General features: G+C 32.0%; 1 protein-coding gene and 1 long non-coding RNA gene across 2 annotated transcripts; both read right to left on the bottom strand.

Annotated features, from left to right (window-relative positions):
* Window positions 1–31733: 31733 nt before the first annotated feature.
* LOC143056418 (uncharacterized) lies at window positions 31734–38725 on the bottom strand. The gene is made up of 3 exons (XR_012972328.1): window positions 35047–38725; window positions 34367–34451; window positions 31734–32708 (listed from the first exon to the last, which is right to left on the bottom strand). It is a non-coding gene; the product is annotated as an uncharacterized LOC143056418 (long non-coding RNA).
* Window positions 38726–47636: 8911 nt separating this feature from the next.
* On the bottom strand, window positions 47637–58077 carry LOC143057656 (uncharacterized). Its single transcript, XM_076231015.1, has 2 exons — window positions 57972–58077; window positions 47637–48365 (listed from the first exon to the last, which is right to left on the bottom strand). Exons 1-2 carry the CDS (start codon window positions 58037–58039, stop codon window positions 47654–47656), a joined length of 780 nt encoding a protein of 259 aa, XP_076087130.1. The 5' UTR covers window positions 58040–58077; the 3' UTR covers window positions 47637–47653.
* Window positions 58078–61942: the final 3865 nt, after the last annotated feature.

The following is a 61942-nucleotide window of genomic DNA, read 5'->3' on the forward strand; positions in this document are numbered from 1 at the left end:
AGGAATGAAGAAAATCAAAGAAGGAACTATCCAGGAAAAGTTGAACCATTTTCTTTTCAACTACCGTATTACGCCACAAACAACGACAGGACTGGCACCGTCAGAATTGCTAATGAAAAGGAAACTCAAGTCACGTCTAGATTTAGTTTTTCCAAATATCGAGAAGCGAGTTCAGGAGAGACAACAAAAACAGAAACATTATCACGATAAGAAATCTGTGAACAGACAAATTAATGTAGGACAGGGAGTATTTGCCCGAAATTTCGCAATTGGTTCAAAGATTAAATGGATTCCAGGAGAAATTATAAAACAATCAGGACCACTTTCATTTCATATTAAATTGCAAGATGGACGTGTCATTCGTAGACATATTGACCACATCAGAGTACGAAACTTCGATTGCACAAACAACGAAAATGAAGAAAAATGTGACAATGACAGTGATTTGTTTGAGCCAGAAATAACTATACCGATAAGTACTCCTGAGACCGAACAATCGCAAATCGAGAAACCGTCAAACATGACTGAACAAATGGAACCACGCTATCCGAAGATAATAAGAAAAGAACCATCGCATTTAAAGGATTTTGTGTTGAAATAAATGGTTGATTTATAAAGAGGCATAATAATCCTCACAACCGTTTGGAGTGCATTAAGTACTTCGCAGTGCATGTGTGTACATATCAATTAGTGTAAGAAATAACAACAAGACCAGTGCGAACATTTTAATTTTTATTTTCATAGTAGGACATTATAGTTTCAGTGCAGACAGACTTTAACGAATGAATCTTTGTGATCTGACATTTTTATTTGTTTTCAAACTGATATGGACTTATCAATCAGTAGCCGTGAAAAGACATTAATTTTCTGTAATTGAGTTAATTTGTTTTTAATTTGTTTTTATCTAAGGCCGGAGAAGTGTTATAAAGTTCACCTCACTTTATTACCGTATCATCTGTTACAGTAATTATAATTGACAGATCAGTAACTCTCACATGTCTGCACATTCTTAAATAAACATGTAATTAAATAGATCAATTGAAGTTCTTATACACATGTTGTCATTCTGTAGTCTGACCATCAAACGATGTACTTGTTAATAAATTAGTGATAGAAACTGGATTGTATTATCACATAGCAAATATATTACATTTAGCATAACCACCCTTGCACTTCTGCATAGTTATCCATCAAACCAAATGATCTAAAAATAGTTTTTTAATTAAAGAGTCATTATAACTGAGGAACTGTTTTAACACGAATATTATTATGGTTGAGTTTTTCTGATGTTTGTTTCATCTATGTATAGTATTTGCTTGAACCAAAACTGTATTTTGTTTGAATCACTAAAACAGTATCAATGCCGTCATCGCACATAAGCGTATTAAACAACACACCTCAGCGGGGACCATCGCAGGTCAGCTTGACCATCGCGGTTTGGAGTACCATCACGGTGCCGAGTCTTATAATGGCATGTATGTGTAAGATTGAATATTAGAAATAAAAACCCTTATATTTTTCTTTATACGCGTTTGATTTATCAAAATAAAATCGAGCCTCTTTCGGTTGTCCAAAGATCAATAAAGCTTTTGCTAAACAATGGTAGGCTTGTTCGAGAGCACATTCTATATCTTCAAAATGTGTTCTAGATACGGATAACCGAAGGTCATTAATCGCTTGCATACACTGAAAATCTTCCTTTAATCGATAGAAACAGAGAAATCTTAGAAAATGAATGTATACCCTCAAAGGTATGTAGGCAAGTGTAGTAGCCTGCACATCTAATTCTGGAGGAATAACCCGAGAATTAAAATAAAAAGATATCTCATTTACGACATGGTGCTTATATACATGTCTCCTTTTCCATATCTTTTGTCGTATTCCTTCTTTCTCGATCGTAGAAATATTAGTGGACGTTAACTTACATATTTCGTTGAATAGTTTACCATTGGTGCATTCCTTCAAAGCATGGAATATAAGTTTAAGAGACGTTCTGTACTGGCCAAAACAATAGTAATATGTTGCTAAATACATCCAACTGGCAACTGAATCCGTATGAAGTCCCATAAAAAGGTATGGCAAAAATTGCCTCAATAGTTTATATCTATATCTGTTTGGACACTTTGTGTTACTATCCATACTTTTACCTATAAGCTGTGAAAACCAACAAAAAGCAATTAATGGCAAGAATCCATTTGGTCTGATATTCAAAATTCTCTTGATAAATACTTTTCCCATTTTCAATTGTTCGGACGGGGTTCCTAAGATACAGAACATTCCTGTTAACCGGAAATATTGCCGTGAATTCATTAGAATAATTGCATTTAATGTAAAGCAAACAATTTCTGTATCAGACATCTTTGGTGCAAGAGGGATGCTGTTGAAGAAGTTTGAAAGCAAATTACAATTTCTGAAGCACATTATCCCGTTCGAATGCAATTCATTCAGAAATATTAAAAAATCGCGATGTTGTTGTCTGTTAAATCTACAATCAAACAAATTGTTCTCGATTATAAAATAATGAGGGAGATATTTGTAGTAAACGTAGTATATGAGTCGATTAAAACATTTCATAAAACATGGCCATATATTTTCTGGTCGCCATATATATGGCTCAGATTCCTCAGAAACCCAAAACAGTACGGTTTTCAAGAAATATGAACATAGTAATCCATTAAATTTCTCTTTTTTATCAATGACATGCTTCAACATAAGTTTTAAAAGAGCATAACACAAAAGTTGAGTATGTGTTAACGAAAATATCAGATGTTTTTCAGCGACGGAAAAAGACATTCTCCATTCTAAATGTTCATTTGGCGAATCCTTAGTACCTATTGGTACTAATAAAGTACCATAACTGCATATATTTGACACCAATTTCGGAGAAGGCCAATAACGTTCTCTTTTAATCCATGGCTGCGCTTGTTGAATAAAAACTTGACATCGCAGACAAACAGTAATATCAAGAAATCCTTTTACTTCGTTCATGTCTGATGCACATGGACCATGTAAGGACACAGGCCTAAAGAGGCCGACCATCGAAACAATCCAATGTCGTATACGTCCACTTTCAAACCGCAATTCCTGTCCATATGGAGTAGAAAGCCAATTCACCAGTGCATCATAATGACAGCTGTTCCCTTTTAATTGAGTAAAACAAGGTTTACAGTCATCAGTATCCATAACAAAATTATTCGGAATAAGAAACGAATCGTCTGTTCTTTTTTCACTCACATTCACCAATCTAAATAGACACATTACGTCTATATCACTCTTCATTTCTAAGCCTTCTGACCTGCTACCACTAGTTACCAGTGCAAAGTTTTTCTTTTTTGTGAAATAATCTACTGTCGCATAGAATTGCCGTCTTGCTTTTACAACTTCCGGTGATCCTATTGTCTCACACAAACAATGGTAAAGTCGTCTGCAAATGTTTTTGTCAGTTTCCATCTGTTAAAATTAGTGAAGGTATTTATAATATGTAAACCATTATTCAACCATTTATTATTTTCCATAATGCCAAACTATCGTATCAATACGAATCAAAAGATAATGAAAGTTATATAGTGATTTAAACAGGGTTTATATAAAAATCAGGGTATTTGTAATGAGTCGGATCTATGGACAGCACAATATTATTGGATGAAATGTCGGATCTATGGAACAACACATGGTACTGGATGAAGTGGGATTACACAGTTTTTATGCTCTCATTCTCATGGCATTTGTAAGTAATCTCTGTATCAGTATTAACATTCCTTACCCGAAACTTAATCAGAAATACATGTAGCGTGCACTAACTTTGTACATGCATTGCAATGGATAAAGGTTTTTCAAGAAAATAAAAAAAATACTCACTTTGATCACTCTGTGTCTTGTTATTAAAATGACATAAAAAAATAAAATATCTGATAAATATATGTAAAAGAAAGGAAGTTCAGCATATCTTTACAATAGAGTTAGCTGATGGGCGAATCCTTTTGTTTATTTCAATTTCCTTTCGTATGCATTGTGAACCAAGTGTTTCACACGGTAAGTCAGACTCTTTCTATTCTTTAATAAAAGGGAAACAACCTTTGGGTACGAGTTGGAAATTGTTATATAACATGACGTCGTTCTATTCTTTACGATGTTACTCGGAGATCTATTTGATAATCTTTATAAAAATAACGAATTCTGGGATTGTTTTATAAACACTTTAAAAAGCGTAAGATGATGAGAATGTTTAACATTTAGATATGAGTGAAATTTATCAAACAAAAGAATAGTGATTGTATTCGTGATAATCTATACTTTTAAACGAGAAGACCTCATTTTGGGTGTCGCTTCTCTTCTTTCCACAATAAATTAATCAACACGCCTCTGTGTCCTATAGGTACAGTGCATAGTCGCATTTGTCATCCATTTATATGATTATTCAGATTGAGTTATTTTGGGAGAAAAACGAGAAAAAAGGCATCCGGATATTGTCCCGTCATTGGACGAAATTTTAAGTCAGATTAGACTTCCGGTTTGCGTTTTTCGATATACTTTGAACATACATATACTACGAATAAAGTGTATTTTAATTCTATCTGCTATCATTTTCAATTTTACTATCCACGGCGGTCACATAGTTTATTAAATGGAGAGGATCTGTATACTATATCAATTGACCACCATGGATCGATTAGTAAACTTGGAATAGAAATTAAATATACACTTTATTTATATAGTAATGAATGTTCATAATATACAGATAAGCGCTAAAATTATTCATGTGAACTTTTAATACCTTTTCTAAAATTCTTCAGTCATTAAATCTTTTACAAAATTCACTATATAGTAATGTATGTTTATAATATACAGATAAGCGCTAAAATTATTCATGTGAACTTTTGATACCTTTTCTGAAATTCTCCAGTCATTAAATCTTTTACAAAATTCATTTATTTCAACAACCAAAAAAGATGTGGTATGATTGCCATGTTGAGACAACTCTCCACAAGAGACCAAAATGACACAGAAATTAACAACTATAGGTCACCGTACGACCTTCAACAACGAGCAAAGCCCATACCGTCAACTCAGCTTTAAAAGGCCCCGAAATGACGATGTAAAACAATTCAAACGAGAAAACTAGCGTCCATATTTATGTACAAAAAATGAACGAAAAACAAATATGTAACACATAAACAAACGACAACCACTGAATTACAGGTTCCTTACATAACATACTAAATGTTTGTTCATATTGAAATTGATAGAAAACCAAAATTGGGAATTTGGGAAATGAAGGAGAAGGCATAAAATAAAACATTTTCCTGCTCCCAATAACCTATGACTTATGATACATTTGCTGAAATTCTCCAGTCATTCAATATTTTACAAAATTCTACCAACAACACTTTACATACTTTAAACTACGCTCTGAATGCCCGCGATTTCGCGGGTGTGTTCTAGTGTTATTGAAAAAACATTCCTCTGTAGCCCGAATTTTTGTTATTGTTTAATTTGTAAGTGTCCAAAATATAATGTTTTTCATTGATTTGAAAAACTTGAATATTTTGTGGTATTTATATCTGGGCCCTAAAGCAGATTGTTGCTTTTACCCAAAACAAATATTCAGGATTCCATTCATTGTTACAATTTTATATCAAACGGAAGCGCAATCATTTATTTGCTATTTTTGTTTATCATTCATAAATCTGATATTACTAGGCTTTCAATCAATGTGTCCATTTAGTAAATAACATAATTATGCATACATCTTTATGCAATGTTTTGCATCCAATACTTATATACATTTTTCTTAAAATATCTAAAACAGTCTGTTAACTTGACTTATAACAGTATAAAAAAAATTAAAATGTCAAATAAAATAGATATTGACAATCAATCATTGTTCGTTTAATTTTGCAGTTTGTGGTCATTATCTTGAATAGTATTACCGATAAACTGTAAACAGCAATAATGTTCCAAAAAGTATGATCTACAAATAATTCACTTTGACAAAATTTGTAAATTGACCCCTTAAGGAGTTATTGCCCTTAATAGTACATTTTTTTACAATTTTTCGTATTTTTTTGTTATTATCTTTTACAAAAATATTCATACTTGGCCACAATCATCATTTAGGTCTAGTTTTAAAAAATGTTTCCAATGACTCAGCCTGCTAACCAAGATGGACAAATTGGCTGAAGATAAATTTGCAAGTTTTGTCTTTTATTTTAAAAACCATAATAAAGAGAGAAAATCTGATCACTGCAAAAATGTTCACATTGTTGAGCTCTACCAATTGTCTATACATGTTTAAACTGTCAGATGACTTCTGATAAGAGTTATTGCCCTTAAATGACAAATTTGGTCTAAATCGTTAATTAACTCCTCATTAGAGTTATTTGATGATAATTTTTCCCATTTCTTTTGCATGTTTGCCTTAAATCTGAAAAATTGAATAGAAAGTTAGCTAGGTCAAAAAGAATAGGAAAACAAAATCTATAATGGAGACAATAGGAAGGAAATGGCCACACAACTCATTGTCGGAGTTATTGTTCGTAAAAGACAATATTAACTTTTTATGCATTTTGCCTTATATGGTAGAACATTATAATAGAAAAAGATAAACTCCAAATCACAAAAATGATCACCAAGTTAAGCTCTACTAACAGGTCTAATTTTGCCAATAATAGATAGTAGACTGTCACTCTTTATAAGATTGAATGCCCTTATATGAGGATTTTTTTTATCCTTTTTCGTGTTTGAGCAAAAAACTTAACAAGATAGAGAGACACGAAACAGCAATACGAGATAAGCAAAAGAGATTTATGTCATGAATTCTATTCCTTTCTACAATGTTGTCCTTCGTTGAATATGCACATGAGCCAAGGTGAGAGACACAAGCTCTGTAGAGCCTCTGGTTAAAATATTTTTTTTTTAAATTGTGTTGTGTTGAACAAATATAAAATTCCTTAAAAATAGTACTTCATTAAACATTATAACATGAAATCTTAGTCTTATTTATATTTTATTACGTTTTCATTCATAAACAGAAAACCTTTAAAAATATGTAAATAATAAAAAAATAACCTTCAATTTTAAGAAAAAGTTAATTATGTTAGAATAAAAAAATCGAAACCAATAGTCGGTATTAAAAATTGAATGATGATCAGATCCTAAGATGTAACAATGACATTTTTAAAAAAATAAAACTTATTACGCGCGTTTGGCGTACTAAATTATAATCCTGGTACCTTTGATAACTAATTACATAAGCTTTCTTTCACTGTTTAAAGTTTCATTCAGGGTGTTGCCATTTTTATTATTTAATCTTATATAATGTAGCTCTTACATTTCTTTGGACGAAAGTAACTAATTACATTGGCTATGTAATTGTAATGTAATTAATTCCATTTCAAAATCAATTTTCTTGTGATGTAATTAATTACATTTGAAAATCAATGTTTTTGTGATGTAATTAATTACACAATTGAAATGTAATTAATGACTTTGACATGTCATTGAGCCCAGGTTTGGGAGACATATACCTGTATACTCTTTATGCAAATATGAGGCAGATTTAACTTATGGGGACAACAAAGTAATGCAAGCAGTTAATGCACTTTAATTAAACCGATTGGAAGATTATGTCTTCCTCACATAAAAAATCAACCACAATCCCTTTTATTTGAATGTTCATTAGTATCATTCTATCACAAATTATATAAGAAGAACATAACCCGTATCATGCCAACAACTAGTTTTAGAATAAATTATCTATTAATGATGCAAGGACCCTATAAGTGAATTAATATTAAAACCAAAATATGCCATTTTTAATGACCTGGCAACAGTATCATAACTATATCCCTTCTTTTAATTTTTGGTTAGTTTTTAGATGAATAACGAGATTTTTGTAAATGGAAAGAAAAATACCAAAACGTATAAGATGTCGACACTATGATTTATATTTACTATTGATTTCCTTGTTGTGATGATAAAAATATATTTATATACATACAGTAGAATCAAGAATGACGAATTATATATTCAATGGTAATTATGTACTAGGAATGCCATGTTTCGCACATCTGTCTTCGTGTGGGGTTGTTGTGAAATATTTTCTATGTTTGCATTGTAAACAAAAACCATAACTCATCAAAAAGATATAAATATGATTAAAATTCTGGTTTAATTTAATGATTGAAATATTTATAAATTTTTATAAGTTTAAAAGTAAATGTCCTTTGATTTTTTTGCAGTTGATAGAGCAAAATAAAATCGAGCCTCTTTCTTTTGTCCAACAATCAACAATGCTACTGCTAAACAATGGTAGGCTTCTCCCACTGAATGACGATCATGTTGAGGATGTTTTCTAATGACAGATATCCGTAAGTCACGAATGGCATGCATACACATGGAATCTTCATGTAATCTGTAAAAGCATAGGAATCGTAGAAAATGAATATAGACAATTGGAGGTATGTAAGCTTGTGTGGTAGCCTGTACATCCAAATCGCGAGGAATAACGCGAGAATTATAATAAAAATATATCTCATTTATAACATGACGCTTGTAGAAATGTCTGCTTTTCCATATCTTTCTTCGTATTCCTTCCTTCTCAATCACAGATAATTGATGGGTAGAAAGTTTACTACCACGGGTAAGTATTTTGTCAGGTGTGTATTGTTTTAAAGCATGAATTATCAGCTTGAGGGAAGTAGTATACTGGCCAATACAATAGTAGTATGTTGCAACGTACATCCAACCTGAAACTGCATCACCGTGTAGTCCCAGGAAAAAGAACGGTAAATATTGCTTCGATAGTTTATATCTATATTTGTTAGGATAATTGGCGTTGATATCCATGCTTTTGCCTACCAGCTGACAGAATCTCACAAAAACTATAAACGGCAAGAAATCATTGTGTCTGATATTGAAAAATCTCTTGATAAATAGTTGTCCTCTTTTTAATTGCCGAGAGGGTGTGTCTACTATACTGATCATTCCCAACAGCCGGAGGTACGGTCGTGCATATTGAAGAGAAATGGCATTAATTTTACGGCAAACAATTTCAATGTCGGACGTCTTTGAAATAATAGGAGCGTTGTTGAAGAATTTCAATAGCACATTACAATTTAAAAAACAATATATTCCTTTCGAATACAAGTCATTTAGAAAAATTAAAAAGTCCTGATGTTGTTGTCTGTTAAACCTACATTCAAACAAATTGTTTTCAATTATAAAATAATGAGGAAGACATTGGTAGGTAATGCAATAAATAAGACGTTTGAAACAATTCATGAAACAAGGCAGCATATTATCAGGTCGCCATATGGATGAATCGAATTCCTCAGAAACCCAGAAAATTATGGTTTTAATGAAATACGAACATAGTAATCCTTTAAATTTCTCTTCTTCTTCAATAACTTGCTTCAGCATCAGTTTCAAAAGAGCATAACATAAAAGCTGGGTGTGTGTGAACGAGAATATCAGATGCTTTTCTGCCACAGAAAAAGAAATTCTCCATTCCAAATGTTCATTTGGCGATTCCTTAGAACCAATTGGTACAAATAAAATACCATAACTGCAAATACATGACACAACTCGCTTCGGGGGCCAGTATCGTACCCTTTTTATCCATGGCTGTGCTTGTTTAATCCAAACTGGACAGCGCAGAGATATTGTTACATCACACAAACCGTCACCGTCTGATGCACAAGGACCATGTAAGTTCATTGGCCAGAAAAGTCTAATAATCGAAAGAAACAAATATCTAACACGTCCACTTTCAAGTGACAATCCTTGTCCTAGTGGAGTAGAAAACCAATGAGTCAACCAATTATAATGACAGCTGTTCCCTTTTAGTTGGGTAAAGCAAGGTTTACAGTCGTCTATTTCCATCACAAAGTTATTCGGAATAAGAAACGAATCTTCCGTTCTTTCTTCACTCACATTCACAAAGTTCAATAGACACATCAAGTCTATATCACTCCGCATGTCTAAGCCTTCTGCCCTGCTACCACTACTGATAAGTGTAATTTCTTTCCTTTCTGCGAAGTGATCTACGGATGCGTAGAATTGTCTTCTTACTTTTACGACTTCCTCTGATCCTATTGTCTCACACAAACAATGATAAAGTCTTCTGCAAATGTCTTTGTCAGTCTCCATCTGTAAAAATAAGTGAAGTTACAGAATGTATTTATAATATATGAACCACTGTAGTTCAACTCTTTTAAACATTGCGTATTTTCCATAATGCAAAACAATCGTATCAATACGAATCAAAGGATAATGACAGTTATATAGTCATTTACACGGAGTGTATATATAAAAAAAAAAAGAGTCAGATCTATGGAACAAAAACTTGTATCACATGAAGGGGATTAAACAATTTTGATTCTCTCGACTGGAATTCGTTAGAAATCTCTGTTTCACTTTTTACATTCCTTATCCGAAATACATGTATTGTTCACTAACTTTGTACATGCATTGCAATAAAAAATGTGTTTAAGTATGGAATTTAAAATACTTCTCACTTTGATCAAACTCCAATAATTTATACTTGGATAGATATCAATTTTGGTGATCTGCCTTTTAAAACAGTATAAAGTAAGAATCCAGATAACAATACACAAGTCTTTTTATAGTAGCACAATGTATTTTCCTTAACATTATACAGTTTTCCCCTTCCGTCGTAATTTCCTGAGAGGAAACAACTTAAAACAATGCATGTGAAAGAGAAAATCTATGTGTGATTATTAGAATGAGAAAACCCTTTGTTTAACATATTGAAAGCAATCAGCTACTACTTATCTAATATAGCTTTACAGATAATACAATAACTAAAACATCCTCATTTAGAAGCAATAACTCATGAAAGAAGTCATAATTTTTGTGAAATATATGCATTTTGATTAATGTGTTGTCCCGTATGTCATGACGGCCATTTGTGTCGACTGACCGGAAATAATGTAAAACAGACTTTGTATATACGAGATCTTTGAAACAGTTTATTGTGGACGCGAAGAGATGGAAAAAGATCACATGACTTTTTAAACCAGATGACTGAACAAGACCATAATTGTCAATTTGAAAGTCAAATTAAAATTCAAATGTGTTGAAAACTGTAGTAATTTGGGAAAATCTATCAATGGGCAAAAATACTCAAAAGTCTACAAACTATTTTGAATCCAATTCAGTCGGTACCAGCATCATACCTGTAACTATAATGTTTCTTTTTAGAATTTATGCTAATTGTAGTTACTCATATTTTATTTGCATGTCGTTTCTTGAACTAAATCGAGGTTAAAATATGTATCTAAAAACGAGAAACTTCTAATACAATTAATCAGCAAGTGTTTCAGGGAACTCATATCCCCCCCCCCCCCCCCCCGGAATAATAGACTAACTAATTCTGTTTTGTTCTAAAGATAAAGAATTTCTATAAAAGTATTATTTTTTTTTATATTTTATTAAAAGAAATTTCTAAATTTCCGAATGATTATATCCATGTTAAATGGTATAATTATTGTTGTTTGGTTATTCACCCAGTCACCGAACCTTAGCTACAGATCTGCTATTGCATGGCATATCCACAATATGTGTTCAATATCTTCGGTTACTTCATTGCAGAAAGTATATTTATCGCTTTGTTTTATTTGTATTTTGAATAAATATTTATTTGTGTCTAATATTCTGTGTACTACTCTATATTGAAACCAGTGGAGTTTTGCGCTTTTTTGTGGATTAAAAAAAACATGGTTTAAAATAAAGACATATTATGCACGGTTTTCCATTCAGAATTATTGTTCAGTGTTAAGGACCATTTTCTTCACATTTAAGTTAAGTAGTGCTTTTTTCTAATAAAACCTTAAATATATGTTTCGAGCCTTCTTTTTTATAAAAACAATTTCTTATATTATTTCGAATAATTAGTCCTTGTGTTTTATAAAGATTGTTTATGGATATATCGTTCTTAAGAAATATTTTATATAATTTTTCTGATGAAATTACCAAATTTTTTAGTAAAAAAGTTTGACTTAATTTTATAAATGTTTTTAAATTGTTGAAAAGTCATTAGTTTTCCCTCATCGTTTAATAAATCATTCATTAAAAAAGATCCCTGTATCTGTCCTGTCTTTATAGAAAATAGATGTTGTTCTTATTTCAATGTATTCATTATTCCAGAACTAATCTGATACAAACTCGTCTTCAATTTTTTGTATAAATTTATTTTGTAAATCTGTCCAAGCTTTAAAGACCTCTCCCCAAAAAGGGTTTATACATCTTATTGTTTGGCCTAAATAAACTAGGTTTTCATTACTATTTATTTCAGTACTGTCTAATAGCTTATATAGTTTTCTGTTGTTCAACCGTCTAATCCGTATTAGTTTCAATCCTTTTATATATTTTTCAATATTTATTATTTTCAACCCTCTTAATTTGTGTTCAGAACATAATATTTCTCTTTTTCACTTGTCCGGTTTGTTTTTCAAATGAATAAACTTTGTTAGTTAATTGTTTTAAAGTATTTTTGCATGGTGCTTGTAATGTTAAAACAGATGGCTCAATTTTGAAATGATACGCGTTTAATTATTGTTACTTTTCGAACCGTTTTTAAGGACAAATCTTTATTACATTAAATTCTTAGACCATAGTTCAACAATTCCATTTCATGCAAATTAACAAGAAAGTTTTCCTAGTAATGTTAACCTTCAATCTCCATTTTACACACATGGTGCCTTGAATATATATGTTTTGCCTATCCACACCACCATTGTTTTGACCTAGTATGTATGGAGACTAGACATTTCAGCATATTTTTTGATAAAAATAAAATTAAGAAACAAAATGGGGAATGTGTCAAAGCGACAACAAACCGACCGTAGGAGTAAGCGAGGAGATGCATCTAGAGATTTGGGAGTACCGTCAAGTATTATTATTTTTTTATCTGCGTATTTGGAGATAAGATATTCTGGGTAATCAATTTTAATTTCTTTATGTTCTTTCTCATAAAAAAATCATAAAATTTCAGCTCATAAAACAAAATTTAAGGTGATAAAGGACCTCCTTGTCCTTATAACAGCCTCTTTGAATCTCAAAGAAATGAAACATAAAACAGTTTTGGGATACTGATTACCTTATATTTGTGTAAAAGGTCTTTATCCAATGTTTTAAAGAGGGTCCAAAATTGAAAAAAGTCTAATAAATCATTGATGAATTTTCATGATACGGAATCAAAAGCTTTTTCAAAATCTATCTTTTTTTATTCATATATCTGAAATTACTAGGGGTTCAATTGATTAAATAAGGCCGTGTTCACATTGACCTAAATTCGGTGTTGTGTTTGTGTAACTCACACGTAAACTAAACACAATTGCGTTCCCATTGATAAAACTCAATGTTTACATGTAGTTTAAATCATGTTTTACCTACACACAGTCGATAGTCAATGTAGGCCATGTGTAGGTTAAGTGTACACAAAACTGCGTTTAGGACATTAGTTTTATCGTGTAAATATTTAAGGAGGAAACTATTTTTGAGTAAAATTGATATTTTTGATAATTATTAGTTGTCTAAATTTTACAGATTTGTTTTTGGTTAAAAAAAATTAAAGTACTTTATTAACCCCTAATCAAGACTCAAAGCAGCATCATTGCCGAACCCATAAGGCAGCAACCAATTGATTTTCGGGGGGGAGCTATTATAGTCGAGTATAAAACATAAAGGCAAGGGGGTGGGGGTGGTGAGCTATGGATTTTGTTTTGGAAACAAAAAATGTTTCCAGTTTTTGGCCCTGAAAAAAAATGTTTGTTTCACCCTCAGCTGCCACTATATATAATGCTAAAATTGATTGTCACCAAAATTTGTCCTAAAAAAATCAAAAGCTCGCGCCCCCCTCCCCTCCACAAAAATTTAAGTAAATAGTTGCTGCCTAATTCATTTGAAAAGGTCTTCCCGAATCGACTTGACGTACACAGAAATATTCGCCACTGGTCTTTACTCAAAAAACGATTCACGCATAAATGCATGACTAAAAAAAATGTGAGGTAAATGATCTGTTTGTCTAGTATCTCAGTTCCGTTAAATAACACGTAAAATAAATTAAAAAAACGTTACCCTATTCCTTTACCAAATAAAGAAACGAACAGAAAAGATAAAAATGTAGTGATCCATAATATCTCAATCCCTTTTTTCCGGCTGTAAGCACGCTGTTGCAGCTAACGTTTTCTAATGCGTTATCGAGACATCTCTAGTGATATTCAAACTACTGCAAATTATAAAAATGGCTTTCATAAAGTAGCAACCACTTAACTTACGTACGTTTTTATTCCTTTTTTTTCGATGCTGGTGATCAAACACTTTTTTTTCAATATTTAACACTATAATGTATGGGAAACTCTTGATTCAGAATTTTTTTTTTTATTATCTGTATGACCTTTTTTTTTTTTTTATCAAATTGGGGATCGGAATATTTCCATTCCCATCCCCCACCCCTCTTTTGAAGTCAAATAGTTGTTCTCTTACCGCTAGAAATAATTTTCAAAAATTTTGAATTCAGTTCTACGTAATGAACATTTAAATGACATATAGTTTACAAGTGGGAACAAATCTTATGTACAGGTAGCTAAACAAGGTGTATAGATGTGAACAAATGTAATGTGAAACCAGTGTACACTACACTAAACTAATTGTAAACATGTTTACTCTACACGGCGTTTGGTGTGAACACGGCCTAACATATGCATACACCTTAATTAATTTTTGGCATCAAACACTTAATATATTTTTTTTAACATTATAATTTTATTCATCAAATATTACTTGTTACAAAAACTATCAAGATTCCAAGCTTCTCTTCGCGTACCCTGTAACATTCCACTGACTACCCAATAAATGTCTTTTAAGATATCTTAAACCATTTGTAAATGTAACTTGACTTATAACAGTGTACATGTTTTAAAATGAAAATAAAATACGTATTGACAGCCGATCATTGTTCACCTTTTTTTTAAATCAACCAACAGGGACTGTGTAGCCATCCTCTATAAAAGACAGACACAGTTTGTATTAGTAATAAAAATCAGACAGAATTAATATTTGCTAACAACATCCTCACGTTATATATCATTATGCATACTTGATGAGAGAATATGTGTCTTGTGCTGTGCATTTTATATATCATGTTTATTGATTGTGACATTTTGTAATATTTCGATTGGCGGGTGCAGCATGCCTAGCAGGAGATGATTACCCTATAGAGGCACCCAGTCTTAGTAAGGGATAATATAAATAAATAGAGAAGAAATCTCAAACAGACTACAGAAAACCAGAACATATTTTCACCAACTAAATAAAATATGGCAATCTGGCAACATAAGTGAGAAAAGATAAATAAAGAACTTCCAGAGAAATGTGATCTTTATCTTGTTGTATGGTCCAGAATGCGGGAGAATGATATAGAAAGACAGCAAGAACCTCTCTGGTTTCACACCAAATGTGTTAGGAAAATTTGTTAAAGTATCCAATATAGAACTGTACGAAAGAATAGGAAAAAACGATCTGATAACCACCTTCAAACAACGGATATTAACATGGCTAGGTTACACCTTAAGAATACACCACGATAACATCAACAAAAAAGCAATGAACACCATCGTTAGGTTAAAGAAACAGAGAACGTCTTTAGACCAAAACATGATGGAGAAGGACAATTGACAGTGAATTTAAAACATGGGAAAGACCTGGGATGAAATGGAAGACAGTGGTGAGACCTGGTATCAGCCTTATATGTCAGCTGGCATGAGGAAGATAAGTTCGTACAATAGGTCAGCCTTATATTTCAGCTGGCATGAGGAAGATTAGTTCGTACAATAGGTCAGTCTTATATGTCAGCTGGCATGAGGAAGATTAGTTCGTACAATAGGTCAGCCTTATATGTCAGCTGGCATGAGGAATATTAGTTCGTAGAATAGGTCAGTCTTATATGTCAGCTGGCATGAGGAAGATACGTTCGTACAATAGGTCAGCCTTATATGTCAGCTTGCATGAGGAAGATAAGTTCGTACAATAGGTCAGCCTTATATGTCAGCTGGCATGAGGAAGATTAGTTCGTACAATAGGTCAGCCTTATATGTCAGCTGGCATGAGGAAGATTAGTTCGTACAATATGTCAGCCTTATATGTCAGCTGGCATGAGGAAGATTAGTTCGTACAGTAGGTCAGCCTTATATGTCAGCTGGCATGAGGAAGATTAGTTCGTACAATAGGTCAGCCTTATATGTCAGCTGGCATGAGGAAGATTAGTTCGTACAATAGGTCAGCCTTATATGTCAGCTGGCATGAGGAAGATTAGTTCGTACAATAGGTCAGCCTTATATGTCAGCTGGCATGAAAAAGATTAGTTCGTACAATAGGTCAGCCTTATATGTCAGCTGGCATGAGGAAGATTAGTTCGTACAATAGGTTTAAGTAAATTGTCATGATAATTCTTCGTCAGAATGGTTTGAATAATAACCGATGTTTTTAACCAGTTAATCATCTTGATATTTTGATATTAAAAGATAGTTTAAAGTAAAATCACAAAAGTTCTTCGATCAGAAGAAAATCTAATTGGACAGTCCATAATCACATGGCAAAATCAAATGACAAAACACATCATCATCAAACATTTAACAAGTTTTCAAAAAGTAATATCACAAAAATTCGAAAAAGTCTTAATTGACAGTCGTTTATCAAATGGCAAAACTTATAGTTCAATCACATCACACGAATGAATAACAACTGTCTGACTTGGTACAGGCATTTTCTCATGTAGAATATGGTGGATTGAACCTGGTTTTATAGCTAGCTAAACCTTTTATTTGTATGAAAGTCGCAACAAATTCTATTTATTTACAATGATGTGGAACAAAATATATAGACATAATAGGTAAAATGTAAAAAAAATAGCAGTCAACATTGTGTTGTACTCTCAGCCACTATCAAAACAAACACATATATGCCAAAGAAGCACAGACACGGAATATTTATCAACAAGGTCTTGGAATCTTCCGATGAACCCTTTTAGAAAAAAGACGTGACTTCTTTGACATACTCATGGTTCATCAGCTTTCGCTCAGACACTGGTGACGTTTTACATCGCCCATGAATACCGAATGTTTGTCTTTTCACTTTTATGTACAGTCCAAATGTTTAATAAATGTTCTGATACACATGCAAAACTAAACTATAAATAATTGCAAAAAATTTGTTTGCACAAAATGAATTTACTTAAAATAAATTCATTAGACATAATGCCATAATTCTGAAACTGGAAGGGTATCTATGATAGACGTTTCATTCCAAAATTTAAAAATCAACTTTTCGCTGAATTTTTAATTTATGATTAAATAATATTTTTACACAAAACTGATGATGAATGGGATTCTTAGAGTACTGTAATGATTATCTCGGTATGAAGTACGTCTTTAATTCTGCCTCGTTTTGAAATATCAATTGAAAAAAAAAGAAAACTAGTACTGTTTACATGGGCGTTTTCTTCCTTAAAGTATAAGAACTGTATGTAAGATCCACTTTAAATGCATAATAATTTATCACGTTGAATGTTTTATTTTTTAAAACTATTGTCAAGAAGCTATTTCCTTTCGTGAGATCTCCTTACCAAATTTTTTTCACGGCAACAAAAGATCTCTTGTAGAATAATTACATACGCGAATGTTTTTGGAGAAAACCTCCCTCAAAATACTTCACCAATAGACTGTTGTCATGATATCACAAGTGCTGTTTAATTTATTCACAAATTTTTAAAACCTATACTCACTTTCATCATTGAAATTGTTAAAATAGATTTTAACATTGTCTGTGACTAATAATACATAAAGTGTAATAAAAATCAGCGTTAGTGTAACTTGTAATATAAATCCATATAAACTCTCACTGATATAATAAAAAAAAAAAGTTCTAATAGATTTACACAATGAGCAATGTAATTTTTGACAATAAAAACATGAAACGCGCGTCTGGCGTATTAAATTATAATCCTGGTACCTTTGATTACTATGTAAGACAGCATTACTGGCTTCTGACGACTAGTATTCTAACGATGTTCTTTTAAGGAACTCAATGTTAAAATTAAAACCATTTGTTCAGAGAACAATTGAAGGTCTTTCCACATCAATTTCCAAAGTAATTGAAAAGAATCTAGTTCCTGTTAACTCAATGTTAGAATTGGCAACCAATCATAAGTTTGTTTATACTAATGGAATAAGTAAATGGTTTTTATATACTTTTGAGTAAAATCAAGGAGATGATTAGCTTATTCCGGTAAAGTGAATGTCACTTCCCGTCTCATCAAATATCTTCTAAAGGGGCATATTGTTCTAGAAAGAGTTTCATAAACGTAAAACATAGATTACATCTCAGTTCTATTGTTATACTTTATATTTTCTGTTTCTGAAACAAGTGTGAATTGAATAGATCTATTGGTACGAAGAACAATTGATTTTGACCACAGGATGTATCGGCAGTGGTTTCTGAAAAACCCTGCTTCTACATCCCGAAAACTCAGTCCATTATTTTTTATAACAATAGAAATTGATTCTTCTTCTTCTTCTTTAGGTTTTCAGTAGTCCTTCAATGATCTGAAGATTATTTACTGTTTGCGCGCGCAGCGTGGCCTATATATATATTTACAAAGACAAAAACAAAAACAAAAACAAAAAATATTTGGAAATAAATTTGAGGTGCGTAATTTAACTTTTTTTTAAAGGTGATTAAAACTATGTACATAGGCTAATAATGAGTTAGATGAATTTGTGGAGAACAGCTGGTGTGCGCTGTTCTCTAAAAGTGTCGACTATGGCGACAGCGACTGTTTGCATTGGCAATAAGTTCCACTGAGTTATGGTATATGGAAAAAATGAATATTTATATGTATCTTTTTTGGTTGAAATGTGTCTAAAAGTATAATTATGGTGTTTGCGGGTTCTACTGTCTGATGGTATGAGAATAGCAGATGGTATAGCTACGATTTGATGTATTATTTTGTAGAACATTATTAGTCTTGTGCGTGTTCTTCTTTCCTGTAGAGTTGGCCAGTTTAGGGTGTTTATCATATCTGTCGGGCTACTGATGTTATGGTATCTGCTACAGACATATCTGGCAGCTCGCCTTTGGACCATCTCGATTTTGGAGGTTTGTTCAACTGTGTGAGGGTCCCACACTGAACATGAATATTCCAGTTTTGGACGGACTAGTGCCAGATATGCCTGAGTTTTGATGTTCTGACATGAGGTTTTTAAGTTTCTTTTTAAGAAGCCCAGAGATTTGTTGCCATAAGCTATGATGTTCTCTGTATGTTTTGACCATTTTAGGTTTGCTTGAAGTGTAATGCCCAGATATTTAGCCGAAGAGACAAGTTCCAGTTTGTGATTGTCGAGGATATAGTCATGTTTGAATGGGTTTTTCTTCTGTGAGACTGTAAGGACTGTGCATTTGTCTGGATGGAAAGCCATCAACCAGTCTTGCTCCCACCTAGCAGCTGCATCTAAATCTAACTGGAGTGCATCACAGTCACTTTGAGATTTGATGGTTTTGTAGATGATACTGTCGTCGGCAAACAGTCTGAGCTTACTGGATTGTAAGTATTCTGGTAGGTCGTTGATATATACCAAGAATAATACTGGGCCCAGGACTGTGCCTTGATGGACACCCGATGTGACTGGAGCCAGGTCAGATGACTCTCCATCCAGGACAACTGTTTGTGTTCTGTCATTTAAAAAGGCAGCGACCCAGTTGAGTGTTTCTTTTTGAATACCATAATATTTAAGTTTGTATAGAAGTCTTTTATGAGGGACTTTGTCAAATGTTTTGGCAAAATCCATTATAATTAAGTCTATGTGTGTGTTACTGTTGTTATTTGCTGCAAGCTCTTGTATGAATGAAATGAGTTGAGTTTCACATGATCGTGACTGACGGAAGCCATGCTGTAGTTTATTTTTTAAAAAGCAAGAACATAAGAAATTACTAATAGTGTTCACTAAAAATTGTTTCAAATTATTAAAAAAAAATATATATTTTTGGAAATTCCAATAGCGAAAACCTCTATATTGAATACAAATAAATTCTTTAAATACTGCGTTTGACAGTCCTGGTCATGAGCCTTGCAATGTCAACCACTCGATATGCGGATGTTAATCCAATTAAAAACACATCTTCCACAACATCGGTACTATACCATCAATTATGTGTGACATAATGAATGAAGAAACAGCAAACAACAAATAAAATAAGATCGTTAACACGAGTACAATTATGTTCTTACCAACTTGATTACCATCTTAATGCGATTTCTTGGAGACCAGTTGCATATGACCGCAAAAGCCAGCAAATGTCAATGATTTAAAAGGCTTTTGTATTAACTCAGAATCTGATTTAGATTCTAATTAAAATAAATAGAATATCCTAGTATATGACTCATTTATTTTTGTTAATATATTGCTATGCCATAAAAAAAATATAATGTTGATACAGACTTTAAAATTCATGACATTTAGTTCAAGACCGTTTCTCTTAATTGCAAAACATTATCGTCGAGTGAGGTGGATATATGGCTGTATTCCGGCGAGGGGTTGTAACTCCCCTTTGTCTTCCAATTGTATTTTATTTTTCATTATGTTATCGTATCATGGTGTTCCGGGTGTTTGAACTGCCTCCCAACATTTCAAGGTGTATGGATCCGCACCTGTGTAGCAGTGTTATTATTGTACGGATGAAATCAATAATTAGGTATACTTTTTTTTTAAATGGTCCCTAATCTAAAGACTCTCGACTCTCAATTGTCAATAATAGTTATTTATCTAACATTATACTTATATATTATATCCCAGATTTAAGTAATTATGATACATGTTTTCTGTTAACGTTGTTAAACTGTGTTGCCGATTCTGAGATTCAAATTTAATTGTTGTCTTACACTCAAAGTATAATATATAAATTATAGAAACTTAAATAAAAGAAAATGATCAGCAACACAAGATTTTATTTTTTTTGTATTTTGCCATGAGGAATTGTTCTCTCTCTTTCGTGTTTTGAGCAAAAACTAAAGAAGACAGACAGAAATAATCAGACCAAATGATCAGTAATACAAGATTAACAAAACAGAGAATTTTGTCATGAATTATTGATTATGGTCTACAATGTTGCCGCATGCTTTACGTCAAAAATGCCTTATAAATTATTAATGGCATATTTTAGATTGATTATAAGAAATAAAAACCCTTATATTGTTCTTTATATGCGTTCGATTTAGCAAAATAAGATCGAGCCTCTTTCGGTTGTCGAAAGACCAACAAATCTGTTGCTAAACAATGGTAGGCTTCTCCGAGAGCACATCCATGATCTTCAAGATGTGTTCTAAATACGGATAACCGAAGGTCATCAATTGCCTGCATACACTGAAAATCTTCCTGTAATCGATATAAACAAAGAAACCTTAGAAAATGAATGTATTACTGAAGGTATGAAAGCCAGTGTGGTAGCCTGTACATCTAATTCTGTAGGCCTCAGTAGTTTATATCTATATTTGTTAGGAGATTTTGCCTGACTATCCATACTTTTACCTATAAGCTGAGAAAACCAACAAAAAGCAATAAATGGCAAGAATCCATTGGGTCTGATATTCAAAATTCTCTTGATAAATACTTTTGAATTTCCCATTTTCAATTGTTCGGACGGGGTTTCTAAGATACAAAACATTCCTTTAACCGGAAATATTGCCGTGAATTCATTAAAATAATTGCATTTAATGTACAACACACAACTTTTGTATCAGACATCGTTGGTGCAAGAGGGGTGTTATTAAAGAAGTTTGAAAGCAAACTAAAAGTCCTAAAGCACATTATTCCTGTAAATTCAGTGGTTGTCGTTTGTTTATGTGTTACATATTCGTTTTTCGTTCATTTTTTTTTTACATAAATAAGGCCGTTAGTTTTCTCGTTTGAATTGTTTTACATTGTCTTATCAGGGCCTTTTATAGCTGACTATGCGGTGTGGGCTTTGCTCATTGTTGAAGGCCGTACGGTGACCTATAGTTGTTAATTCGGATTTCGGCCTGCTCTTAATCGGTTAGGTAGACATTGGTCTATACAAAATAGATTTCCATATTTTACTAAATTTATATTTTCAAACATATAATAAAAAATTATGGATCGCCGACCCTTTTTTGAAGCTTTAGTTTGTGAACAAATATTAGATAAAAAAACAACTCGTAAAATATGTATTCCGACAGCACAAAACAATATGGAATCACTGTTCGTGTCTTCAAGATAAATCGCAAAATATATCAATCTAATGTAATTATTAAAAGTAAGAAGATGTTTCCGTATGATTGCAAATGAGACAAATTTCCATTAAAGACCAGATATTGGTGAGGTTCGTGTTGTTCTTTTCTTTTTTTTGTTGTGTTTTGTTTTGTTTTTTTTGCTAATGTTTGTCTATATGTCTTTTTTCCTTTTAAGCCCTGGCGTCGGTTTATTTTCAACTTATGAGTTTTAGATGTCATTTTGGTATCTTTTGCCTTTCTTTTATTATTCTGTAGATGTATGTTCAGTCTATAAAAAGACCTGATCAGTTGTATCTTTGAATAAAATGTGAATTTTTGTGCCACGGTAACATTTGTATACCTGCAACACCTGAGATCACCCCCAATTTTTGGCGGAGTTAGTGTTACTCATTCATTATTTTTCTATGTTGTGTTTTGTGTACTATTGTTTATCTGTTAGTCTTTTCTTTTCAGTCATGGCATTGACAACAGTTTATTTTCGACTTATGAATTAAAATTTCATTTTAGTATCTTTTGCCTCTCTTGTTGTGTTCTGTAGATGTGTCACACATTATTTTGGTACTAAATTTTATATTTCAAACTGTCTAATTATTTTGACTTCTTTTGTGTACATTTCGTATGCAGCAGGCATATTTAATTTATTCAATACTAATAATGATATATCTCAAAATGCACTATGAATTTACATGTTGTTGTTGTTATTGGTTTCTTTAGATTTTCCATCGCAATCGTATATTGTTTTTGATTTAAAATAACTAAGTTGTAACACTATTATTTCATATTTGGACTTTATTATAATGAATTTTGAATTTACCAATTTGTTTATGTTTATCGTTTTAAACTGCCGACTTGTGTGTGAATAAAAAGCTAGTACCCCGCATTGTGAAACGTTCCCAAAGACGGAATCCAACTCGAAGTCGTTCTGGCAATGTTTATAAGGAAAGGTACAAAAACTTATAGATGTACAGTTTGCGTCTTGATCAGTTCTATATTTTAATTATATATAAATGTGAATCTTTGTGTGTAACATTCATACCTCCAGTATTTATATCAGTTTGTGCTGTCGATTGTAATTTATGAGCTTACAATATGTGAGGTTCAGTAGTTATTTTTCTTCAAGGGTCTCCCTTATACTACATTTGTTTCATAAATGAGAACAACCTGAAAATTGTGCTGTAAAACAAAGTTGATTTTTTGATATAAGAGAGCCTAACTGATGAGATTTATGGTTTTACCATATTTTGCAAACATCTATCAAACTTCGATTTCATTTAGATTATAGGGGCTTGACACAATCTTAAACTTTACATATTAATGTATAAACTTGCATCGAAAACCTGAATAAACACCACGAAATAGTTTGTATTTGAAAGAGAACGCAAACCCTAACTTCTTAAAGAATTTTTTTGTTTTTTGTTATGAATGATCATCTTTACGAGGGGTTACATAATTTGTTTTCCTAAATGTTTCAAACTTGTGGTGGTGCCATCTTTATGCATATAATTATAAGTGGTAAATATATGGCCAGAGATATGACATAATGATGATACAGACTCAAAGTGCCGATACCAAACTTCAAATTTTAGTGCGGATTGTAAACGTTTTGCTAACTGTGAAAGTTAAACAAAAACTTCAAGGGATATAAGCTTTGCGTGGCTTTCTTATCGTTTCCCTAAAGTTTAACGAAATATCTAATGCAGTGAGCCTTTTTTACCGTTTATGTTGCACTGTTACATAACTGTCCAAGGTAAGGAGGCAGGTTAGAGGCTTACAAACATGTGAAACCCGTCACATTCTGTATGTGCTGTCCGAAGTCAGGATTCTGTTGTTCGTTGGTTGTTGATTCTTGTCTGCCATAAAAAAAAAAAATACCTATTTTGTTTTATCACAAATCAGGGCCGGCCGTTGGTTTTCTCGTTAGAGATTATTCACATGTTCGGGATCTTTATATATAGCTTATGCTGAACACGCGTGCACACGCTAAAATGTCTCGCCAGCTCTTTTAGAATATTTTTTTTCTTATAATAATGCGTTTAAGGTCAAACAACCCGTGCTGGACGGACCCGTTTACCTTACAATCCTTCGAGACACCACTGAAATATAATTGACCTATAATTGCTTTATATATCTGATTGACTGACAAACCAATGAAAAATTAACATCAACTAATGAGGTCAAGGTAAGATGAACCATGCCAGACAGACATCGTCAGTGGCGGACCCAGAACTTTTCACAAGGGTGCCCGGTGCCCGGTGCTTCCGACGGCAAAGATTTCCTATATCATCAGCAAAATTTTCCGCACCACAGGGGTGGGGGCGGGCCCCCAGCCAACACCTATCCCCCTGGAACCGCCTATGATCGTTTCTCCTAACAATCATTCTCATACCAAACATTGTATTTTCTACAGATTTTCTCTGCTTGAAAACAAATAAAAGTCATTTGTTAAAAGAAATTCCAATACATCGTACATCATCGTCGTAGTTTGATTAAAAAGCTAAGTAAGACAAGAAAATCAAAAAAATGTGTTACAACAAAAATTATTTTATTCTTAAAATCAAACAGCTGTTTTGACAATTCTTTACTTGAGTTTATAATTTGTTAAAAAAAATCAGAAATTCTCCAATATCCAAACAAAGGTGACGCCACTGGCATCTAGTAACTCAGTGGTCCAACCACCGGACCCCCCCCCCTTTTGGACGATCAATTATATTTTTTTTGCATTTTGCGTTTTGGATATGTGGATGGACCTATTGTAACCCCCCCCCCCCCCCTTTTAATCCTGTGTTAGGACCCCCCCCCTTTTTTTATATTTCTGGATCGGCCCCTGTAACTTATCTTTCTTCCTTTGTTTGTAAATATATATCTATCTGTTAGAAGTATTACCAGTTAAGTCAATTTGTTCTCAGTTGTAGAATATATATAGGTTACCCTTTTGTTTGGAAAAGATACCCAGCTACATATATTCGTCTATCGCTGTGTAAGCAGTAGTCTTACCATACTGTAATATATATACAAATCTTTACCCTAGCCTTCACTAATAAGAATTAGATACATTATATAAAATATAAATTAATATGTTCTGATTATATGCTCTATGGTGTTATTGTTAATATGTTAAAAAAAATGTTGGAGTTATCCCTCTTTGTACATAACAGGTCAACTGACTTACTAGTATGATTATATTAATTTTATGATGAATCATTCTCTATCAGACAGTTGTTAGAATGGATGGATGAAAGTAGTATATCATATGTCTCTCTTTGTTATCATTAATATGCCTGTTTTTTCTCCCACTAAGAACCTTTAGTTAGTCTGTATATAATTCTTTCTACAGTTGTTTTTTTTTATCACAGACCCTATTAATGATTCCATTTTGGCCCAAATATTTTGTTCTTATGTTGGTTGGTTTTTTAAAGTTTTAAGCATTATTTTAGATTTTGGCAAAACATTGTTATTCTATAAATTCTGACCACAAACAATTGGTAGCAATTAAGAATGTTATTCTGTATATTATGCTATGATACTCAATAAATTATTCACATAAAACAGTGACTAGTGGGGTGCACATTTGCAGATAGATATAGCAAGGATTTGTATAGTAAAAGAACCTTCTTATTATAGAAATCTTTGGATATGGCAAAATCATTGATATGGACAGACTAAGATAATGGTATGTATATCATATCAGTAGTTCATAAGGACTTTAAAATTGCCTACATCTTGCTTTAAACTTGGTAGACAATAACATTTAAAAGTCTATTTCCCAATTAAAAATCGATTTCTGTGCAAAGAATATTATCTAGTGGAAGATAAATTAATATAATAATTCTGATTATATATAATACAGTCAGGTCTGCATTCAGTTCAATGTAATTTTCCAGATAAATAATCATATAAATACTTATTTTGCAAATTTCAGACTGCATGTATTTTTAGAACTTAATTAACTCAAAGTAATGAACTCAGAGTATGGTTTCTTCATCTCAACAGATAGACAAATGAATCATATTTTTTTCAAGATATTTGTTACCTTTTTTTAACCTCATTTAAAAGATTTCATATGTGGCTCCACCCCTTGCCTATTAAAAGTATGGTGAAAAGTTAGAGATAGGGTACATGAGGAATATTCTAACATAAATATTTGTTGGTGTCACTGAGGGTGGCCACTGTTCATTTTTTTCAAATAGTGGTCAGAAATTTTGCAAAATTACAACAAAAATCAGTTTTAGTGAATCTATTTAAATCTTCTTTATCTGAAATAATTAGACATTTTAACATATACCTTCTTCAAATTATCAAAACATTTAAATATGTTTAGATTTAAGGTCAAAAATTGGGAGATTTATCAGATTGATACTGTGTAAATATTCACTGCATAAAACTAAGTAAATCTATTAGTAAAATATTGAAAAAGCAAAATCATATTTTCTAAATTTGGTTACACATTTCATCTCTTTCATCATAATTAGCATTAAACTGCAGTAGCATTGGCGGATCCAGGGAGTGGGTTCCAGGGGTTGGAACCCCCCTTTTTTTTGGCCGATCAATGCATTTGAATGGGGACATATAGTTGGAACATCCCCCCACCTTTTGTCCTGGGTTGGGAACCCCCCCTTTTGCAAATGGCTGGATCCGCCACTGAGTAGACACAGAGATTTGTCTCGCCCTCATGTTATTAAGTATACTGCAAATGTTTAGATAGAAATGCAATCTTTTAACGTGTCAACTATGCAGAACATACAAAGTAACTACTAGTACTCTCAGATCTGTACTTAGTGTCTTTTTGTTGTTGTACCCGGCCTGACGTCCACTTTGTGGAGTATTTTTATTTCAGTATCCATCTGATGATTTAAGCCTTTTTCAACTGATTTTTATAGTTTGTTCATATGTTGTATGGATACACCACTGTCCAAGTTGAGGAGGGTTGTGATCCCGCTAGCATGTCTGACTTTGCCATATTCTGTATGTTTGCCAAGTCAGGAGTCTGTAATTCAGTGGTTGTCATTTGTTGAAGTGTTACATTATTTTTGTCTTTCATTCATTTTTTGTACATAAATTAGGCCATTAGTTTTCTTGTTATTGTTATACGTTCGTCATTTTCATGGCCTTTTACAGCCAACTATGTGGTATGGGCTTAGCTCATTGTTGAAGGTCTAACAGCGACCTATAGTTGTTAATTTTGGTGTCATTTGGTCTCTTGTGGAGAGTTGTCTCATTGGCAATCATACTCCATCTTCATTTTTTTTTTACATGACTGAAGGTGCAGGGCCAAATAACCTCTTTGAAAATTGCAAATGCCAATACAACTGCATAGTAAATACCATTGACTTCTCATATGTAAGTCCCCTTTAAACTGACAAACACAAACTTTACCATCTAAACAATGCAAAAGTCAATAAACTATGGGTGGCATGGTCATACTAATAGGGAATGCTTTTACAATTGCATACTAAATATCATTGACTTATAGCACTAGTGGTTACTGTAAATTAAGAAAATTATTGTGAGGTTTTTATTATTGCAAAAATGGAACAGAGTTGTAAAACCAAATAATCTAAACTCGCATTTTGAAATATTTTATATGAATTAGACAGGTTTTTTCTCAAAATCACATTTAAGTCTAAACTGACAAAATTGCAATAATAAATGCACACAATAATTTCTGAATTTACAGTAATCATAAACTGATCTAATCACAACTTTAAAATGTAAACTATGCAATTTAAAGGACTGAGGGGGCTGGGCCAATAAAATGCATGTAAATTCAGCTCAAATTTCAAAGTCAATAGACCATGACTGAAGGGGCAGGGCCTAATAATCTCCATAAACCTGAGATGTGCCAATGCTAATACAACTGCATATCAAATACAACTGACATACCAATTGTGGTTCTCCTTGAATTGACTTATTAGCAAACGTATACATGTAATGTAAGCAGAGATGTTTCATGTGTTGGCTCTCCAATAATTGGGAAACAAAACATATGGAATAATTTGGAATAGCACTTTATACTTATACATTAACTATTGCTGAAATCATACCACAAAAATAGTCATAATTGTTGTGAAATGTTCCAAAGGTACAGTCCAGAAATGAATTGCTAGGACCCTTTATATGTGGACTAACAAATTATTTGGGGGTTTCCATATATTGATTTACCATATCTAAGTTTAGTTCCTAGCAAGGTTCTGTGTGCGACAATACTGCTTCTGCACTGCTTTTAGTTTGTTTTGGAATATGTGACCTTGAACTTAAAGACATCATATTTGATAGGATCTTTCTCATTAAATAACATATATCCAAATTTAGGTGAGGTCTTGGTGTCGTAGTGATAGTAGTTCAACTACTGAAATCACTAGCCTGTCAACGCAAAGGTTGTAAGTTATAACCCTGCATGTGGCAAGTGCACTTGACTCATCTTAATGGACTATAATTGTCAGTTTTCCTGTCGAAGGTTGTGGTTCTCTAACGCACTACCACTAGCCAATTAATCCAAATAAAGATTAAATTGCAGCAAAATTCCTTGAAGTTCACCAAAAAATTTGTAAGGGTTATGGGGACCTGAGTGTCTCGCCTACTTTTGCTGTTAATCACAGGCTCAACACAAATGAGGAAAGAAATCAATAAAAATATTCCTCTGGATACTATCTTATGATCATAAACAAGCTTCTGTCTAAGTTTGGTACAAATCCAAAATAGTATAAGAAAGTTATTGATATTTTTTAAACTTTAACCACAGAGTGAAAGTGTTGTTTCCTAGCAGAAAATCTAATATAAAAAAGAAGATGTGGTATGATTGCCAATGAGACAACTGTCCACAAGAGACAAAAATGACACAGACATTAACAACTATAGGTCACTGTACGGCCTTCAACAATGAGCAAAGCCCATACCGCATAGTCAGCTATAAAAGGCCCTGATAAGATAAGACAATGTAAAACATTTCAAACGAGAAAACAAATATGTAACACATAAACAAACGACAACCACTGAATTACAGGCTCCTGACTTGGGACAGGCACATACATAAATAATGTGGCAGGGTTGAACATGTTAGCAGGATCCCAACCCTCCCCTAACCTGGGACAGTTGTTTAACTGTACATTTAGTCTATTTAAGTGTAAAATACTGAACAAATGGATTTTTTTTTACAAAATTTACTTCTGGATACTATCTTATGAACATAAACAAGCTTCTGTCCATGTTTGGTATAAACCCAGGATAGTTTTATAAAGTTATTAACATTTTAAAAACCTTAACCACAAAGAGAATGTAATGTTTCCCAGCCGAAAAACTAAGTCCATTTATAAGTAAAATACAAAAAAAAATGGAATTTTATTTTTACAAAATTTACCTCTGGATACTAGCTTTTGACAATAAACAATCATCTGTCTAAGTTTGGTACAAACCCAGGACAGTTTAAGAAAGTTATCAAAATTTTAAAAACTTTAACCACAGAGTGAATGTTATGTTTCCTGGCAGAAAAACACAAAATTTACTTCTGGATACTATCTTATGATCATAAACAAGCTTCTGTCCAAGTTTGGTAGAAATCAAGTATAGTTTAAGAAAGTTATTAAAATTTCAAATACTTTAACCACAGAGTGAATATTTGTGGACGCTGCCGCCGCCGACTTAATACAGGATCGCTAAGTCTCACTTTTTCGACTAAAAGTCGAAGGCTCGACAAAAACCTTTCACTTACATTTTTGGTCTGTGGCTTTCAACATTTTAACCTCAAAATCAAAATATCCTTAATTAATATTCTGATTCCAACCAACCAGTCTATAAAATAAGATGTGGTATGATTGCCTAAGAGACAACTAGTCTATCGATGCTCCAAAGTTCAAATGAGGCTGATTATTAGCAGCTATATGTTGCTATACAACCTTCAACAGTGAGCAAAATTCATATTGTATATCAGGAAGTTGACTATAAAATGCCCAGGACAAAACAAGGGGAGATAATTCAAACCGACAAGTACTTCTTCTAAATGATGTGTCCCTGGCATTGAAGCTGCAAATACCAGTTTTCTGTCTGACCTTGCTTCAAGGACATAGTCAATCATTCAAACTGATGAATTATGCTAGGGTCAAGATATTTGTAACAAACTCGTTCCTTTGAAGAGGAAATAAATAAACACCTTTCAACTTTTCAACAAAACAGAAACATTTCTATGTAATTCCATGGTCTTTATTAAAAAGAGAAGACAAAAATATGACAAATCATGGAAAAACATGCACCCTGCATTAAAAAACCCAATAGGGAAAAAGCATGGGTATGTTATTGTAACAGATATTTCACATGTTCAATTGTCATGAACAAACAGGGTTATTACTTGCAGTATTTTACTTGATTAATAATACTGTATATCATATTGTGATTATAACATGTACAATTTAAACAATATCAGCATTTAAAATAACATTTCTTTTCTTTTACAGCTAGAAGGTTAAATTTAATCAATTTCATGGACAGGATTTTTCATTTTGTTAGATAAAACTTTGTAAAACAGGCACACTTTTGTAGCATATAAAATGCAGATATATATATATAGAGGTAAATTTCCATTTAGTGTAAGACAGAGCTGATGAAACACTAAAAAAAATTTAGTTTAATAAATCTTAATCAAAAGCACCTTTAAATATTGGTGATTAATCTGGTTACACAGAAATTAATATCTTAAAATTCTGTGACACTTAATTAAAATCAATCAATCATTACTCCCAATAAGAAACCTTAATCTATAACTACTTATTAAAAGGGTGGGGGTGGGGGTGGGGTTGGGAATGGAAGTGAATCAGAAACTTTAAATAAGGCTGTTGACTAAGCTGTTGCCATTATTCTGCAGTCATTATATTTGGGACATGAAACTGGGATGGGGGCAAATAATATCAGATGCATTTTTGTAGATGATGACTTGTAAATATAATTTGAAATCCCCATGTCAAACCAAACCCCTTAATGCATTATCTAGACCTCTGTTTACAAGCTTTTTTTTTTTACAGAGCTCTAAAGAATACTTTCATCTTACTTTATATACATCTGATATAACTTTTCTAACTTACATTGATACATAAAAAAACATATATATTCTTAATTGTTGACCTTCCGTGCAGTGACAGAATTTACAAGTATGAAGAGAAAAGCAGGGGTAATCCCTCCCCGTATGCCTCAATCTCAGCCTGCTAGTCTCTCCATTCACTAATAAATGTTAGTCAAGAAGGCAACTAAAGCAATTCTATAAAAAAATAACAAAACATTTTATACACAAAAAATATCAGATGCATAAAAAAAAATCCTTTAAAGTATACCGAAAATATTTAACCCACATTTCATACCACCCAGTTATTATCTAGAACTCTGTTTACAATTTTTGCTTTTTTTTCTTTTCTTTCTTTTCTTTTTTACATCATTTTTTTTTTTTTTTTTTTTTTTTTTTTTTTTACAGAGCTCCAAATAACAAGTATACATCTGATATGAAAAACATTTGTACGAAACCTTGACCAAAGGAACTAACCAGTATGAAAAGATAAGCAGGGGTATTCCCTCCCCTTATACCCATTTCTCAGCCTGCCAGTCTTCCCATTCATCACAACTGGTGTTCCTGATAATTTACAGAACACTATAAAAAAAAAAAGAGTGTTGTACATCTAGATTGGACATAGTGTGATGATAACTGTAAAGGTCATATACACTTGCAGTGCATCACTAATTTTGTACTATGCTGAATAGCTGTAGTTAATCTTTAACTCTAATCAATCGAATGTAAATAAATACAATTTGAAATTCATCGAATAACAGCTTTGTCTGTTTTCCCTGTTTGTCCTTCGTTCACAGAAAAAGGATTTAATTATTTTAATGAAATAATGCAAAACTTGTCTCAAATAAATGTTTAAACATTTTCCATCTGACATTCTAATGTTAATACTTCTTTATAAATAGTAATCATAAATGTATTCAAGATTGCATAATGAAACTGTACAAAATACCACAAATTCATTTTTTTACTTTTTTTTTTACGTTCCACACAGATTTATTCTAATGTAACCAAACATCTTCGAAAAAAGAGATTTAAACCAATGGCAGCTGCCTGATTGTTCTCGCTGGTCACATCAAGGTCTTAACATTAAACTGCTTCATGACCATTTAATTAGGGAGAACTGTAGGCCTCTGAAATTCTAATGTAATCGACATGTCTGGTTAAAAAGACATAAATCTTTACAATTGACTCTCTCCTATCCTTCCTCTCTCTCTCTTTCTGTTGATTTTAACAAGAATAATAAAACACTATCATTTGTCAATAATTGTTTCCAAGTTCATCTAAATGGCAAATTTAATCTTCTTCTGTATCAGTTGATTTGTAAATTCCCAAGCAGTTAATCTACAGAGAAACAACAAAATGTCAATTAAAACATGGAAATTAAATTCACAAAATAACATTTAATTCTTATTGATATGTCATAAATTATCCATACCATATATACATATAAGATTGATTGATTGATTGTTGCATGCTTAATGTCCAGTGGCAAATATTTCATGCATATTTAGAACAAAGTGCTCAATGGGCTTAAAGGAAAGTTACCATGACATTTTAATTTTTGCGTTAAACATATAACTCAGAAATGAGAGTATTAAAACTTGCTAGTTAGTATTATCAATGTTTCTTTTCAAAATTCAAACATTGAAATAATTTGGCCAAGACTTAAGGTGGTACCTAACACTACAGGGAGATAACTCTGTAAAGTCAGCGAAACGTTTTAATAAAGTTGTGTTGTTAAACGAATATTAAGCTTCTCAATGATAAAAATTGGTGTTTGTCAAACTGCTCTATAACCAGTGTAATTTTTCTGACAAAACGGTTGGTTCAAAATTTTTGAAATTTTTATACTTTTGTAAAAGGGTCAAAGTAAATACTTTGACAAAATTTTATGAAAATTAAACGAGCCTAATTAATTTTAGTGAAAGTGTTGGGTACCACCTCAACAGTATGATAAACAAAAGTATGATGATAATCAAGTTTCAATTGTATAATTGCAGGAGCAATTATTTGGCATAAATACATAAAATATGAAAATAAGTAAGCATAATGAACGAGGTTGTTAAATGTGATATATGCCTTTTTAGTGCTTCTTTATTAAATATTTGTTTGTTTTTGTTGCGATTAAGATTGCGACACTGTGTTGACTGCTGAACCCCTATTTTGACATTTTTACCTATCATGTTTTATTCATGCATTGTTGACAATATAATGGAATTTGTTTGGATTTTTATACAAGTGAGATGTTTAGCGCTATAAAACCAGGTTCAATCCACCATTTTCTACAGAAGAAAATGTCTGTGCATTTTTGTACCAATTAATTCAGAAATATGATATTTGTAGTCAATTCTTTTGATTTTGCCATTTGATTAGGGACTTTCTGTTTCGAATTTTCCTTGGAGTTCAGTATTTTAGCGATTTAACAAGTGTTTATACAGTCTGGAGCTGGCATGTCAGTTAACTGCTAGTAGTCTGTTGTTATTTATGTATTATTGTCATTTTGTTTATTTTCTTTGGTTACATCTTCTGACATCAGACTCGGATTTCTCTTGAACTGAATTTTAATGTGCGTATTATTATGCGTTTACTTTACTACATTGGTTAGAGGTATAGGGGGAGGGTTGAGATCTCACAAACATGTTTAACCCCGCCGCATTTTTGCGCCTGTCCCAAGTCAGGAGCCTCTGGCCTTTGTTAGTCTTGTATTATTTTAATTTTAGTTTCTTGTGTACAATTTGGAAATTAGTATGGCGTTCATTATCACTGGACTAGTATATATTTGTTTAGGGGCCAGCTGAAGGACACCTCCGGGTGCGGGAATTTTTCGCTACATTGAAGACCTGTTGGTGACCCTCTGCTGTTGTTTTTTATTTGGGCGGGTTGTCTCTTTGACACATTCCCCATTTCCATTCTCAATTTTATTTATTACCATTTTGTTTTACTGTAAACTCCCCTTGAAGTTGGTAATATAGTACTTCCAGGTTTTACTGTAAACTCACCTTGAAGTTGGTAATATAGTACTTCCAGGTCCTACTGTCCTCAGATCTTGTAATAGATCACATACAATTCTTATTTCATGGATATCTGAAGAAGAAAAAATTATGTTGAACAGCCGCATTCTTAAAAATGCTTATATGGAATTTTAATTATAATTAAAACTAGGACAATTTTTCACCCGAGTATAATAAAACATCCAATCAGGTACATACATGTTGTTTTAAAATTTACCAGGCTGCTTTTTTTGTAATGAAGACCTTTGGCTCTATTACACATTTATCTTTTTTTGTAATGAAGACCTTTGGCTCTATTACACATTTATCTTTTTCAAACACTCAAAATAAACTAAATGCTTATATAAGGTTAATAAACATCAGTGGTTGTCGTTGTTTTAGTTTTACATATTAGTTTTTTTCGTTAATTTTTGGTCCACAAGTTAGCAAGGCCATTTATATTTTCTTGTTTGAATTGTTTTACATTTTCATTTCAGGGTCTTTTATAGCTGACTATGTGGTATGGGCTTTGCTCATTGTTGAAGGCCGCACAGTGACCTATAATTGTTAATTTTTTGTGTAATTTGGTCTCTTGTGGAGCGTTGTCTCATTGGGAATCATACCACATCTTTTTTACATCAACATGTAATCACATTCAGTGTAATGTTATGTATTTTGAGTATAATTACCTCGTCTTTTGTATGTAACAGCTTCAGACCCAGTTGTGATGTGCCTTTCTGTGAGATTTAACAGTTTATAGTCCACTAGCACTGTCCATCTACATGAATACTGGTCACATCAATATAAATGTCAATAATTCACTTGCTGGTTCTAAGGCTGGTGTCAATATTTACTTGTCGGTCGAATTCCAAAGCTGTTCGATCCTGAATTTAGTCTATTCACTTAAAGTCGGTCAGTTCCATCATTTGAATATTTCATTGTCCACTATTCTGACTGGTCACATATAACATCATACAATAAGTCCATTAAGTCAATACATTTAAAACTGGTTATTATTAGAATATTTCATTATCACTATAGTTGTTACCTATTTGATTCCACACATCTTCTATGCTAGTGCCTTTACTGGTATCTTTTTTTTTTAATTGGCAAAAAAATCGAAAGTGGTTATTTACTGGGGGGGTTTTCAGAAAATTTTGAATTTGAGATTAATAGCAAGCTTTTTCTACTTGCTAATTTATAAAAGTTTATTTATAAAATAATTTTATTAAAAGAAAGCTGTATGGGAGCTTACAAATTATACATAAATTGTTATTTGGATGGAGAGTTGTCTCATTGGCACTCGCACCACATCTTCCTACATCTATAAAGTATACATAAAATTCACATGGCAGAAAGATAACTCTTGCAGTCTTGTGGTTCAAGTTCTCAATGGCATTCTAACCACATCTCATTGGAATTCTAACCACATCTCATTGGCATCCTTACTAAATCTCATTGGCATTCTTACCAAATTGTATTGGCATAAATACCACAACTCATTTACATTCTGAGTGCATCACATTAGCACTATTACCACATCTTCTTAGCTTTATTACCACATATCATGTGCATTCTTAGCATGTCTCATTAGCTTTATTACCACATCTCATGTGCATTCTTAGCATGTCTCATTAGCTTTATTACCACATCTCATGTGCATTCTTAATCCAACTCATTAGCTTTATTACCACATTTCATTTGCATTCTTAGTGCATCTCAATAGTTGTATTAACACATCTCATTGACATTTTTAGCACATCTCATTTGCATTCTTAGTGTATCTCATTAACTTTATTGGCACATCCATAAGCTTTATTACCACATCTCATTGGCTTTCTAAGCACATCTTATTAGCTTTATTACCACATCTCATTTGCATTCTTAGTGCATCTCATTAGCTTTATTACCACAACTCATTTGCATTCTTAGTGTATCTCATTAACTTTATTGGCACATCCATAAGCTTTATCACCACATCTCATTGGCTTCCTAAGCACATCTCATTAGCTTTATACCACATCTTATTTGCATTCTTAGTGCATCTCATTAGTTGTATAATCACATCTCATTGGCATTTTTAGCACATCTCATTGGCATTCTTAGCACATCTCACTGGCATTCTTAGCACATCTCATTGGCATTCTTAGCACATCTCATTAGCTTTCTTACCACATCTCATTGGCATATTGACCACATCTCATTGGCATTCTTTTATTACATTAGTTTAGAGAATATACCTTTAACAGATTTTTAAATTGCTTTTCTGAAAATCTTTCCCAAAATATTATCAGAGTACCCATTATTGATCCAAAGTTGTTGTAAAGGATTTATTTCAAGATGTTTATCTCCCCTTGAATTAGACAATTTGGTAAAGGATGTTTTTTGTTTAATCAGACGTCAACACTTTTAATCATCAATACCTCAAACCAGTACAAACATTTCAACAGAAAAACTTTGGACAACATTTACAGACACTGAAGGTGGATGATTTTTCAAGTGCCATTTATATGGCTTCTACCACCAATAAAAACTGGCAGCCTTGTAATAGCTAGGAGTACTACAAGTGGCGTTGAAACAGTTATATCTTTCAAGAATAGATAAATAACTTGTAGTTACTGAATTATGACAGGCTAGACTGGCTGTTGTTATACAAATTATTAAGGGAGTTTTCCGAGGCAAACATTTATTATGCCTCATTTATGGGCATTATGTTTTCTAGTCTGTGCGTCCGTTTGTTTGTCCGTCTCGCTTCAGGTTAAAGATTTTGGTTGAGGTAGTTTTTGATGAAGTAGAAGTCCAATCAACTTGAAACTTAATACACATGTTCCCTATGGTATCATCTTTCTAATTTTAATGCCAAATTAGAGTTTTTTCCTCCATTTTCAAAGTCCAGTACTGAACATAGAAAATGATAGTGGGGATGGGGTATCCATGTACTATGGACACAATCTAATATGTCTTTACCAAATAGGAAGAGAGAAAGGGTTCAGAGGCAGAACCAGCAATCTTTAAAAAAAGGGGGATCAAACCCAGGAGAAAGTGAGGGTTTTAAATATATATCCCCATTCAAATGCATTATCATTAAAAAAAAAAGGGGGGGGTTCCAACCCCAACCCCTGGATCGGCCACTGGGGTCACAAACATTTAACAGACTTGGAAATAATTTTGAAATGTAATAGACCCATTATTTTAAAACAAGGACTTCCAGACTGAATTTGCATACCAAAAAAAAAATTGGTTTGTATTCTTACTCATATTCATATTGTTAACAAGAAGTTCTCTTTTTTGACTCAATACATTAACTTTACAAGAAGACATATCCCTCTACAAGACTAGTACCTTAAACCCTTATCTGAAAACTCACTCCATCAGTCTCCATTCTCTCTCCCCTATCCCCTCCCCTCTCATTTCTCTCCCTCTCTTGTCTTCCATCCTTTAACCTATTTAATTAAGTACCAATTGTTAGTAATTGTTAGTGTTGATACTTTAAGAATAAGATGTTTTTATATTAAGATACACTGGTCCTGTAGAGGGATGGATAATTTTACATGGAGACATACTTTTTGATTAAATATTTTGATTAACTTTTCAAACCAAAATATTTTTAAACCAAATATAAAAATTTATGTTTTCTGTTACTACTAGGAATTGAACAACAGAATGTGTAACAGTTCATTTTCAAATAAACAAAAATAAAATGAATATGAATATTTTAAAAAGAATACTTTTCACTACCAATTATAACCTCCTCAATGGTGCTATGCTTGCCTGATGTGTTGGAGGTAAAGGGCTCTATCCCATGTATGGACAAACTAAAAGACTTTAAAAGGGATATTTGCTGCTTCTCCCTTAAGCAAGTAGTATTTAAAAGTAAGAACAAAGTCTAGTTGACTCTGAGTCAGAATAATGTATCCCGGTAGGGTTGGAGATCTTTCTCCAACTTAATACACCGTTTACTTTGGGAAATTCCCAAAATTATACTGATAAACAGTAATGCATTACGAAATTGGTATCTTAAATGTTCTGTTCTGAAAGTTCCTTTAAACTCTGTAAAATGGTTTTGGAATAGCCGATACATATATGTTCTACGTCTGATTTTTAAGGGCAATTTGATCTAAAATTTAAAAAATGGAAAACTATTTCACCCTTTTTTAACTTAATCTTTAACATCAGACATGAATTATGGTTTTATTAAAATTTAAAGGGAATATAGCATTATTCCTTTTCATTTATAAATTTCCATTTTATTTTATCTTGAAATTTCCAAATGAAGGACAAAAGGTATTAACATTATTTATCTTTATTTAAAATGTATTAACTAATCTTTTTACGTTTTTTTGTTTGTGTTGTTGGTTGCTGTTCACTTACATACATCAAAACAATCCTCAGAAAATATCAGAAAATAAAAATGTATACTCTTAAAAAGGTGACAAAAAAATCCACCTTAGCTATCATGTGTAAATGATAAAAATGTATACTCTTAATTATATTTAATTCCAGTTAAAAGAATGTATCCAATCTGTATCAGAAATTAAATCAAAAATTCAAGTTTAATAAAAAGAATGTATCCATTCTGTATCATGTTATAATTAAATCCAAAATTGAAGTTAAAAGAATGTATCCATTCTGTATCATGATATAATTAAATCAAAAATTCAAGTTAAAAGAATGTATCCATTCTGTATCATGATATAATTAAATCAAAAATTCAAGTTAAAAGAATGTATCCATTCGGTATCATGATATACCTAAATCAAAATTTCAAGTTAAAAGAATGTATCCATTCTGAATCATGTTAAAATTAAATCCAAAATTCAAGTTAAAAGAATGTATCTATTCTGTATCATGATATAATTAAATCCAAAATTCAAGTTTAATAAAAAGAATGTATCCATTCCGTATCATTATATAATTAAATCCAAAATTCCAGTTAAAAGAATGTATCCATTCTGTATCATGATATTATTAAATCCAAAATTCCAGTTAAAGAATGTATCCATTTTTATTTATTGGGGGGGGGGGGGGGGGGTCAGAAAATTTTGAATTTAAGATTAATAGCAAGCTTTTTCTACTTGCTAATTTATAAAAGTTTATTTATAAAATAATTTTATTAAAAGAAAGGGTAACTTTAATCATAAATTGCTGAAAATGTTAACTATCAGCTGTATGGGAGCTTACAATGTATACAAAGTATATATAAATTGTTATTTGGATGGAGAGTTGTCTCATTGGCACTCACACCACATCTTCCTACATCTATAAAGTATACATAAAATTCACATGGAAGAAAGATAACTCTTGCAGCCTTGTGGTTCAATCTCTGGTGAATAGTTCTCAATGGCATTCTTACCAAATCTCATTGGCATTCTAACAACATCTCATTGGAATTCTAACCACATCTCATTGGCATTCTTACCACATCTCATTGGCATCCTTACTAAATCTCCTTGGCATTCTTACCAAATTGTATTGGCATAAATACCACAACACATTTACATTCTGAGTGCCTCACATTAGCACTATTACCACATCTTCTTAGCTTTATTACCACATATTATGTGCTTTCTTGGCATGTCTCATTAGCTTTATTACCACATCTTATGTACATTCCTAATGCAACTCATTAGCTTTATTACCACATTTCATTTGCATTCTTAGTGCATCTCAATAGCTTTACTACCACATCTCATTGGCTTTCTCAGCGCATCTCATTAGCTTTATAATACCACAACTCATTTGCATTCTTAGTACATCTCATTTGTTGTATTAACACATCTCTTTGACATTTTTAGCACATCTCATTTGCTCTTAGTGTATCTCATTAACTTTATTGGCACATCCATAAGCTTTATTACCACATCTCATTGGCTTTCTAAGCACATCTCATTAGCTTTCTTAGTGCATCTCATTAGCTTTACTACCACATCTCATGTGCATTCTCAGCGCACCTCATTAGCTTTACTACCACATCTCATGTGCATTCTCAGTGCATCTCATTAGCTTTATTACCACAACTCATTTGCATTCTTAGTGTATCTCATTAACTTTATTGGCACATCCATAAGCTTTATTACCACATCTCATTGGCTTTCTAAGCACATCTCATTAGCTTTATACCACATCTTATTTGCATTCTTAGTGCATCTCATTAGTTGTATTAACACATCTCATTGACATTTTTAGCATATCTCATTTGCATTCTTTAGTGTATCTCATTAACTTTATTGGCACATCCATAAGCTTTATTACCACATCTCATTGGCTTTATAAGCACATCTCATTAGCCTTATTACCACATCTCATTTGCTTTCTTAGTGCATCTCATTAGCTTTACTACCACATCTCATGTGCATTCTCAGTTCATCTCATTAGCTTTATTACCACAACTCATTTGCATTCTTAGTGTATCTCATTAACTTTATTGGCACATCCATAAGCTTTATTACCACAACTCATTGGCTTTATAAGCACATCTCATTAGCCTTATTACCACATCTCATTTGCTTTCTTAGTGCATCTCATTAGCTTTACTACCACATCTCATGTGCATTCTCAGTGCATCTCATTAGCTTTATTACCACAACTCATTTGCATTCTTAGTGCATCTCATTAACTTTATTGGCACATCCATAAGGTTTATTACCACATCTCATTGGCTTTCTAAGCACATCTCATTAGCTTTATACCACATCTCATTAGCTTTATACCACATCTCATTAGCTTTATACAACATCTTATTTGCATTCTTAGTGCATCTCATTAGTTGTATAAACACATCTCATTGGCATTTTTAGCACATCTCATTGGCATTCTTAGCACAACTCACAGGCATTCTTAGCACATCTCATTGGATTTCTTAGCACATCTCATTAGCTTTCTTACCACATCTCATTGGCATATTGACCACATCTCATTGGCATATTGACCACATCTTATTGGCATATTGACCACATCTCATTGGCATTCTTTTATTAGTTTAGAGAATATACCTTTAACAGATTTTTAAATTCCTTTTCTGAAAATCTTTCCCAAAATATTATCAAAGTACCCATTATAAGATATTGATCCAAAGTTGTTGTAAAGGATTTATTTCAATATGTTTATCTCCCCTTGTAAAGGATTTATTTCAATATGTTTATCTCCCCTTGAATAGGACAATTTGGTAAAGGATGTTTTTTTTGTTTAATCAGACGTCAACACTTTTAATCAGCAATACCTCAAACCAGTACAAACATTTCAACAGAAACTTTGGACAACATTTACAGACACTGAAGGTCGGTGGCTTTTCAGGTGCCATTTATATGGCTTCTGCCACCAATAAAAACTGACAACCTTGTAATAGCTAGGAGTACTACAAGTGGCGTTGAAACAGTTATATCTTTCAAGAATAGTTAAAATAAGTGAAACTGTGAGCAACTGCCCACTGAGGATACCCCCAACATATACTTCAGTACGCAGGAAGTTGTTGAGTTGTGAATCCAAAAAACACCTCACACAGTATAGCTGACCTTTATTAAGCCTCAGAAACCAAATTTCAGAAACCCTTGTATTGAAGTTCCCGAGAAAAAGGTGACAAAAATTTCCACCTTAGCTATCATGTGTAAATGATACAAATGTTTGGTAAACAGGAAGTCGTTGAGTAATGAATCTGAAAATGCATCACACTGTTAAGCTGACTTCTATCAACCCTGAAACCAAATTTCAGAAATCCTTGTATTGCAGTTCCTCATGAAAAAGGTGACGAAAATTTTCAACTTAGCTATCATGTGTAAATGATACAAGTGTTCGGTAAATAGGTTGTTGAGTGATGAATCTAAAAACGCATGGCACGTACAGTATAGCTGCATTTTATCAACGCTGAACCAAATTTCAGAAATCCTTGTATTAAAATTCCCAAGTATAAGGTGACGAAAATTTTCAACTTAGCTATCACGTGTAAATGATACAAGTGTTCAGTAAACAGGAAGTTGTTGAGTGATGAATCTAAAAACGCATGACACAGTATAGCTGCATTATATCAACACTGAACCAAATTTCAGAAATCCTTGTATTGAAGTTCCGGAGAATAAGGTGACGAAAATTTTCAACTTAGCTATCATGTGTAAATGATACAAGTGTTAGGTAAACAGTAAAGCTGCATTTTTCAACACTGAACCAAATTTCAGAAACCCTTGTTACGATTGTTGATGCTGACAGACTGAATGATGGACAGACAGACAGAGGTAAAACCGTAAACCCCCACTTTTTTAAAGGGTTTATTTTAATCCCCTTATTCCAGTTAAAAGAATGTATCCATTCCGTTTCATGATATCATTAAATTCCAAATTCCAGTTAAAAGAATGTATCCATTCTGTATCATGATATTATTAAATCCTCCAAATTCCAGTTAAAAGAATGTATCCATTCTGTATCATGATATAATTAATTCCCCCAGATTCAAGTTAAAAGAAATGTATCCAATCGGTATCATGATATAATTAAATCCAAAATTCAAGTTAAAAGAATGTATATCCATTCCATATCATTAAAAACCATCACCCATGCATTTTTTTTTTTTTTTCATTTTTCTTAAAATCATTAAAAACCATCACCCATGCATTTTTTTGTTTTTTTTTTATATTTTTCTTAAAACTATATATATATATACACATTTGACACTATTCACATTTTCATAAATAATTTTTCTGTTTCCTTCTGAAAATCTTTAACAAAAATAATAAAAAACAGTTTATATGGTCATTCCCCTTTTTACACAAAAATTTGACAACTTTAAATATGTTACATTAACAATTAAATTTACAATTAAATTTACAATTAAATTTACAATTAAATTTACAATTAAATTTACAAATTATTTAAAAATAACAAAAGTGTGAAAAGAGATATAGGTACCAAACTTACTTTTCTGAAACATGTGTATCCATGTCTTTGAGTTCAAAGTTCATTGTAAAGCCAATTCTGTCATTACTTTGGAGAGGAACATGTGATGTTCCTATGGATACCTTCATTACTTTGGAGAGGAACATGTGATGTTCCTATGGATACCTTCATTACTTTGGAGAGGAACATGTGATGTTCCTATGGATACCTTCATTACTTTGAAGAGGAACATGTGATGTTCCTATAGAAACCTTCATTACTTTTGAGCAGAACATGTGATGTTCCTATGGATACCTTCATTACTTTTGAGCGGAACATGAAATGTTCCTATGGATACCTTCATTACTTTGAAGAGGAACATGTGATGTTTCTATGGATACCTTCATAACTTTGGAGAGGAACATGTGATGTGATGTTCCTATGGATACCTTTATTACTTTGAAGAGGAAAATGTGATGTTTCTATGGATACCTTCATAACTTTGGAGAGGAACATGTGATGTGATGTTCCTATGGATACCTTTATTACTTTGAAGAGGAACATATACTGTAATGTTACTATGGGTATATTAATTTCTGGTAAAAATGAGACATGTTCCCATGGATACTCTAAATTCAGGGGACATCTAATTTACCAAGTTTAAAACTTTAAAAAGAAGTTTAGAAAAGGATGGAGGATCTTTTTATCACTTTATTTAAATTCTGTATCTTTAGGTTTCCCTCCCCCTTTTTTCTGTTAAAATTTGTTCTTTATGTTTTTTATAAGTGGGGAGGCTATTTCAATTAGATCTAAATTTTAAATATTTGGCTTCCATTTTCTGTTTCACTTTGAAATTTATCTAAACGAAGGAGATGTGTGAAACATATTTTGAAGGAAAATTAACAGTTATTATAAGTTTATATGAATGATTAGGATATTCTGGGTTCTTTATAATTTGTCCTTCGTCTATTATTAATGGAAAATGACTTTAGGGATTATGTTATTGAGACCGCAACTAAACAACACAAAAAACCTGGACCCCAGAGGTCAATATAGTCTCCAACAAAAACAAGTTTCTATACTATAGGTCAAGTACTTATTTGTATGTTTTTGTGGGGTTTTTTACAACACAAAATTGTTTAAATAGAGTGAGATTTTATTTACTCAATTTTAATGAAAGGAATTCAGAAACACGCATAAATGTTTAAACCAAAGTTTTCTAATTAAATGTTCAATTCATATTTTAAAGTTTAAACGGTACACTTTGGTTCTTATTTGACAACTTTAAGAAAGACCACTTTAATAATTAATTTGAACACTTGAATATTCATCTTTATTAAAAACTAAAAGTTTAAACGGGAATATTTTTTCATTATCATTTTTATCCAAAATTACTTGGGTATATGTGCTCCACAAACTTCAAAGCAACAATACAATCATCACAACAATGTGAATACAACATTAACACATAACTTACTTCATTCAATTAACAGCAACTATTTCCCCATTCCCTCTTTTATCTCCCCCAGTTCACCAGACTGTGGATGTAACCTTCTCCCTCTTTTATCTCCCCAAATACACCAGACCCTGGGATTCCCCTCTCCTTTTATATCCCCACTTCACCAGAGTCCCAAGGTTTCCCCTCCCCTTTCTTTAAGCCCTAAAATCCCAGGCCAAGGTATTTCCCTTATTCCTCCCTACCTGCCCAAAATCCAAGTCCCAGGTCAATTTCAAATAGATGTTGCTATATTTGGCTAGGGGTTAATTAAATAGAACAATGAAAGAAAACATCAGCAAGCCAGCATAAGCTTTACATGTTAATTTATATATGCAATGCTAATTATCCTATGCAGGTATGCAGGTTTATGCAGATTGTGCAGTGTTAGATACATTGTTATACTTGACTTGCCAGTGTTAACTTTGGATATACTTTATATTTTTGTAAAAAAATGAAATTTGAATCCAGCAAGTTATGTATTAATGTTGTACTCACACTATAACAATGCAATATCTTTCACATCAAGTTGTTGTAAGCCAAAATCTTTTGCTGAATTAAAAATTTTAAACTTATTTAATTGCAAGAGAAATTTTTTTTAAATTATTTTGCTTTATTTTTTTTTTTAAAGATATTTAGTAAATTTTGTAGACTTTTTTCTTTATAGATATTTAGTAAATTTTGTAGACTTTATTCTTTATAGATATTTAGTATTCTTTATAGATATTTAGTAAATTTTGTGGACTTTTTTCTTTGAAGATATTTGGTAAATTTGTGGACTATTTTCTTTATAGATATTTAGTAAATTTTGTGGACTTTTTTCTTTTAGAGATATTTAGTAAATTTTGTGGACTTTTTTCTTTATAGATATTTAGTTAATTTTGTGGTCTTTTTTCTTTATAGATATTTAGTTAATTTTGTGGACTTTCTTTTTTTAGTAAATTTTGTGGACTTCTTTCATTATAGATATTTAGTAAATTTTGTGGACTTTTTTCTTTTATAGATATTTAGTAAATTTTGTGGACTTTTTTCTTTAGAGATATTTAGTAAATTTAGTGGTCTTTTTTCTTTATAGATATTTAGTAAATTTTGTGGACTTTTTTCTTCATAGATATTTAGTAAATTTTGTGGACTTTCATTTTTTAGTAAATTTTGTGGACTTCTTTCATTATAGATATTTAGTTAATTATGTCGACTTTTTTCTTTTAGAAATATTTAGTAAATTTTGTGGACTTTTTTCTTTCGAGATATTTAGTAAATTTTGTTGACTTTTTTTCTTTTAATAGATATTTATATATTTAGTAAATTTTGTCAACATTTTTCTTTATAGATATTTTGTAAATTTTGTTGACGAATTTTAAACTATATAAACACTGAACATATTGTATAGATCCCTATCTTTGTTGAAGACTATGTTGACCTAAAGACGCCTTGTTTTTGTTGTTTTTTTAGTACCCCTCATTGATTTATATATATACCAAATATATTTTTTAATTTATCAGAAGCTGCCAAATTAAGATACAGAAACCTTATTTAATATTTTATTAAATTTTAAAAGAGTGGTCAAGGTTAAAATGAACAAATGTGAAATTTTTGGGATGTTTAATAGGAAATAAGTGATATTTTCATTTTTTATTTTACTTCTGATCTGGTATTTTTTTATAAATGCTCTCAATGAATAATGAAACAGAAGTGGTAATTTTATCCTTTCATCCAGAAGTGAAAATTGCAGAAAAAAATTCCCTTTATTTAAACTATGAAATTTATGTAGGGGACTTAATGTTCATTTTCTTTCTAAAGGGTGGTGACAATTTAAATGTTTTAACGGAGTCAAAGGAAATATTTTGTATTTTTCATCAAAATTTTCTGGTCTTACCTGTTCGTCCGTTTGTTGGTCCGTTCGTTTGTCTGTCTGTTCGTTTGTTTCTCTGTCACACTTCGGGTTAAAAGTTACTCTGGTATTAGATGCAACTTTTTAATTTTAAATTTTAACAGGATGTGGCTATGTATTAACTAAACGGTGGCTAATCTTTGGCAAGCGTTTTACTGCTGGTCAAATGAAGACCAAGGGATGACCATATTTCTATACCCCAGTCAACCCTTGGGGAAGGGACCTATTTTTGTTCTTATTTGTGAAAATAAGTACACATATTTAAAGCTGTTTAGCAGGAATATGCTTCTTACATGTGCTTGTTGCTTTTAAGCAATTAATCATATCTGTGATCCTGCTAACAGATATAATCATTCTGTAGAAGTAAACATTGACCTTGACCTAACACTGCATATCTTTGACCTTATAACCATTCTTACAAATAGTTTGATCTTAACTCTATAGTAGACCTCTACCCTATAAAGGAGTAATGACCATTCTTTTCTTGTCAATGTTGACCTGAACTTTTAACCTCTAACTTATGACCAAACTTTAAACGAAAATGTTGACCTGAAATGATTGGATATCTATACTGATTGACCTTGACCTGACTGATAATTATGGTGATCCATTTTGACAGTTTAACATGTGTTGGATAAAAAGAACAGTCACTTACAAAAAGACAGACACACACTCTTTATAAATTTCCAAGTAAAGTAAATTAAACATTGAAAACTTTCATTTAAATTACAACAAAATATTTTCTTAAAACCTTTAATGATTAAATAGCCAAAATTATAAAAAAAATTCTTTTGAAGTTTGAAGAAATTGTGTTTCTTAGCAAAGAATGAAAATCTTTCAAAAATAAACAGAATGACCATAAATCAAAACAAAAAGTTCAAGTTTCAAAAATTAACTTTTCCAAACATTTTTTTTAAACTTAAACAAAAATTTATACTTTTCCAAACTTTTTTTTTAAACTAAAGCAAAAATTTATACTTTTCCAATTTTCCCTTTTTTAAGAAAATATACAAAATGTATATGTATTTACCAAAAATTAACCAAAAAATTAGACAGCTGAGACAGTTTGGTATGAAGTAACAAGGCAGCCTAGCACTCTAGCCACCTGTCTCCACCCAACAAACCTCCCAGCTGCCTCAGGGACAGGAGCAACCTCAACCACTGGAGCAGGGATTACCTCCCAGTCCAAAGGAACACCTACATCATTACCTATAACAACATACGTTGTAACTGGAGTGGCTGGAACCTCAACCTCTTCAGGACCATACCAGACAGTCTCTTCAGCATGGTTGGTTGTTGCATCCTCATCCACTACCTCCTCGAACAAAACAGTCTCCTCCTCTGTTGGCAGGAAAGACACTGTCTCCTCCAGGAACCAGTCGGCTGGTTCCTCCACCGTTGTGTCCATACCACACAGCAGAGACAGCTCGATGACCTCTTCGTCCTCCAGAACCGAGAGCTCCTCGCCAGCTATCTCAACCTCAACCATATCATCCTCGTCATCAGCAATTTGCATAGCTGCTTCAGGAACCATGACGGAGAATAATCGTGCCCGAGGTAAAATAACTGCTTCGAAATGTTCAGGTTGATCATTTCTTGGCAGCTCAGGAGACGCAACTGGGAGAAGTACTGGTTCTGGCTCCAACCCTAAAAGACGACGAGAGCATCGTGGTGCCTCTAGTCGTGGAGCCACATATCCGTATGGCATACCAACTCGTTGGAGACGCCTGTTCATCTGGTTGTCCACGTAGGTCCTCACACTGAAATATAATATATTGAATATAATACATATTCTACTTTCCCACTTTTTTTAACATAACAATCACATGTCAAATTGATTATGAAACAAGGTCATTGAGATACTGTAAATTCAGAAATTATTGCATCTATTTATAATTGTGATTTTTTTAGAAAGTACCAAATTATTCATTTAAAAAAAAATCACAAATTCTGAATTTACAGTGACAAAGAAAATGAATAGAAATTGTTCACTCAGAAAATAAGAATTCATAGTTCAAGGCGCAAGTAAGGAATAGGCCTTTTTCAAATTTTCATGCATGTTTTTTAAAGCATTTAAAAAACAGGCAAAAAAAGCGTACACCAAAGCGTCTTGATTGGTTAAGAGTCCTAAACAATTGAAATTCAACCGTTGATGTGACGTTATTTTTACTTTGGTGTAAAGCAATTAGATTACCCATAGTTCTTTAGATTCTTAAAAGGCGAATTAAAAACAGAGCCAAGAGTTCCACATACTAAATATCAGAGTCAGAAAGGTAAATTCGATGTTTTGTCAATATACGAGTTATATTGTCTTCTATCTAATATTAACAAGTTTTCATTCAAGTTTGTGGCAAGTCACAATTTGTCTTACTTGTGATGTCATGAATACACTTGAACCACATGTGGAGCAGGATCTGCTTACCCTCCCGAGCACCTTAGATCACCCCTAGTTTTTGGTGGGGTTTGTGTTGCTTATTCTTTGGTTTTCTATGTTGTGTCATGTGTACTATTGTTTGTCTGTTTGTCTTTTTCATTTTTAGCCATGGCGTTGTCAGTTTATTTTCGATTTATGAGTTTGACTGTCTCTCTGGTATCTTTCTTCCCTTTTTTGTACATAAATTTTCACAAAATTGGTATATTTCATTAATCTGGTAATTGATTTAGCTATAATTATGAACCATCAAGTGTGATATGATATTTATCCACTAGAGGCAGTTAAATTATCAATTTAAAATGCGAGGCTCGCCCCAGCGTTTTTAATATTAAAAATTTAACTGTCAAGAGTTGATAAATATCGTATAACACAAGATTTAGTGGTGGAATCAGTTTCTCTAGGGATTTTTATGCTATAATGGAAGAAAACTTAATTATTCCTTTTCCTGCATTGATCTGTAAAAGATGTGATCTTTCTATACAACATCATTAGACGCCTTTTTTAATAAAGTCACAATAAGAAATTCAGAGGAAAGCAAGAAAATGTGACGTCATAATCGAAATTTGACCAATGAATAGCTGAGATCAAATGAACCACATGTTGATTAAATAAAAATAATCAACAGATTAGGAAAACGATAAATCAGCTTAGAATTAGAGAAATATAAATATATACATGTGCTTCATTATGACAATATATTGTAGTTTAAAATTTTAGCCATTTTGAAATGGCATCAAACATCCTGCTTTCCCTGTCTGTACCCAAAATGAAAATTATAACCTCATATAAGTGATTTAGTGTTCCATTGTTTTATAGGCTATATAAGTTGTCATAATAAATTAATTTGGTGCAAGTGAAAAGATCACCTTAAAGGTTTAAATTTCAGTTTATAAGGCATATTCTGAACTGTGACAATTATTTATGAACATTTCTGCAAATAGTCTTTCACAAGACAGCTGAGGAGTATATTTTTTTGTTTTTGTATTTTTTTGCATATTTATGTTTTTTTGCAAACGCAATTATTCATTTCTATTTTAGTACACAGCTGTATCCTGTATTTGTTTGGAAAGAATATTCATGTTAATTCTATTTCCAGTTTTGCCCACTGGCCAGAATATTTCTTTCTCAAATACTTCCAACCCACACTGCACCTTAAAAAATCTGTAATCCTGTGATTGTCATTGTTTTTAATTCATAATGTTACTGTCTTAATCAGGCTATTCAACAAAAGTGTTTCATATTTTGTCATCTTGGACTTTCAGATATAACACTTCAGCATAGGATTTTGTTGTTTTTTGAAGGTTATATGTAAAAAAAGAGATCTCCTATTAATAGTCCAGCTATCTTTATTCTAAGGTGTTAATATTTGTATTAATGGTAATCATACCATTTATATCTAGATAATATAAAGAATGGCTGGAAAAACATTCAAGAACCATTCTTTAACATTTCCAATTCTGATCATGGTGACCATGTTCATGAGGCAAACATTTTAAAGGGGAACCATACCCGTAGCCAGGGGTTCAAATTGTGACTGTTAAAGTCGAGTTCATGAGTCCAACAACCCCCCCCCCCTTGAAAATTCCTGGCTATGGGCCTGGGAACCACAATAAAAAACACCATATTTTATCCATACAATTACTCATCAGAGGCACTCAAATCAAAACATTTAAGAACCAAACAAGGAAGTTTAACTGCTAACTTTAAAATACTAATATGTTAATGTAGCTGTGGATTTATTTATTTTAGTGGGTATTAATTTTCATGTATTAAGGAAAACTTGCTTTTTTCATGGATATTTGATTTCGTGGTTTTGCCAGTCTTTTAATGCAAACCCTATAGAAAATTTGTATTTTGTTGAACATTTGAATTTGTGGTACAATGGTAAATGCTACAAAACCACAAAAACTTGTATCCAACGAATAATAATGAATCCACAGTATACAGAATATTTGCTTATAATTGACAGAAAAAAAAGGGGAGTCTCTGACTGTACATTAAATTTTGAAATTTTGAAAGTTTAATGATAATAATTTGACCATCTAAAACTTGAAATAAAGGTTTTAACTGTCAAAAAATTAAGTGTCGTTTTTCAGAAAAATCTTTTTAAAATCAAGGGGAGATGATTGTATCAAAAATTACAGGACAAATTGAATAGTAAGTAAGGCATGTGACCCCTATCGTCTTTTTATTTGTTATTTTTCTGTGCAATTTATAAAATGAATTACTCTCATTGAATCATTACCAATTCTATTGTTTAATGTTTCCTCTATAAGGGAATGAAATGCTTCTCTGAGAACAACTAGGTACAGCTGCAGAGGTCCAACCCTGAACCCTGAATAAATGTAGTCAAAGAACTTGAAATCGTTTATAAAAATTATATTCAATTAAAGATTTTTGCTGTTGTGTAATACACTGTGCTGTGCTCAATACTTATTAAATCTGTTGTCAGACTCAACAATTAAAGTTAAATTTGATCTCAATATCAATAAAAAGAAATTTATAAAAATCAAGAGAGCTTACATCAATAGATATAAATAATTCACTTAAGTTTCATAAGAATTGCTGAAAGCATTGGAGTTTTTTTCTGGAAAACTGGAAAATACCCCTTTTTTATGAATAAAACCCTGCAACTCAGAAACTTAAAATCTAACATTTATAAAAATCAGAAGGGAACTCACGTTAACAGATATAAACAATTCACCACAATCTCTTGCAAAGTTGGTGAAAGCATTCTTGAGTTATTGTATGAAAACTAGAAAATCTCCCTTTTTTAAGGTGGTATGGATGTCTTCCTCCATCTTGGATTGTAAAAAACAGAGAATCAAAGGTCCAGATTTTCCATCAAGTTAGCAAAATTTGATGCAGGAATACAGATGTTTAATGTACATTTTCATTTAAAAGTACCAATTTATAAGAACATAACTTCTAAATATTGATATTTTTGCAAATGTTAATTAATTTTGGTTGTTTTTTTTATTTTTTTTAAATTGGCATTTTAAGGGGAGGTAACTCTAAAAAAGTGCATTTTCTGAAGGATTCTGTATGGAATTTTCCTATTTTGTATTTTAGCCGGAAAAAACGTACGGTGACCCTATCTTTTCTTTTGATATTCTCAAAGCAGTGTCTGAAAGCTATCTTTTCCTGAAGTATTTAACAATTCTATCATATTGTTTAGTTTCTAATCACAAAATGGTGTTTTTTCCTGTATAATCCATACAAAATGTGTCATTTTTTCCCGTCCTGTAGCTTGAGAAAATGCGCGGTGACCTATCATTTTTATTATATTTTTCAACATGTATCAACAGATACAACGTTTTGGTAAAGTATGAACAAATTTTAATCATTTTTATTTTAGACTCCCATACCACCTAAGTTGTAAAACCCTATAACTCTTAAACATATAATCTAAAATGTATAAAAATATATAATATCATGTCAATACGAGTTTTATGCAAATAAAGTTTTTGAGTTAATGTCGAACATGTTGATGAAGGATGGACAGACGGACGGACAATGGTATACAATAATACGTCCTGTAAATAGGCTTATAAAAATTAAGTGTCCCCTATATAAAAAAAAAATAGTTGATTTTTTTAATTTCAATTAATGTATCTTGGGGAACGGGTCAATCTTCAGCGTATCAATAAAACAAAATATATAAAGGGTGAACAACAATGTAACAGCAACCCTAAAAAAAAAATAACTTAACGTGACTGGAGGCGATCAACAGTTGTTGATTTCAAAACAGATCTTTACTTTACATGTTATTTTTGGCATGTCTGTTGATCCCCATGTCTGCTTATACATGTACAATAACATTTGAACACAAAACTTCTACATTAGAATGCCTCAGTAAAGTCCCCTTAAGCTTGTACCCAACACCTTGACTAAAATTAATTTGGCGTGTTTAATTTTCATAAAATTTTGACACAATATTAACTTTGACCCTTTGAAAAAAATATAAATAGAGCTGCCCTATAAGCATGCTCCTGATACGCCCATAGCATACGTCAATTGATATATTAACAATTCACCAAATTTTCAGAAAAGTTGATGGAATCGTTTTTGAGTGTTTGTCTGAAAACTAGAAAATAATCCCAGATTTAAGAATAAAACTTCATAACATGGAAATGAAAAATCTGAAATTTATAAAAATCGAAAGGGAGCTTAAGTCAATAGATATAAACAATTCAACATTTTACAGAGTTATCTCCCTGTAGTGTTGGGTATCACCATTATGTCAGATATTTACTCAGTCTCTCTCCAGGTCCCAAGTTTATCATCCTATCATATAATGATAAAGGGGCAAATTGTTGCTGTGTTTTTTATTCAATTATCTTAATATGGGCAGTTTTGCATTAAAAAAACTACCTTTGTTTATAAAATGAACACGAACACATGGTTATCAACTTCCTAAACCAACAATGATTGAATGAAATAAAGAACAAATGATAAAGTAAATATATTTATTCATAACAAAATATGCCACATTAACAATTTATCAAGTCACTGCAAGCACTTGACAATCTGTCTCCAGAAAAAAAATCCAGATATTTTTTTTTCACGCTCGTCCTGAAAACAGAAAAAAATATATACATAAAGCGCACCTAAGTATAACACGCAGGGACAAAGACAGAGAAAAAAACCTGCAGCTTATTTAACGATTTTAACGGTACTTATAAATCTTGAACTTGATCAATGCTAGATTTATTGGGCATACATTTTCTGATAGGTAAAATGTACAAAACATTTCATCTGTATCCTGACCTGGATAAAGAGTCTTTGGTTACTCATTATATTGGCCAGTTTGAAAGAAAACAAGACTTATAATAATAACATCAATATATGGATACGTCATAAATAAATAAGACTATTCTCTGCCCCTCTAGTATATATCTATTTGCAACTTAGAAAATATTTTAGTCAGGGTATTTTTTGGAGACAAAATTTATTCATTTTCATCAATCAATCTTCTTAGTTGGTGGATAGTGGGAAACAATGAAACAAGAGACAGCATCCACTGCAGAGATCAAACCCTGAACAGTGGAGCAAATGTATAAACAACATTTAAGCTTAAAACAGCTCTCAATTTGAATTGTGATTAAATATTTGATACAGCATGGGTTTTTTCGTGGTCTGTCATCAACATTTGAGATTTAAAATTCCAAGTTATGGTACACAATTTTTTTAATCTTTCAAGAACCATAACTCCAGATCAATATAAGTGAAAATCATGAATATCAAAGTTGACCATCATTTTGTCATCAGTAACAACATATCAAAATTTAATAAGCATTGGTTGAATGGTTCATGAGTACATGCAGACACAACTGGAAACACAATTTTTTTAATATTTCAAGAACTGCAACTCCTGATCGATAAAAGCAAAAATCCTCATTATACTACTTGACCTCCATTTTGTCATCAGTAACACCATATATAAATTTGAAAAGCTTTGCTTGAACGGTGTTAATGAGTAAATGCATGACACGATTGGAAACACATTTTTCAATCTTTCAAGAACCATAACTCCTAAAACAGGAAAAGTCAAAATCATCATTATTGAACTTGACCTCAATTTGGTTGTCAGTAACAACATATTCAAATAATAAAAGCTTTGGTTGAACAGTTCATGAGTAAGTACACGGACAACATTTGGCGGCTGCCCGCCTGACCAACCCCCATACATCCCCAAATCAATAACCAACATTAGTCGAAAATCCAGTTAAAACCTTTTTAAAATAAAACCCTGTGCTTTGCCTGTGATGTTGTAAAATGTTTCTCTTGTTTAATGTTAAAATTTAATCTTAAATCTTAATGAACTATAAACAAAGTCTTAAAGATAGGACCACAGTTGGATTATATAGGATTTCTACATCTATCTTCCACAACAAAATGTTAAAGACTCAACAAAAATTACAGAAATAATGTTCCTTATAAATGTTCTCCAAATCATGCATGCAGTATCGTAGGCATCTGTCAACATTTTATAAAATTCTATGAAGGATATTGATGTCTAATTAATGTTAATCAAAGATTTTAAATGTAAACTACAAATAAATGAAGAATTTGTCCATGAGACTTAGATGATATAACATTATAAAGGGACACAACTCAAGAATGGTAAAATTTGTTAGAACCCCTCCTTTTTTTGGGACGATCAATGCATTTGAATGGGAGCATATAGTTGGAACCCCCCCCCCCCCTCCCCCCTGCTTATACTCATAAACAAGCTTCTGTCCAAGTTTGGTACAAATCTAGGATAGTTTAAGAAAGTTTTTTTAATGTTAAAGTCATATGAAACGAGAGACAAGATGAAAAACAATATTATTCCAATTCGGGAACCAATGCATATACATGATAAACTTAGTCTTTTGTGCACGATTTTATCATTTTTTAGCGCATAAATTTTGTACAATCGTCAATTTTTTTCCGTTCAGTCAGTGTTGTTGTGAAAATGTGGCAGGTAATTAAAGTTCGTGTTGTGAAGCCACAGTTTCACGATTGACACCCGTTTGTCAACAATCAACAAAAAAGCATGGGTATTGAGCACATGTTTAACATGTACAATCATATTATAGCTTATTTCAGTCACAGATCCATGCTTATTGCGATCACTAGATTTTTACGAGCAGGTTCAAGCTAAGGTCACTTTGCATATGGAAAATATTTCCGGCGAATGGCAAGCTATTAAAACTAGAGGCTCTCAGGAGACTATGTCGTTCAGCTGATTCTACTTGGGATTTTGAAATAATATGGAAAAATGGAAAAATTGTAACAGAAACTAATGATGTTTGAGGCCAAATTTGGTTTAATATTGCTTAGTTTGCATTCATACCATTCAGACATTTGTATGTTTTTTTCATAGGGTCCTATGTTTAATTAAGTCCCCTGCTGGCGGCCATCTTGGATAATGGATCGGCTACAAAGTAACAAAACTTGGTCAACATCTCATAAAGAACATTCATGTCATGTTTGGTTTCATTCCATTCAGTAGTTCTCTAAAAGAAGATATTTGTATGTATTTCCCATGGGGTCCTATGTTAAACTAAGTCCCCCGCTGGAGGCCATCTTGGATGATGGATCGGCTACAAAAGTAACAACACATGGTTAGCCCCTCATAAGGAACATTCATGCCCATATTTGGTGCCATTCCATTGAGCGGTTATCTAGAAGAAGTTCAAAATGTGAAAAGTTGACGATGACGATGGACCAGACGACAGATGCCAAGTGATGAGAAAAGCTCACTTGGCCCTTCGGACAAGAGTCCTAAGTTGACTAAATGCAGAAATGATGCTCAATAGCTAATAGATACATTTAAAATACAACTGGCATATATTAGGATCATAATGGTGCTACATGTATGTGGAAAATGTTTTATCAGTTTTCATGAGCTAAACTAGCAGCCATTTATCCATACAATGGCTTCCAGTTTGATGATTGTAAAAATTAGCTGGCATAATGGGGAGATAATTTTGATGAAGTCGAATACTGACTGTCCATTTTTGTACTTACATATTCCTTTTTAGAAGACAAAAGTTGTCACAATTTTATGCAGTTCTTTCTGAGCTTTTTATATACATGTACATGTACTATATTTACATGGGTCATGAAGTTAGCCAATTTTGGAAACTAATTATTGACTTTAATAAGTCAATATTTCCATGTCATTCAAACTTTTATATTGATTCACAAGAAGTCATCAAAGAAAATGTTTGATAGTGAAAACATGTTAAAACTTTTTTTCTCTCACTCAACACTGTTGGACATATTAATCATAAATGCTTTTTTGGGTGGGGCTGGGTGAATTTGTCAGAAGTTCAGAAGTCTTAACAATGGTAAAAAAGATTTGTAAATTTTGAGGTGGATTTTTTCATGAACGCCCAATCATGTACATATTTTAAAAACATCCAAGAGTGTCTAAAGTGTGGAAAGGGATTAATATAAGTTGCAACAACTTGTTTCCCAATCAAATGTAAGTATATGTTTAAACTAAACTAAGAAAAGAGCACTTTTTAAAATAACACAAAAAAAAGAACATTAGATAACTTAATCCAAAATAAAAAAATTTGTTCACTTTGAGTCTAGGTCCCATGATAATCTTGACTGGATTTGATTTCTAACAACTGTTATACATATGTAACCAACACTTTTTAATTTAGGTGAAACTGAGATGAAAAAAGAAATGAATTCATGTAAACTTTCTTATACAGGGGTATATGTCTTGGCAATTATCAATATGCAGTGCCCACACTTTTTTTTATGTTTATGAATCTTATATATGTTTTATAAACTTTAACTGTAGACTGTATGTAATGTTAACTTGAAGAAAAACTAAGTCTATTTATAAGTAAAATACAAATAAACAGGTACAAAATTTTAACAAACTTTCCTTCTAGATACTAGCTTTTGATCATAAACAAGCTTCTGTTCAAGTTTGGTACAAATCCAAAATAGTATAAGAAAGTTATTAAAATTTTAATCACGTTAACCACAGTGAATGTGTTGTTTCCTGGCATAAAATTTAAGTCCATTTATAAATAAAATACGGAAAAAAAGGATTTTATTTTTACAAAATTTACATCTGCATACTATCTTATGATCATAAACAAGCTTCTGTCCAAGTTTGGTAGAAATCCAGTATAGTTTATAAAAACTATTAAAGTTTTAAAACATTTAAACACAGAAATTAAACTGAGAATGAACATGGGTGCAAAATACCAATATAAGATTTGTGTGTTTCTGTAGGGAGTTTATTTTGCACCCTTGAACTATGTATCAAGAGACCTTACATACAATGTAGCACTCATTTCAGCTTTTTCACAAGAATGTGCAATAATCTACTGGTCAGTACCACTTTTTGCTTGTTTACTAATTCATTGAGGTTACATTTTTCTATGAAAAGAGATTGTAAAATAATATAACTTACCGTGGAGCAACTGGAGGTAGGCCGTTTCCTAAAACTACTACTAAGTCGTTTACTGCGTTCATGGCCATGTCTTTATGTTATTCGCTATGTATTCTCTATATGTGGGCTGAAAACAAAAATTGAAACCAATGGTGAAAATTTGTTCATGAAAAAATACAATGTAAAAAATATATGAAACAATCCTTAAATCTAACCACTTATTGTTAAGTTTTTACTTGTTTATAACACGCACCCTTAAAAAGTTGATAAAAATATGAATTTTCTCAACCCAAAAAAGATAATTAATTGATCAACCCAACCAAAATAAAGATAGATTTTAAAAAAAATGTGACAAAAAAAAGGGCAAAACTGAAAAGAAACAAAAAATTATTTAAATTCAAGGATTGCTTCTAAAGACATGACCACCTGACCACTGCATTCAACCAATTCTATGGCAGTTCATCCTGTTTTGTATAAACCCAACACCACTGTAACTGAAGGAGAAGAGGAATTCTCTTTACACAAAAAAAAATGTAATTTTCTCAAAAAAAAAGAAACCAATAAAAATACGTATTCAAATAATTCTATTGACCAAAGTCTACATATCTACTGAAATAACTGTTAAATAAAATTTTAAAACTATTTAATTACCAATTTAATGACCATAAATTAGAAAATTACTAATTCATCGTTTTTGTAAACAATTGCAGATTGTTATAAATATTAAAATTTGGTGAACGTACAAATTTCAAAATTATCAATTTTTACTATTTCTATTTTTTAATTTTAAGCACAAAATAAAGAATTTAAATGAAAAATTATCCCAAATTATTTATATTTATTCTAAGAAATTTTTGAATAAGATATTCCTCCTCCTAAAACTGATGCATTATTTCTTTGATGAACATGTAGTCCAAGGACAGACAACACTATATAAAAAGTACATCAGAGCTAAGTTATTCAATATAATTACATTAGATGTATGTTTCATTATAATACTTTATTATGATTGGCTAACTGCATATCACGTGTTATTCCTTAAGCAATAGCATACCTCAATAAAACTTTTCATTCATGTGGTCCCACAATAAAGTGCATAGGTGAATTAAGTAAAACAATTATAAAATTCTTGAGTATTGAATGCTTCTTTTTGTAACTTCATAGGGTTGTAAAAGCGTTGAACATGCGCACATTTTTAGAATGAAGCATGTATGAAGCGTGGAAACAAAATGTACTTCGGTCAAAGCTTCAACACCCCTATGAAGTTACAAAAAGAAGCCTTCAATTCTTAAATATTGTAGCTTGTCAGTAATCTCCAAACTTTCTACAACAGCTTGAAACATCTCCAGCCAGTATAAATATTCATTTATACTACAAATGATTATAAACACAGCAAAAATTAGATGTATTTAACACTGTAAAATAGAAGTGTTTTGCTTGTATGTATATTACATTTAACTGTGTTTTAAAGAGGTTTGTTTTGCATAGATTTAAGTTTGTTATGTATTGATTTAATATTTCTGTGAATTTGCCATTATTTTGTCTGACATCTTCGACTTGTGGTCAGTGATTTTGCATACAATTTGTCAAGTCTCTCTTTGGCTAGTGGTCAGTGACTTTGCATATAATTTGTCAAGTCTCTCTTTGGCTAGTGGTTGGTGATTTTGACATTATTTTGTCCGTCCCTCTTCGACTTGTTGAGTTTTAATTCTCCCTTTATCTTCAACCTAATTTGTTTTACGATCATGACAGTTATCTCATATATATCTCTCAACAATTATATATATATATATATGTATATTTCATTTTTTTTAAGGAATTCTTTGTACAAAATCTGAATATGCTCAATATTTGATCAGTCCTAAAGAAAAACTTGTCAAATAATATATTTTAATCATTGCTGAGGGTTGTGAAGCCAGAAATTATAGAAAAATATTTATCTCCAAATTGCATTTTTCAATCTTTAATTGCACATAACAAATTAAAAGTAAACTAACTGTTCATTAAAATTTGAAAATTAATAAAAAAAAATTGCATAAAAATAAGTTTCACAACTCTCAATGAAATTTTAAATACCACGGAGGAGGGAAACAAAAAGACAGGTCTTCAGCAACATAAATATGAAAACTAAGTGTTGCTCGAGATAAAAATTTAGCAAATTTGTGCCAAATTGGTACATGCATCAAAATATAAGGACTGCATATTTTGCTTTTCCTTGTTATTTTTGTGTTTTTCCATTATTGATTTTCATACAAAATAAAACCTCCTCTGTCTGGTATTTAAAACAATATAGAGCTAAACTCATGAAATGGATCAAGTTGTCAGCAGTTCAAAATCATGAAGATGTCCACATCTCTGTAGTTTCATCTTTTAACAAAACATGTACACATCAACCATATTCTTGTTCATTTTGGCATCTACATCAGTTTTACGAAATCGCAAACATAAAATTAAACAACAAAAGATAAACATGTTAACACTTCAATTACCTATTTTAATTTGCAAAGATTTCCGGGCGCGAAATCTCTTTTATACCACGAGATCACATGACCAAAAAAATTGAGTTTTGGACCGTAAAGTGTATACTTCACAATATATATATATACACAATTAACAGAGTTAGAATTCGGAATCCCCTAAAAAAAATCAACAAACAATCATGATAAATAAAAATAATAATCAAAATGTTAATTTAACCTGTTTGTGGATAAAAAAAGAATGGGTTGCCTGAATCGCCAATGACCTTGAACTTTATTTGAAAACTCAGAAACTGCATACTCCGATTTTCTAGTTCCCTGCTTTAAAAGGATCGGAGTAACCATAAGAAATTAACTGACTCATATTTCTTATTTCTTTTTTGAAATGCTTGAAAGATGCAAGAACGATAATCATAATCTAATCAGTATAGTAAAGAACAGAACATCAGGAAGACCCCCCCCCCCCAAAAAAAAACACAAAAAAAACACAACAAAAAACAACAAAAAAGTAAGATCTTTCTATTTCTAATAATTAATTTTTCAAGTGAGTGGTATTATTTGTTATAATAATGCACATTTTTGTTTTGTTTGGAATTAATTATTTCTTTGGTGTTTGGAGGCGGGCTTGGTAATGTTGCTGTCTCTTTCCATTTTTCCAAGTAACAAGTGAAGCGAAGTTTCAAACAAAAGATGAAATCGCCATTGCAAATAGGAAAAACGACCAAAGGTCGAACAACAGCCCACAAAAAAGAGACACTGAGCAACATGAACCCACTTTCATGAACCACACAGAAAAAAAACCGAGAAGATCTCAGGTCGCAAGGGCGGATCCAGCCATTTTAAAAAGGGGGTTTCCCAACCCAGGATAAAGGGGGAGTTACAAACACATGTCCCAATTCAAATGCATTGATCGTCCAAAAAAAGGAGGGTTAGGTCAAATTGTTTTGTTATTTTTTAATGGACTTTCTCAGGCACACACAGTGACAAACAACACTTTCAAGATTTACGCTTGTGCCTCTTTCAACGAGTCCACTTGTTTTACATCAGTATCATACAAATTAAACCAACTATAAAAAAGAAGATGTGGCCGTATGATTGCCAATGAGACAACTCTCCACAAGAGACCAAAATGACACAGAAATTCACAACTATAGGTCAACGTAGTCCTTCAACAATGAACAAAGCCCATCCTGCATAGTCAACTATAAAAGATCCCGAAATGAAAATGTAAAACAATTCAAACGAGAAAACTAACGGCCTTATGTAACCTGAACAGTTGGGGAAAATTTGGACACAATATTCCAGCTTGATACTGTCTGAATTTGGATTGTGATCAATTTTTTGACATAGTATAGGTTTGCAATTAAAGATTTCAAAATTTGAAATTTGAAGAAAAAAAAATTTGAAAAAAAAATGTGATACCATTATACGATCTCAACAAATGTTTTGCGGTCGTATAAAAATGAACGAAAAACAAATATGCAACACATAAACAAACAACAACCACTGAATTAC

This window comes from Mytilus galloprovincialis, chromosome 13 (assembly GCF_965363235.1).
Source record: "Mytilus galloprovincialis chromosome 13, xbMytGall1.hap1.1, whole genome shotgun sequence".
Lineage (NCBI taxonomy): Eukaryota > Metazoa > Mollusca > Bivalvia > Mytilida > Mytilidae > Mytilus > Mytilus galloprovincialis.

Excerpts from the sequence above, each read along its gene's own strand:
- LOC143057656 (XM_076231015.1), bottom strand. The coding sequence starts at position 58,039 with ATGGCCATGAACGCAGTAAACGACTTAGTAGTAGTTTTAGGAAACGGC. Across the intron at positions 48,366-57,971 it reads CTACCTCCAGTTGCTCCACG|TGTGAGGACCTACGTGGACA; the intron begins GTAAGTTATATT and ends ATTATATTTCAG.